Source organism: Apis laboriosa, unplaced genomic scaffold (assembly GCF_014066325.1).
Source record: "Apis laboriosa isolate Shangri-la unplaced genomic scaffold, ASM1406632v1 scaffold30_cov140, whole genome shotgun sequence".
In the NCBI taxonomy this organism is placed as follows: Eukaryota; Metazoa; Arthropoda; class Insecta; order Hymenoptera; family Apidae; genus Apis; species Apis laboriosa.
In genome coordinates, this window is record NW_025222776.1 from 1,301,029 (window position 1) to 1,373,117 (window position 72,089).

General features: G+C 20.9%; 7 protein-coding genes across 12 annotated transcripts; 4 read left to right on the top strand and 3 right to left on the bottom strand.

The window, feature by feature from the left end:
• Positions 1–8,777: 8,777 nt before the first annotated feature.
• LOC122714504 (glycerate kinase-like) lies at positions 8,778–12,319 on the bottom strand. The gene is made up of 4 exons (XM_043935875.1): positions 12,062–12,319; positions 11,047–11,608; positions 9,824–10,695; positions 8,778–9,122 (listed from the first exon to the last, which is right to left on the bottom strand). The coding sequence occupies exons 1-4, from the start codon at positions 12,317–12,319 to the stop codon at positions 8,778–8,780; spliced, it is 2,037 nt and encodes a 678-aa protein (XP_043791810.1).
• Positions 12,320–15,727: 3,408 nt separating this feature from the next.
• Positions 15,728–19,479, bottom strand: LOC122714446 (ribosome biogenesis protein NOP53). The gene is made up of 3 exons (XM_043935771.1): positions 18,614–19,479; positions 18,038–18,543; positions 15,728–17,841 (listed from the first exon to the last, which is right to left on the bottom strand). Exons 1-3 carry the CDS (start codon positions 19,352–19,354, stop codon positions 17,769–17,771), a joined length of 1,320 nt encoding a protein of 439 aa, XP_043791706.1. The 5' UTR covers positions 19,355–19,479; the 3' UTR covers positions 15,728–17,768.
• A 2,091-nt stretch (positions 19,480–21,570) lies between these two features.
• Positions 21,571–37,311, top strand: LOC122714484 (ectopic P granules protein 5 homolog). 3 transcript variants are annotated; one of them, XM_043935845.1, is made up of 30 exons: positions 21,573–21,977; positions 22,370–22,606; positions 22,895–24,055; positions 24,664–25,068; positions 25,149–25,380; positions 25,473–25,645; positions 25,719–25,859; positions 25,922–26,082; positions 26,921–27,050; positions 27,127–27,671; positions 27,761–27,938; positions 28,191–28,214; positions 28,391–28,618; positions 28,680–28,843; positions 28,937–29,122; positions 29,231–29,354; positions 29,920–30,438; positions 30,531–30,673; positions 30,790–30,967; positions 31,068–31,265; positions 31,340–31,471; positions 32,292–32,525; positions 32,612–32,795; positions 33,510–34,069; positions 35,032–35,201; positions 35,280–35,488; positions 35,572–35,817; positions 36,048–36,264; positions 36,334–36,543; positions 36,864–37,311. In XM_043935845.1, the coding sequence occupies exons 1-30, from the start codon at positions 21,954–21,956 to the stop codon at positions 37,213–37,215; spliced, it is 7,665 nt and encodes a 2,554-aa protein (XP_043791780.1). In that variant the 5' UTR covers positions 21,573–21,953; the 3' UTR covers positions 37,216–37,311. The 3 variants fall into 3 exon arrangements, with proteins under 3 accessions (XP_043791783.1, XP_043791780.1, XP_043791781.1); XM_043935846.1 differs by lacking the exon at positions 28,191–28,214; XM_043935848.1 differs by lacking the exons at positions 36,048–36,264; positions 36,334–36,543; positions 36,864–37,311 and having other exon boundaries at positions 21,571–21,977; positions 35,564–35,764.
• Positions 37,312–39,789: 2,478 nt separating this feature from the next.
• LOC122714416 (ATP-dependent RNA helicase DHX8) lies at positions 39,790–44,126 on the bottom strand. Of its 2 annotated transcripts, none has more exons than XM_043935731.1 (6): positions 43,906–44,126; positions 43,606–43,691; positions 42,783–43,514; positions 42,472–42,713; positions 42,086–42,390; positions 39,790–41,993 (listed from the first exon to the last, which is right to left on the bottom strand). In XM_043935731.1, the coding sequence occupies exons 1-6, from the start codon at positions 43,997–43,999 to the stop codon at positions 39,874–39,876; spliced, it is 3,579 nt and encodes a 1,192-aa protein (XP_043791666.1). In that variant the 5' UTR covers positions 44,000–44,126; the 3' UTR covers positions 39,790–39,873. The 2 variants fall into 2 exon arrangements, with proteins under 2 accessions (XP_043791666.1, XP_043791667.1); XM_043935732.1 differs by having other exon boundaries at positions 43,598–43,691; positions 43,906–43,916.
• Positions 44,127–44,822: 696 nt separating this feature from the next.
• Positions 44,823–49,230, top strand: LOC122714450 (protein fem-1 homolog B-like). Of its 2 annotated transcripts, XM_043935780.1 has the most exons (10): positions 44,823–45,009; positions 45,483–46,145; positions 46,242–46,582; positions 46,647–46,807; positions 46,924–47,084; positions 47,174–47,317; positions 47,389–47,618; positions 47,996–48,112; positions 48,430–48,536; positions 48,764–49,230. In XM_043935780.1, the coding sequence occupies exons 2-10, from the start codon at positions 45,600–45,602 to the stop codon at positions 48,919–48,921; spliced, it is 1,965 nt and encodes a 654-aa protein (XP_043791715.1). In that variant the 5' UTR covers positions 44,823–45,009; positions 45,483–45,599; the 3' UTR covers positions 48,922–49,230. The 2 variants fall into 2 exon arrangements, with proteins under 2 accessions (XP_043791715.1, XP_043791714.1); XM_043935779.1 differs by lacking the exon at positions 44,823–45,009 and having other exon boundaries at positions 45,208–46,145.
• Positions 49,231–51,217: 1,987 nt separating this feature from the next.
• LOC122714464 (Werner Syndrome-like exonuclease) lies at positions 51,218–53,001 on the top strand. 2 transcript variants are annotated; one of them, XM_043935809.1, is made up of 6 exons: positions 51,218–51,426; positions 51,748–51,878; positions 51,971–52,195; positions 52,269–52,413; positions 52,618–52,719; positions 52,801–53,001. In XM_043935809.1, exons 1-6 carry the CDS (start codon positions 51,376–51,378, stop codon positions 52,861–52,863), a joined length of 717 nt encoding a protein of 238 aa, XP_043791744.1. In that variant the 5' UTR covers positions 51,218–51,375; the 3' UTR covers positions 52,864–53,001. The 2 variants fall into 2 exon arrangements, with proteins under 2 accessions (XP_043791744.1, XP_043791745.1); XM_043935810.1 differs by lacking the exon at positions 51,218–51,426 and adding an exon at positions 51,577–51,595.
• LOC122714465 (putative lipoyltransferase 2, mitochondrial) lies at positions 52,951–53,764 on the top strand. The gene has a single exon (XM_043935811.1). It carries the CDS (start codon positions 52,951–52,953, stop codon positions 53,659–53,661), a length of 711 nt encoding a protein of 236 aa, XP_043791746.1. The 3' UTR covers positions 53,662–53,764.
• The last annotated feature ends 18,325 nt before the right edge of the window (positions 53,765–72,089 follow it).

The window sequence follows — 72,089 nt, forward strand, 5'->3', positions numbered from 1 at the left end:
TCTTTCTCATTCAATATACCTTATATATCACACATGTTTATTCGTGCACATTGGTAAATTGAATTTAATCAAGTATCTATTTTCATTAATTTTAATACAGAAGTGTATAAATTACTTTCGAATGAATTACATGCTACTTTAGCTCCATCTCTGAAGTTCCATCTTCTCTTTGTAAATTTATAAATGGAAATATAATATTATACAATTCAGTTTGTGACATTCTGCATCGATTGAATAAAGGATAGAATAAATCATTAAATCGAATGAATAATTGAAACTCGTTACAGTATGGGAATATTATGATGGTTATATTGAACAATTTATAATCTGAAAAGTACAAAATTTCATTAATCGCATAGTTCATCTATCTGTAAAATTTCAATTTCAAATATGTATTTCAAATTATAATTGAATATTATTTATGCATTTTATTATTTATCATAGAAAAAATATAATAAATAATCATTTTTTAAAATAATAATTTCTTATTTTAATATTCTTATAATTTGTAAATTAAATTTCTTTTACTTTATACTTTATTAATTAAAAATTCTAACTTTTATTGTTATTATTTTATTTAAATTGTTCTTAAATAAAATAAATATTATTTATTTTTTATATTAATTTTTAAATAATTATAATATTGTTTCAATATTAGAATATTTTTAAATATTATGTATTTATATATTTATTTCTTTTTCTATTATTTTCTTATTTCTTTTAGAATATATTATTCATTATAAAAAAAATTTCTTTTCAGAAATCAATATGATTTGAAAATTTTCACAGAAATATACAAAGATACCATTTTAATATTTTTTTAATTTTTCATTAAATATAAATTTGATTTGACAATTATGAATATATATATGAATATATATATGAATATATCATATTGATATGTAAAAATTTATGAAGTCGATATATATAAAATATATATATAAATACACATATAAATTTCAATTATAAAGATTCTCTGAATTCGAGTTATATATATATCGAGAGATATAGTTAGAACTAAAAAATACATCTCAATATATGGCAAATAATTTAATTTATAGTAAGTTTATATTTTGATTTATAATGGTTTTTATAGTAGAACAAAAAAAATGAACAAAATTATATTCTTATTGAATCATTTTCTAAGTATAAAGCAGTAAGTTGTGTAATGTCATGTAATAATTTTATAATCATATAAAGGAAGCTCTTTATCTCATCGTCTTTCTGTTGTAAAACACACGTGTTTGAGAACTCAAATGAATAGAAACATCGATTGAATTCACTCGCGAAGTCGGCAGACGCGTGAATCTCAATTTGCTTGTTCGTCCCTACGGACATGATGCCTTTATACATATATGTATACATACATGTATATTATGTCAGCATTTACATAAGGCACCGACTAAGCTAGCTATATACAGAATGTTAATATATTTGGAGAGGAAGAGTCGATTCTAGAGTTCAAAACAAATACAAAAATTGGTATACAAATATGTCAATTAATGTTTATTTATTAAGTTATAAATAATTAAAATTTGCGTTAGATGAAACGAGACAAAAATAGAAATCATTTTATTTTCGTTATATTATTGTCTCGTTTAATAATAATAGTAACATAATTTTATTTATAAAAAAAAAAATTTTTTTAATATGATTTCAAAAGACAAATAAAAAAAAATGTATTAGTATGTATGTATTAAATGTATTAGTTTAATTTATTATTATTTTGTTGATTTTTTTTTTAAAGTTAAGGTTTTTTTTAAAGAATTTGCTTTTTAATTATACAAAATTAATAAAAATTGTAAAATATAATGAAATATAAATAGAGCAATTTTTTGTTCATCAAAATTTCAATATTTTTTTATTGTTTGAATAAGATTTTGCTTGAAAATTTTTCATAAGGAGATTATTATAGTATTATATAAGTATAAAATATTATAGTATTGTAAATATTATAGTATTAAAATATTATAGTATTATATAAGTATTAAATATAAATTTATATTTTATATTTCATAAAAGTTAAACAATTTTACATAAAAAAATTTGTAATTACTTCATCTCGCAAAATTAAAATTATATTTAAAAAAAATGAAAAAATCTTTGAAAATTTAAATATTGATTTTATTTCTTTAAAATAATCTATTTCGTTAAAAAAAATCGGTTTATTATAATTATTAAAACAATTAAAATCAAAATTTTTAGATTAGGTAAATTTTTCTGAATAGTATTCGAATATTTTCATGTATCAGTGTAAGTTAGATTATATTATGTTTGCAATGATTAAACATTATTCTAATGTACAGTTTCAGCCCAAGATATAAATCTAGATTAATATAAGTACAAATAAAATTATTAAAAATCGAAATCTTCTTTTAGTGGTAAAATAAGACTTTAATAAGAATTATAATGATATCGAAATTGAAAGAAGTTAGTAGTTAAATTAGATATTTATTCAATTGTCTTGTAAATAATTATCCATATTTTTTTTTTAATAATGCCTTTTGCATTGCAAAATTACAAATAATATTCTAAGCTACTAATAATACTACTAATAATACTACTAATAATTCTAAGCTACTACTAATAATATTTTTTTCGAAAGCGTAATTTCCACAATCAAGAACATTCAAAGTTTTCTATAATTCAACTCAATTCTCTATCTTCATTTTTATTCGTTTGAGAAGAATTGTTAAAATAGTATGAGAGAGGGTGAATGAATGTCGGTATTCGTTCGCAAGCTGTGGATTGTTGAGTCATATCACGAAAGGTCTGTCGTCATGGCATGGCTAATTAATCAAGCTTTTAATAATTGTCGTCAAATTGAAGCAACATTTCTAATTCTTCTATCTTTCTTTGTAGGTTTATCACACACATTACTAAATTATTCATATTACGATTAATACGATTAAATGTTTAAACACTATCTATCTTTTTTGTATCTGAATTATTTTTAATGATAATCTTTTCGATAAATTTTTATAATTTGAAATATTAGTTAATATTATTATATGTTGTAATTTAATAGTCGTCATATTTAAAATCAATGTGTTTCTTTTCCGTTTAATTGATATTCAATATCTGTTAATTGATAGACAAAAAGAATTATACAGTATTATATAAAAAAAATAAAAAGCAATCTTGAAAATTTATTCAAACGAATAGTGTAAAAAAATTAAATCAAAATCAAAATTAAAATTATCATCATTTTAAAAATTCTGTGAAATTATTTTATCTATATTTTATCTATAATAATAATAAAAATTTTGATGGATAAAAATTTCTATCCATTAATAATAAAAATATTTAAGCTTGTACGTTAATAATAATCTTGTACAACAAGTAATCATTCGAAAGAATGAACTAAAATTTATACATTTACTTAATAACATAAATTGTAACATAAATTTTTATAATTTTCAATTTACGTGTAAATCTGCAATTACAAATTAAAAAATATTATAATTGTAAAAAACTCAAGAAAAGCGAAAAATATCTATTGTCAATTATCAATTAACACGCACATTTCCTTCCATTGCAATAGTAGTTTCTTAAAGAACAAGGCAGTAAATCATAAAATGGCGAAACTGATGAAACGCATTTCGAAATGCGACCCTAGGGAATAAGCGAGAGACAACATACCATGAGATCAATATTTCCAATATTTTACAACGCTGAATTGCAAAATATACTAGCTCACATACATATATAAACTTTTATCTATTTTTCAGTGTAATGAGTTTTAATTTGTTATATAATATATTACGAATAAATTAGTCGCCAAAATATTTGAATTTTCTAACCTAAATATGACACATCATGATGATATTTCGATTTCGATAAATAATACATTCTTAAGTTGTTTTTAAATTATTGATAATAATACAGTCAATCGTAAAACTATTCTACTTTATAAAGAAATTTACGTTTTTAAAAAATATGATTTTAATGAAAATTTTTGTAAATAGAATATATAAATCACAAAACAATTTATTTTTCGATCAAAAATTTAGTACGTGAAATCAACCCTCAAATTTTTATGTTTTGTATACAATTTTAATTAGAAATATTTTTTATAATAGAATTATAATATAATTAAAATTTGAATATTTTATAGTTTTATAGTTTTATAGTTTAATATTTTGCTATATCTTAAACCATTACAAAGTTATATTTAAAAAATGATATGAAAATAATACGAAATTTTAGAAATTGTCTTTTCGAAATAATATTATTGCTCATTATAGTCTATATATATATATAATGTTTCAATTTTATAAAATAGAATTATTCTTGATTTTAATAACACAAATTATTATTTGAATTCCCATAAAATATATATTTAAATATTATTTTACAATTAATTATTGAATCAATATATTTTAATCAAAATATTTATTGATTATTACATAATTTATATTTGATGATATGATAAAGAAGAATTTTAGATACTTTTAACATAATTATAAGATTGATAATTATTGGAAATATAATTATTCTTTTAATCATGATTAAATTAGAATTAATAAATATAATAAATAAGAATTAATAATAATGGTAAATGAATTTAACCAAATTATCCGTTTAATATTTGGAAAAGATACAATTATATACTATTCATTGTATCTTCAATGTATTTCTAAAGAAAACAGTGTGAATCTGTTTTATGTTCAATAGGAAATAAAGTAAACTATTGTTAAGCCGGATTCAGACCAGACATAGAGGAAACGCAATATATAGTGTTATATAAAAGTTTTAAGTCATTTACATTATAATAAAACTTTACATTTCGTTAATGAAAAAAATATATGCGATTTTAGCTTAAAAATATTGTTATACACATAACAAAATTTAATGTTTCATTATTTTTAAGAATTTTTAACAAAAGTAAATCGTAAAAAATGATTATAATTCATGATTATTACATATTTTTTTTCAAATATCATTAATTTTGTATCTCGATTTTTGAATATTATATTTTAATTTTTTAGTTTTTAAAGAAGAATTCAAAATCAACTTGTTTTCATAAAAACATCAATGATCAATATTACAAAAAATTTGTTCATCAAGTTTTAATTTTATTAATAATTTCATCAATAATTAATTTTATTACTATAGGAGACTGTTTTTATTCGCTATTAGAAGTTATGAATAATAAAAAAAATTAATAATTACTTTCTTTCTCAAATATATTTAAACGTGTCAGTTGTGAAGTATACATTCTTGTAAATATCTAAAAAATTAAAACAAAAAATTAAAAACAAAAGTAAAAGTCTCCAATCCTATGTATAAAAGAGTGCCATAACTTCATATCTTGATTTAACGTTTATATCGATTTCCTCGAAACGAAGGTATTAACTGCGAACCGCGAACGTCTAATCTCCAAGGAGAAATGTGGCTACCAAGCTCTGCGGAACCTTCGATTATCTTTCTCTCTCTATTTCGTAGGGCTAGTTGTCTATGTTCATTCCACTTAAGGATCTTTCTGTTCACTTCGATCTCTTGCACTTCATCGAGGTTATGCGGCTTCTAAATTTCCTACCCTTTAGTAATAATATATTTGTCCCTTGGGTGTCGCTGAAGAATCTCGCCCTCCTAAGACCTTGAACGTAACCATTATCTTATATATAACCAAGTTTCCTTCCTGATCATTTCCGGATCTCTCACTATCTTACACTTATTCTTTCATGATTTCGAAAACAAACTTGATATACAAAAGATTATAATTTCTTTGAGAATGAAACAAGTAAAAAAAAAAAAAAAGAAAAAAAAAAAGTTAAGGGATATTTTAGTCTTGTAAATAAATAATAAATAAAATAGGTTTATAGAGTTGATTTTCTCTAAAACAAATATTAGGCTAAAACAAATACAAAAGTTAGTATACAAAAATGTCGATTGAATTATAAACAATTTAAATTTGCATTGGATGGAAAGTGAAATAGAAATTTCTACTACACTGTCGTTTCACTCTATTTTTGTTTTATTTATTGTGAATTTAAATTGCTTATAATTTAATAAATAAATAAATATCAACTGGTAATACTTGTTTCGAGTTTTATATTTTTATATTTTTAATCAAAAATGTTTCATGAATATGTCAACATTTTGTATACATATATGTAACAAACTTGTGTGTGTGTGTGTGTGTGTGTGTGTGTAACAAAAGCCATAAATATAATATTTTTACTGAAATATATATAACTTTGTTATATAAAATTAGAAGATATTTGGAATAATAAATATTTATGCTTTTCTACCGTATATTAAAAAAACTATATATTCGATGTAGAAAATATAATTACGGAATAATATAATTGTTTCCGAACAAAAAACTATATGATCGTTATATAGTGGATATTGCAAAATTCTATAAATTGCTTTCTCAAATTATATAGGATTCGTACACAATCTAAAAACTATACTTATTATAAATATGCTTATAAATATATACTTATTTATTATATACTTATTATATAACTATTTAATATCTGCTTTTGATGTAAACGAATTTAAATTTTAATTTGTTTTTTTGAATTGTTAAAATTTAATAAAAATTGCATAAACGATAAATAAAGAAATAATAATTATTCGTATTATAATCAATGTCTTTATAATAAAACATAATAGCATAACAAAATTTTTATAAAAATTTATAATATATAATGAAATTGATTTTTTTCTTTTCTAATTTTTTTATCAATCCTTAGAAAATAAATAGTTTAATTAAATAATGGATAAATTTAAATAAAAATATTATAATTTACTTATTATTACTATTTTTTTTTTCATTATATTCGATTTCTTATCACTTGTAACATATACAAGTAATATTTTTTTGTTAATCTGATCCTATTATTATTTATATAATAATATTATATATATTATTAAATTGATTATACATATAGATCTGGAAATAAACTCTGTCAAATGAAGATTAATTTTAAATTTGTAAAAAAATATTTAATATAATTGTAAATTTGTAAAAATAACGAATTATCATTAGTAGGTATTATATAACTGGCGCAATCTATTAAAGTTCTTGATAAATATTTTGTTTCTAAATCTGTATTACCGACTTTTAATATATTTTAAAAAAAAAGAACTTATTTATACTATTATCAATGTACAAAAAATTATATAAAATTCGCTTTTTGTCACATTTAATTTCAGAATGGATTTTATTTATTTCTTTAGAAATAACGAATTGTTTATAATGATAGAAATATTTAAAAACAAATACCTTGAAATTACATTGTTGTTTTAAATAACAGAGATAAAGCTATAAAAGAACATGTTCAAAACTACCATATTATAAAGGTGTCATTGAGCTAGCCCAAGTTCATTCCAGAGGCTTTGTTAAACGGGATTGGTACTGAACCCATGGGACATTCTGGCCTATAAGGTCTGTATTATGTGAGAGAAAGACGAAATGAGCTTCTTGGAAGTTTCTCTCAAATCATTTCAGTTAAAAAAACTGATTGCTCAATAGAAATCATTTCGTCTTTAGTGAAAGTTTACACGATAGAATAAGAAATTTTTCTTCCATGGGTTACTTCGATTAAAGTTTTATATAACGAAAATTTATTTAATTTTATTTATATAATTATCTAATTTCTATATGACTAATTTAATCTAATTTAATAATATTAATTTTAATTAAATTTATGAAAGAGGAAATTAAAAATAATATTTTCTATTATTTCTACAACAACTTTCTTGATACCATTTTAAAAATAAATATTTAAGTATAATACTCATAAAAATTTCATAGAGTTAGATTTATTAATTTTGTTTTTTTTTAATTAATTGCTTATAGGCACATAAAATATTGTAATAAATTATTAATGACTCAGTTGAGTTTTATAAAGATATAAAATATATCATATATTGAATTTTACGAGGAAAGATTTAGTAGTTATAATGTTTGATTAAAATTTTTTATATCTTTCAACAGGAGAAATTAATAATATTAAAGCATACTTAATTTAAAAACAAAAGAATAAGATGGATCACAATAAATATCATTTAAAGAAGCGATTTTTCTTTTTTCAAAAAGCAAACATTATGTTATCTATACAATGGCAATTAAACTTATTTTAATATTTTTCAGATAATACTAAGAAATCATTCAAAATACTAAAAAATCATTAAAATAGTGAATAATAATATAAATAATATATTTCAATGATTTTTATTTGCAAACTTGAAAGGATTACTAAAAGATATCAAAAAAGATGATAAATAAAGAATATGTTTATGAATTCGTTATAACAAAACTATTTGTTCTATTGAAATACTGTTTTTGATAAAATGTAGAATATATTTTTAAAAGATTTATTTAAATTATTTTTAAAAAATAGAATGATTCTATGCATATATTTATATGCATATGTGAAAGTAATATAATATATTATATATATATATATATATATATATATATAACAATAAGAATATTGAATATTGCTCATTATAATTATCTTTAAATATATTATAAATATAAATATATTATTAATATATTAATATTTATAAGATATTTTTTAATGTAATTTAAAATTTTTAAAATTGTAAGAATTGTAAAAATAATAAAATTCTAAAGAGTTTATCAAAAATTTACTATTTTTATTGTATTTTATAAATCAATTTTATAAAAATTGCAAAGATAATTTTGTACAAAAGAAGAATATTGTATTTAACATAATGAAAAATTGGGAAATGATATTCGAGTTATTACTGATAATAAGTCAAAACGTTCTTTACAAAAATCAGTAAGTATATCATTAATCTTTTCGTGAACCAAGACGACAACAATATTGAAATTTTGCACGCGTCTCTGCTGATAATGTTTGAAAAACTAAACATTCCGAATCAGTGCATACTTTTTCTTCATGTCCGTGGCAAATATTATCACAATTACATTGGAAACGAACAATTCGTATGATGTGGAGATCTCCAACGTTTGTAAATGTATAATAGTTTCCTGTTTTCAATTCAAATAATTCATCTTCATCATTAATGCTCAGGAATAATAAATTAGTATTATTGTTAGCTAAAGCGCGACCAGGTAGAATATCGGCATATCTATTTTTTGTAATTTCAAGTTCTTTCATTTTTATTTGTGCTTCCTGTGAATAAATATTATTCAATTATTCAACGTTTATAATCAAACATTAACCAATAATCTGTAAATTTTTTCGAATAATATTTAAATACTTTTGAATCCAATTATAGAATAATTAAAAATAAATATTTATAAAAAAATATCTTTCTCCAATCTCGATAATTTTTTAATATGTTGTCAAGATTATCACATTAAATAATGTTATGAAATATTTTATTTAAGTCTTTGTTTATTTAAAAATTATTAAATTAACTTCTATCCAACTTCTATCCAAAACTTAACCTAAACTCAATATAAATCATGAAATTAAATAAATCTTTTTTTAACATCAATTTATATTAATTTCAAAATTAAGTAAAAATTCATATAACCGTTAATAGTTTGCATTGGTTTTCCTGGTTTGCCTGGTTTTGAACTAGTTTTCTTAATTCTTTTGGCTATTTTAACAACATATTAAACAATCATCAAAAGATCAGAAGATGACATTTTTTTATATATAAAAATGAAAATCGAATATAATTAAAATAAAACATTATCTGAGACATTATATTATAAAATTATTATTATATTATAAATTATTATTATTATATATATATTATTATTATATGAATCCAATTATAATCAGATATTGTTTAATGTATAATCAACCATATCTATCATATTTCTAGAATTAAAAAATAAAATTTTTGACATTCTAATATTTACCATCATCTTAGAATTAACGCGTCTCTCCTCATTCAGTTTCCACCATGTCGCATAAGCATTCTGAAATGATCTAAGTGCTTTGTCATATTCTGGATAAATATCGGTGCTTAGACTCTGATAACCGAACGCACCAACCGCGTCAGAATTGCCATCTTTTCCATACGAGCTACCACCCAAAAACCAAACAGTATATCCTCTCAAAATTGGATACTGTTGTGTACGCAAATACCAATATAACGAAAAGTATAGGGCTAATTCTTGATTAGGTCCACCTCGTCCAGGTGTAGGGCAAAGATTAACAGTAGGTCGACCACCCAATAAAAGACACAATCCCAAACCCCATTTATCTTTGGCGGGAAATATTTCATTCACCTTTTCATCGGTCAAAGGACAAATTGGGCTATCTCTCATTTCCTGCCACATCTCCAATTTATTGATTTTTCCTTCGACCGCTAATATCATCAACGACGTCATTTTAACATATTCTCGAGCAAATTCTTGGATGTCTCCGAAACAAGTTGAATTAAGTTTTATAGGAAACAGGCCTAATTTATAACTTTCCATGGCCATACATTCCATAGCGTCTGCGTTACAAGCTATCACAAATTCACGAACAAATTTATAATTTTTATCCGCGTCCAATTGCTTATCAGCTGCCATAATCCACGGAACTGTTTCTTCTACCAACTCTTTTATACTTAACGGTACTCTGTCGATCAATTTGTACTTCGTTAATATTTCTAAAGCTTTTTCAGATTTTGGATCGTATACACATGGTCCACCTGATAAATGAGCCATAGGTTTGTCAGAAACGTTTGATGTGATTAATATCACGATTCTTGCTGGATAAGCAAACCGTGCTAAATCACCTCCTATATAAAAATTATTTTTATTTTTTAATTATTTTATAATTTCTCAAAATATTTTTATTTTTTTTTTAATCATAAAAATAATCAAAAACTAACTATTTATATAAACAATTTAATCGATTATTTGAATTAATTAAATATCTAATCAATTAATGCTTAGAATTTATATTACAGATACATAATTATTTTATATATTAAATATATTATTTCTATTTGGATAAAAATCAATTTCAATTCTGTCATATCCGCGTATTTAATAATTAAGAATTTACAATTTAATTCAACTGATTTAATAATTCTAAGTGGAATTTAAATTATTTAAAAAATTTATCGTTAAAAATATTATCTTCTTACCTCTAATTGCAGAAAGCTTATTTCTTACAATATTTATTTCGTCAGGAGTTGCTTCTGCTTTGTTTAATCTAGTTAACACTCTAAGCTTATCTCTTAATGTAATACTATCTCGGGGACAACAAAGAAGATCGTCAATTCCTTGTGAGAGCATAACTATCAATAAATCTCTCTTCTTCAATTTTTTAACGTAATTTATAATTTGTCTCGTAGCTCTCACTGATTTTTCATCAGGATTTCCATCAGTTCCAGCTTCAATGTAAGTAATACGACTATTCAAAGGAGGAAACGCTTCTGGGAAACTCCACATCATGAAAATGGATTTTCTTGGCACCACCAACCAACCTTTCCTTAATTGTTTACCGACAATTCGTTCGAATGCTGAGCTCATTGTAACTGCTTCTTTTCCCCAACCCACAATATGCAAATTATTTTTCAATCTATATTTAACACCTTTAATTGATAGAATTGATCGGCCATCGTACTTAATCTTTTCTGGTATAATGACAGATGTGTATACACATTTTATACCAGTTTCGATAATTTTACTCAAATCTTCGCGAATCTGCAATGTAAATATTGCAAATTTAATTAAAAAATTTTACGTGATTGAAAATCTAAAGAAAAACATTATATAATGATATGTTTGTTGTAAAATTATCTATACAATAATAAATATCTTATATTATTAATAATAATATTAAATTTAATTTTACATATAAAAATTAATAATCTTGTATATTTCACATACGTGCATATACATATTCTTTTCTATTTCAGGATTACTGAACCAATTATTTTTTAATATAAAAAAAAGTAATTCAATTTATTAATTATTATATTATATATTAATATAATTGTATAAAGAACTGTATAAATATTTTTAATTAGAATAATTATATATATAATTAGTTAGAATATTAAAGTGGAAAATAAATATTCTTTGAAAGAAATATATTTATAGAATATATTTTTTAGAATAAAGAATTGCATATATATATATATATGTGTTTAGCACCTCTAACATAATCTTTTCACTTCCTTCTTTTTGAGAATCCCTAAGTGCTTTCTTTCGAAGTTTACTTTCTTTATCAAAAAATGCATTTTGAAGAATCAGTTTATCTCTTCTTCTTGATTCTAATGAAAGTTTAACTTCATCTATTATTTTTTGTCTTTTTTCTTTTAACGCTTTAATTCTAATTTCTCTTTGTTCTTCTGCATAAGGATCATCTATTTTTGGCTTTCGCTTCCTCGGTTTTTTTTTTGGTTTGGTCATATTTATTGAGCAATGTTATTACACATATTACAACTTAATTTTATCTTGCCAACATTTAAAAGATATATTTACATTTTAAGAATGTGAAAAGTTAAATTTTAAATATATATATGAAATATTTGTGTGTATAATTGATGTATAAATGATGTAAAAATTTTAAAAATATGAATATTAAGAGTGTGATTAGGTTATGACTATTGAAATATATATTATTACTTAATGAATTTAGCTATTTTTTAATATAATCAATAAATTTAATCTTGTTTATGATAGCATAGATGAATAATAGATCTATCATTCAATATTTTTTGTTCCTATCAACTTCTTTATTATTTTAGTAAGTGTGTTTATTTATAACTATAATGCATAATCATGATTGTATTCAAATCTTTTAGAAAATAAATAAAAATATATTATTTATTGTTATGTAATTAATTGGACAAGATAAAAATATGTAAGTAGAAATGTATAATTTTATATTACATATTTCTAGAATAATAATAAATAAATTAAAAATTTTATAATTAATAAATATAAAAAAAATATAAAAAATAATAATTAATAATAAAATTTATATAATATATAATATTTATAAAATAATTATATAAAAAATATAATTATATAAAAAATAATAATTAATAATAAAATTTTGGTAATTATTTAAAAAATGATCATTTTATGTTTTGATGTTTTTTTAATATCTTGTAGAAATCAATATTTTGTAGAACTTTGAGTAGCGAAAATATATAATGGGTGGATTAATATCAATGGATTATAATAACTATTTGCAGTTTAAGTAATTCTTTAAATCGGAGAATAATAAATAAAATAATCTTTGGATGATTGAAATTACTTAATGATAACAATAATAATAATTTAGTATTTATCGTTAAAATTATATATTCATTTTTTTCATTTTAAATCAAAATTCGGCATTTCTTTGCCAGATCTCGACCATCGTTGATTTACATGCTGCGTTTATTTTACTTCTTCATATTTATTTCTCTTCTTTGTTAAGTTATTCGAAAATTATATATATATATAAATAAATTCAATTAAAAACATACACTATCTTGCATACGAGAATTTAATTATTTTCAAATTTGATTAAATTTAATCATATATTTTATGATTAACTATATACTTTAAAATATTTTTTTAATGATAAAATCAACAAATAATACAAATTAAAAATATTGATTATAGCAATTTATGAGCAAAAAATAAAGAGAAAATAAAGAGAAGGATATCAGAATTATCGAAAAAGACGCATATAAAATTTAAAATCAAAAATATCTATATCTTTTATATTAAAAAGTCAATATATATTATAATTTTGAATGAATGATGTATTCAATTATATTCCTCGTCTATGCGCGACAAGTGTATAATCAAGAAAAACAAATCGTAGGATAGAGATAGGATAAAAATTGATTACCAGTGATCATATCTCTTGAATACTAAAGATATCTTAAATATCTTTCGTTTATTCCAAATAAGAGATAGCATTGATCCTCAATTCTTACTCTATCTTATTTAGTCATTAAAGAAATGTCATTAATATTCGAGAAAGTTATTTTTTATCCTATTTATAGTCACAGAATTGAATTTACAGAATTTGAAACATGAAAGTTGTGACCATCATAGAGTGCACATCAATATCGATTTGTTCCAATCAATAAATATATATATGAAATTTTCTTTTAAATTATTCTTTAGCATGAACATTTAATTCCATCGTAAATTTCTTACGTTCCTTGTTTAATTTATCTTAAATGTAAATCTTCTAATTCCAAGCTGTTTGCAACTACCTTTAGTTAAATAACTTTATCTCGATCTATTGATTTTATCTTAACATTATCCTTAGATCTCTGGATCACGAAGATTCATTCAAAGATAGAGATTGATGATCAAGAAAAATAAATGACTTCAAATCTAAACATAAAAATATATAATAAATAGAAAAAATGCGTTATTCTAAAAATCACATAACTTCAAAAAAAAATTGAGCGCTATTTTAAATTACACTAAATTACATTCCCAAGAATCAGTTTATCAGCTTTTGAATATCATAATCCAACAATAGTGATTGAAGATTTAATTTTGAAAAAAGATTACAATAAAAAAAATAAAATCGATAATATGATATCACTAAAATTATTAAAAAATTCCTTAAAAATCAGCACGAATTGTTATCAAAATTTAAAAAGAAATCTTCTTCAACAGATTAAATTTACTCTTCGATTCATCCATTCTTTATATAAATAATAATAATAATAAAAATAATAAAATAATAAAAACTGAATTTCTATTACTCTTATTAAGAATTATTTTGTTAAGAATTATATCTCCATTATCTCCATAATTGTTATTCAATTTTCATCTTAACAACATTTGATCTCTGCGATTTATCCAGAGATTTAATCCAATTTCAATCAAAAGTAATTATAAGTTTGCTTTCGTCTTATGTACAAATAATATTTGATATTTGATACCAATTAAATGGAAATTCATTTTTCCTCAAATCTTTAATGATATTCGAACATAATATTTAGTTATTTAAATTAGAGAAATCATAAAATTTTCTTTATTTCTAAACTCGTAGTAATGATTTCCATTCTATAATCCTCTCTCATAAAGTATTTGGTTGTAAATTGTTTATAGTTGGAATATAGATAAGATGCTTTTCAAAGAATAGAGCTTCCGAAAATCTCAATTCATTATGGATGAACATATAACATGTTTCATTTTCCGTGCGAACGCGAACAATTTGAAAAAACAGTCACAAAAGAATTTTGGAACACAAAGTTGAATTTTCAATCCCTTATTATTTCATTCAATTTTTCTTACAAATGTTAATCTCATGATAAACCTTATTGCAATTGTAACATTATAGTACGCTTCGAGCATATTCATTATCATTATTATTTTTTAGGATTGAAATGATAGAGATGTCATTATAATTTTGAGAAACATTTAAGTCATTATGAGAATTCTCTAATATATGTATACTGATTATAGAATTTATTGCGCCATCAATTTACTTTCAATGAATCAACTGCCTATTCATTAAATCATACTTAAAAAAACTAAAACTGATTATTAATTTCTACAAACAATATCTCTATCTATCAATTTTTACTTTAATATTATCCTATCGATATTATATTTTACAATAACTCTACTTTTGATTTTTTAATTAAATTATTTATATACTAAACTGATAAACTTTGTATATACATTGACTGTATTAATATCATTCCAATATAATCTATTTTGAAAACTATTCATAAAGTTTTATAATCATGAATTTAATCATTTCCATTCCAATTTAATATTAATATATTAATTATTTAATTATATAATAATTATTAATTATATTATATAAATAATATAATATATTTTTGATTCATTATACATCAATTATATTGGGTGTCCCATAAATTTCTTTATTTTTTTGATACGAAATGAATATACAATATTTATTGTTTAAGATTGATTTATTGCATTATATATGAACCGTTCTCCTCTATCATCTTCTTCCACCTCTCAGGAAGCCTTTATTGCCTCTTTCCAAAATTTTTGGGGCTTGCTTGCAAAATATTCAGCGAAATGTATTTTTATTTCACTTACAAATTGAAACTTATCATGGAGAATTTTTTAATGACAGGAACAAGTAATAATCGGATGGAGCAAGATCTGAGAAATACGGAAGATACGGTAGAACGTCTCAATCAAACTGTAACAGCTTTTGTCTTACAGTCAATGCAACATGCCGTTTTGCATTATTGTTGATGAAAAACGATAATTTTGGCCATTTTTCTATTATAACTTTCAATTTTCTGCTATGGCTTTTAATTTATCAAGCTCATTACAGTATTTGGCAGAATTGATGGTTTCACCTTGCGAAAGGAGTTCATAGTAGAATACACATTTCCAATCCCACCAAAGATTGATTTAATGGATAAAAAAACTTTCTTCGGGTGAAGTCCAGACTTTATGACAATTGAAGGTCTATTATCCTAAGGACAAAATGCGTTTTCAATGCACATTTTGATATAAAATCCAAATCTCGTCTGCAATGACAAGCCTCTTTAAGAAAGTATCTCTTTCATGTCGCTGGAGAAATAAACCACACGTAGAGACACGGTTTTTCTCCATCAAGAGCTGTGGAATTCAAACTTCACATGATATATCCTATCTTGATTAGGTGATTATGTACCATTGTTCTGAGAATGTTAGTGACATTCATTATATCTTATATACTATATTGCGGATTTTCAGCAAGCATGGCCTTGATAAGCCTTGATAATCCGTATCCGTTGTTGCTGCGGTCTCCATTTTTCAAATCAAAATTGTCAACTCTAAATCTCTTAAACCAATTGCGGACGGTCGTAATAATCATAGCACTACTCTCATAAACGGTACAAATCTTGTCTGCAGTATCATTTGCACTATTATCTTTTTTAAAGCAATGAAGCATAACATAGCACAAATGCTTCCTTTGACTATTTATATTGAACAATATAGAAAAAAGTTTTAAAAGAGACTATATCACCAACGAAATATACTTTAAAAAAGCTTTGAGACGACTAAAAAAGATACTATAGACGGCAAATAAATAAACCTGCATGTTTACATAAATATAGCCACTCAAAGTCATTCTTAGCGTGGTGCGAAAGAAACTTATGGAACACTCTAATATATTACATTATAGATTTTATATTTATATTTATAATTATATTTTAATATATTTTATTTTCTAATATAAGCAATATTATTTAATATTATAATGATGCCTATTTTTGTATCTAGCTTTTTGCCTACTTAAATATTAAGTATTTAAATATTCATCGCTATACTTATTAATTTTTAAAAACTTTATAATTGTTTTTGACGTTATCAAATTAAACATTTAATGCTTGAATTTATGTATTTTGTTGAATATATGATATCTCACTTATATATATATATATTTTTTTGCTCATTTATAAACTATTAACGCTGAAAAATGAAACTCGACCATTTTGCATGTGTCGACTATTAATACTTCACATTAATATCTCATATTTTATTCTTTTCTTTCATTCAATTGAATTTCGTAGAAATCATTTAATCGAATAAGAATTTTATTTTCGATTCTATTTTTGATTCTAATTGTGAACGCTAAAGTAAGTATTATTATATATTTGTATTCTATACTATATATTATATACTATATATATTCGTTCATAGATTTAAAATAATCCAAAACACTTAATAAATTCATTCGAGACATTTTGCTGATTATTCAATTTTTGACTTATATCTGTGTTTTTCCATCTATTTGCTCATTTTGTCTATACTTAAATTACAAAATTTATGGTCTCAAGAGATAAATCTGATATTTAATTAAATAAGTTTATTATTTTTTTTATTTAACCTATTTATTAAAAATATATATTATAAATTATTTTACTTTTGTTACATCAATTTTATGGTCTGATTTTATAAAACGTTTTACTTTAGCTTTGTCTCGTTTTCTGTAACAAAAGAATATATCATTATAATTTAAATATTTAATAAAAAGAAATTATAAAAAAATATATAATTAATATGAAATTTAAAAAAATATAAAATTAATGTGATTAAAATAAATATATGTATAATTGAAAAATATATAATTTTATATGATTTTCTATGATTTTATAAATTAATTATAAAATATCTTATACTTACAATCTGATATTAGTAGGAGCAATGATATTTCTCTGTTGAAGAGATTTGAATCTATCTTTCAATAAATTACCAGTTGGTTCAGAATTCCGCAAATTTCCAGTTAATTCTGAACCTAATTTAAAATCAAGTTCTAAAGGTTCAAATTTAACTTTACTGAGAGTTTTAGTACCCATTGTTTTAAGTATTTTCTTTTTTAATCTCTTTTCTTGTAATACTTTTTCTTTCTTTTCTTTAGCAGCTAACTGTCTATCTAATAATCTTAATTTATATATATCTGAAATCTTTTTTTTCTCTACTTTTTCTTGTTGCTTTTTATGTACCAAATTTTTCTGTTCTTTTTGTTTACGTCTTTGCACACGAGTTTTTTTTTGATTTTTAACAGGTGGATTTATAGATTTTACTATTGGATCATTATTTTCATCTTCATTAAAATCTTGATTATCTTCTAATTTGAGACCTTCTGACATTTCTTTTATCAAGTTACTTTCTTTTTCTTTAGGTGAAACCTAGAATATAATTTTAATATATAATAACTATTTATTTTTAATTTTATAAATTTAATTAATAAAATAATACCTTTTTGAACATTTTTGTGGTAACTCTGTTCAGATGTTCTTCTTCTTTTATAAGTTCCATTTCTTTTTGAGCCACTTCATGTAATAACTTTTGATGATCTTCAAACGAAGGATTATAAGATATACCTGGATGAGGAGCTTCAACTGCTGGAATATTAGAAGGTTTTTTGTGTAAAGAAGAAGGTATTCTCTTTTTTTTTATTCCAAAATATGTTAATGTATGTCTAATTGTGTCTGAAGACATCCAATCTGTATTAATGTCTTTCATAATTTTTTCTTTCCATATATTTGTATTAAATTCATCTCTTTTTGATTTATTTAATTTTTTTTTTGCTGCAATCATTTTGTTTTTTAATCTTAACTTTTCTTTTAATGTCAAAATATTTTGAGATTTTCTGATAGCTTCTTTTTTTAAAACTAATGCATTTTTTCTTTCATCTTTAGTTCTTACACGGTTTCTTTTTGTTATTGGATCTGGAACAGCTGTATGAGGTTTTAAAATATTAAAACATCGTGGTTCTTTCAATTTTAATATTTCTCGACGTTTTTGCTTTGAAAGTATTTCAGGTGCTGTAGAAATACTAAACAATTCTGAATCCTTGTGAATCGCGAAAGAACCTAATCTTTCTTCTAATTGTGAATTTTCCAAAAATTTTTCAACATCTTTTGTATCTGTATATTTACGCCATGCTTTTTTTGTTTTTTTAGAAACTTTACGCTTCTTCGTTTTAATTGCAGCCATTTTGTCGTGATCAATAAATCTATACCATTCACCACAGTATTTAGCTTTATAATGCGATTTTCAATTCGAGCTTGAAATTAGAGTTGCAAGAAAAATTCCCTATTGCAGAAAAAAATAATATCATATAAAACTATATTTTATTTTTTATTTTTAAACATATTATATGAGAATTAATAATACTAGATTTTTATACATTTATATATATATATATATATATATATATATTATATATTATAATATATATATATTATACATTACATCATTGTATATATTTATATTTATTAAAGAAAATATCTTGACAATATCATATTTCAAATTTCTTTATTTTTGATAATTCTGACTACCTCTTGTTAAAAATAAAACATATATCTTTTTTTTAGACTTTATTGGATTTAAAACTTTATTTCTAGGGATTAGAACTTTGAAGATTTTTTTTTTCGAAAGTTTAATTTATAAATTATATATAGAGTTCCCAAAACATAGAAACATTCATTAACTAAAGATTCCTGATGTAATTTTAAGTAATATTTTCCTTTGGAAAAATATATTTTCGATTTTGTTAACGAGTTAACAAAAAACACTAACCTAATCAAACGGCATAGCATTGTTTATACCGCCGATCGACCATAAATAAATTCTAGCAATATATAATGAAGTGTTTGAATATAACAAATATTTTTTTTCGATACAAAATTATATCAAATTATATTATGAACAATAAATAAATTATAATATTCAATATAATATATAATATATAATATTCAACTATACTATGCGTTCTGTGATTAGCTAGTATTTTTTTTGTTAATAACTTGTTAATAAAACCATTCAGAAATCTCCAATTAATGAATAATCTTATATTTTTAAAACATTGTACATGAAATTAGTTTAAACAACAGAATAATAATTTTCAATTATTAAATAATAATTGAAAAATCATATTTTATAAATAGTAATTTAAAAATTTATTTTATTTCAATTTTTGTTATTTCAATCTTTTTAAGAATACTAGAAAAAATGTATTAAAATATTTTTTTAATTAATGGATTATATCTTAGTTCGATATTACAAAACTTAAAAAAAAATAAAAGCTCTTGAACAATTCAATTGTCTAATATGCATATTCATTTCATTCATTTAAATGAATTCAAATTCATTTAATAAAATGAAATGTAAACTTGTTTTTGAAATTCTTAATGAAAGTTATTTGCTTTATTAAATATTGATTAAATATTGCTTCATTAAATATTACATTATATACATGTATATTATATATTGTATGTATATTATATACATACAATAATATATACATATTATTATACATATATACATCGAAATCTCTATATTAAAAAAATTCTTTATTAAATTAAATTTTTTATTAAATAAAAAAAATTTTCAACAAAATTTTGTTTTATATTTTTTTTTAATAAAACAATTACACACTCGAAAAAATATCACGATTTATTTTTTAATTTTTTTTTTATATACATAAATTTAATATATAAATTTTTTTTTAATATATAATTTTATTATTATATATTTATTATATATTATTATATTATTTATTATATATTATTTTTTAATATATAATTATATATATATATATATATATATATATAAATTGAAATAATTACGGCGATATGATGGATCAATTCCATCATTCATAAAATGTAAATGCTGTTTTTTGAAATATATATTAATGTGAAAAAGATTTAGTATTTAACTTTCGATATTAAATAATCATCAAATAACTTTCAATATTAATTTTCATATATGCATATATGAAACACATTCATACATATTCATTAATATACATAATAATAAATAAATAAATATATTACTTACAAAAATATAGAATTCTATATTTTTTTGCAATATAAAGTATTATATTGCAAATAGATAGATCTATATGTTATTTATTCTAAATTTATAAATTTTTTAAAAATTCTAAAATTTAATTTTAATTTCAATCACTTACTAATATTGTAACATATAATTTTATTTTATACTGATAATATCACATAAAAATAGTAAATGATAATATTCTTAGTGATTTATGATTTCTATGACACGAAAAAATATTGCATATCATGTTTATTTTATATATTATCTATAGATTATTCTCATAAAGAAAGAATTCTATAATGTCTATTCTATATGTCTGTACCACCTGTGATTCTAGAACAGCTGGCAGCATTTTATTTGCATGTAACTCTATCGATAAACAAAAAAATTATGTCTGCTATTGCATACTAATCATTACGCAGAATTTTTTTTATACAAGTTTTAGTAATATTAATTTATTAAATTAATTTTTTAAATGAAAAATTAGTATTAAATAATTGTAATATGAAAACTGCCAATTTGAAATTATAATTGTATATTTTGACAGATGATAGGTTACGCAAGAAATAGAGAATGCGTAATCAATCAGTAATATTAATATTCAGAAATATTTTAGAATAGTATTGTGAAAATTTGTTATTGTGTAATAAATATAATTCTCATATTTTTCATATTTTGTATGTTAAAGCTATGTGATAAATTCAACATTTATATATAAAAGAAATTTACACAAAATTTATTGTGTTTATATAAAATGGAAGTACCAAAACAACGAAAGGTGAATATTTATTTTTTAATATTTTTCTTTAATCTTTTTATTTAATATTTTTATGTAATCATATTGATTAATTATTATTTTATCTTTAATGACAATGATTTAAGATATTTTATTTTTCATAAAAGGAAAATATTTACTTTTATATCTTTATATAGTATATAATATCACATTAGTATCATATAATAAATAATAAATATTGTTTAATAGTAGAATTTAAATCATCAATGTATAGATTTTAAAATATTTATTTTTATTAATAATATAAGTTTAGGTTATAATTTATAAAAACTTAAATATGTTTAATATGTATATATATAACATATAAAAATTTTTTTTTGAAATTTGTTGTTTTATAACATTAAAAATTATATTTAAAAAATATATACTTTTAGAAAAAAAGAGAAGAAAAATCCAAGTTTTCTATGGAACAACAGATACCAGATGTTCCAACATTGGAAGAATTTGAATGTGTTCTTGAAGAATCTCCTACAAATTATCCAAAAGGAGAAGGTGTTGAAAATATGGAAAGTGAATTACATTCAGCTGCAATTGACACTGAACTCTATGAAAAACAATCAGTTCAAATAGTTTCAGAAGAAACAGAAGGATTACAAACTATAAATGACAAAGTATTTAATTTAATTTTTTTTATTTAAATTAAAGAAATTATCAATATTATAAATCAATCAATATATCAAAATTATAATATTAATTAAAATTATATTTAAAGAATTTTTTATAATAACTTATTATTTAAAAAAAATTAATGATAATAATACAATTTTTCATAAAGAAATAATTCATAAAATTTTAAAAACGATTTTGAGAAAATGTTTAATTTGAATATTATTTTTTATATTCAAATATATTTTAAACATATTATAAGTAATTATAATATATTTTTTAATAAATTTTAGACCAAAATTAATAATGAAGTTGGAAATAGTTTAACATCAGTATGGAATAATTTAAATGAGAAAATGGAAGAAGTTATAACATCGATTTCTACAATAGATTTAGTAGATAATACACTTGATGGCTTTAATAATGAAAGTATAACACCAAATTTATCTCAAGATTCAAATATATCAAATTCAAAGAACTTTATATACGATAGACAGACAAAAAATCAATCAGATTCTATCATAAATCAAGTAGATGATATACATACTTCTTTTAAAGAAATTATACCATTTACAGAGAGCCAATTAACATCATTATATTTCAATCAGGAATTAGCATGGATTGATATGTTTATTTCAGAATTTGCGGAAATACAACTTAGAAGTAATGCAATTAGACAGCAACATAGATTACATGAGCTTTTAATGAATTATCTTCGTGTAAGAAATAATTTAATTATCAATTCTCATGAATTAGAAATTTTAAAAAAATCCTGTAGAGAAATGCAAAAACAATTATGGTGTTTAGATAAAGCCTGTATTAAAGAAACAGGAGAATGTCAAGATGGAAATCCTGTTGTTGCTACACATGAATATTATATTGCACGTTTTAATCAGCAGACATTAGCTGCATTAACTCGAAATTTATTAACAATAAAAGATCTATTACACAATACTCAAGCATTATATTGTTATGAAGCAGAAATGTTAAAATTTCAAATTGAATATTATATTCAAAGAGTCTGCATATCTTGTAAAGAATTTATAAATCTTCCTCATAATGCACCCGTAAATTTATTACCAATACATGTACCTTCTCAAACAATTCCACAATTAGTGGAAATTAGAATGTGCATAACTATATTATTCAATTTTCAAAGAAAATTATTAAAAGATGGTAAATTTGTAACAGATACTAGAGAATGGCTTACACGATTAATAGCAATCTTATTGAGAGTAGCAACTTGGCAAGATCATTTATTTATATTGAACCATATCTTGAGATGTCCTGGTGGAGTAATGAATTGGGCTCGCAGTTATGTTCAAACTCCAATATCACAACAACATGGAAAATTAAGCATATCTTCATTAAATGATCCATTTTTAGATCATATAATAGCTACATTGGCTGTTATTTTATTACCCATTAAGGATAGAGAAAAATTTCTTGAACAGGTGTTTATAAATACTTACTGCTAACTAAAAATAAATAATTTAGAAATAAATAGTTTAATGACTTTTGCTAATTTTGACAATATTAATCTTTTTAAAAAAAATTTATTTTATTATTAAAACAAGATTTTAATTGGGAAAAAATATTATTTATTTTTACAAAATAAGAAAAAATTGAAATCTAATATAAATCTAATATGAATTGAATATTATCTAATGTTAATCTAAGGTATCCAATGTACATCTTGAGAGAAAAATATTCAAAATATTGGATAAATAATATTTTTTACAATAATAATTTTCAGATATTACAAATTCAAATCTAATTTAAAACCAATATTTAAAAAATAAATTCATTTAAAAAATATAATTATATAATATTTATATGAAATATTTGAAATTATAAAATATATATAATTCTTTATTTCGTAAAAATGAATAAAAATATGATTTTATCAAATCATAATCAAAATTTTATTTTAATGAAATAAAATAATTAATTAAAATAAAAGCATTTAAAAGCTTAAAATTAAAACAATATTATTAAAATTGAAAGTTATTAATTTAATGATAATCAATAAATTAATAAAATTTAATTTTTAATTTATTAGGTACAACAATCATTACAAGATACAATATGTAGTCCAGGTGATACTGTTTGGGTAATGTTGGATGAAGAAGGAGAAGAAGATGAAGATATTGCTAATGTTGGTGCAAACTTATTTGAAAGTGACCTTATTTCTTTATTAAATCAAATTCCTTTTAGTAAAATATTTGAACAAGTATTATGTATTCAATATCAAAATGATGATTATCATCAAAATAAAACTTATATTACGCATCATCATTTGTTCCGGATGTTTGCATTTTTTACAACTATTATTAGACTTTTAAAACAAGGCTTGAAAACATATGACTCTCCAAGATATAGACAATTAACCAAACGATTAAGTGCATTAATTAAAGATATTGTACAATATGCTAATGACCAATGGGAGGAATTTGATAAAAACCAGGTAGATCATTATATTATTAAGAATAATTTAATATAAATTTGAAATTATGTTTTATGTACTCTTACATTTTAATTTTATAGATTAATGATGTATCAATATTGAAAAAACTTCAACTTGAATTTGATTGTTTTTTTTTGAGAGCAGTTTTATGTATATTTTCTTCACGTCGTTTAGGAGCATGGCAATATTTAGCTTCTCTGCCATATGATTTAATATCATCTAATACTTTATGGCAAATATTTTATATTTTACATACTGATTGTACACAAATAGATATGCATGTTTCTAATAGATCTACTAGATCTACTCATGGTATGTATAATTTTTTAATTGAAATAAACGTTTTTGAAATTGAAAACTATAATAAAAATGTAAATTTTGATATTATATTAATAATATTAAAGATTGGATAAATGAATTAAATTCTTCACAACTTTGTACAAAATTTGAAGAAAAATTAAGTAGCATGCCAGGAGATGAATCATATTTTCTTTTAACAACTTTTGCTAATATGGCTTTAGCAAGAACTGAGCAGGATTATGATTTTGTGAAAACAACAACAATAGATCTATTTCAAGTATGTATTATTGTTTATATTATCTATCATTTTTTAATATTTAAAAATAATAATAATTATATATAATAAACAGATTGGATTTCTTAGTGAAAAAACACAAGATTCTTGTTCAAAAGATGCTCGATCTCTTCTGTCAAATTTAACATATAAATATCCTTCATTACTATCAGATATTTTACAAAAATTACGAGATAATTTTGTATCAGCTGGAAAGGTATAAGAAATATATTTCTTTATAAATAAATATTTTTAAAAATTTAACTTTATGAATTTTAGTTAAGTTTGTATCTATTTACTGATTTAAAATTATACAAATGGATATTACAAGAAAAAGATATAATTATTCTTTCTACATGGTTACATCAATATCCATTGACATCAACTGAGAATCATTTGGCCCGTTTAATCCTTACTCACTTAAATTGGGGATTTGATGAGTAAGAGTTTAGTAATATAGTATAGTAGTAATAATATAAGTAAAATAATTCCTAATTTATTTTATATATATTTTATATATATTTTATATATATATATACACATACATGAAAAATCATTTAAAATTAGAATCTAAATTTTTATTATGTTTAAAAAATTAAGAAAATGCAATATGCATTATATATAATTACTTGAAAAATAATAAATTATAATATAATTATTTACAAAAATATTTGAACATTAATATATAGCTTATATGCTTTATATATAGAATAAATATAATAAACATATAATAATAAACAAAAATATATATAATAACAAAAATTTTTTGCAATATAAAATATTTTTAAAATATAAAATATTTAAAATAATTTTTAAAATATAATATATGAATGTTAAAAAATAAAAAATTGCAGATTTTATATAAACGATTGTTTGAAAAAATATTGAAAAAAATGAATTTTCATGTTACGAAAATTTTCAAAAATTTTATGAATTTAAGATAAAAAACAATAACTATTTATAATAATATTTTAAAAACAATTTAATTTTATTAAAAATTATTTTTTAAATAATTAACGCAATATTTTTTTATTAGACGAATTTTTTTTTATAATATTTATAATATTTATTATTGTTTTTTATTAATTTTATAGTTCATTCCATATGGAAATCATACTTTTATGGAAAATTTGTTATTTTAATTTAATAACTTAAATTTGTAATGTACTTGAATATTTTCACAAAAAAAAACGGAGATTTAAATAAAAATATAAAATTATATAAAATATAAAATAATATAAAATTTATGTGTAAAAATATAATCATATATTTTTACAGAAATGGTAGTTTGTATCTTCCTATTGATTTACATAGACGTATAGCATTATTAATTGTTGAACTTACTATGAAATATGTACCTGATTCTTCTGTCCAAAATACTTCTTTATTAGTAGAAGGTGTTAAACAGGTATAAATTAAATGTTAATATATCTATAATCAACAAAATAGATTTTAATTTTTTATATATATATTTACATTTGTAGATGTCAACAATAATAAGGCCTCAAAATGCTGAACATATTTTTTCATTATGGGCATGGGATATGGTTTCTAAACTTAGATTACATCAACTCGACCAAACTGAAACACTTTGTCATTATGCACTTTTAAATCCTACTGCAGCTTTTGCTCATGTACCAGATATGGATTCTGATTTAAGTTTAGAAATTTTAGTTACTGGTACACGAGAAAAGCAACCTATTGCATGTTATGTAGCAACACTTATGACATTATGGGGCCATTCTATACCTTTGATATGTTTAAAAGGTTTTGGTCAATTAGAAATATTACAATATCATTGTAAATATGAACAAATGCTTATATGTTTACATTATATAATACCATTATTTTTGGAATGTGTTGACTCATTACTTAAGAATGATAAATTTATTAGTCTTGTTATTTCTCTAATTATGGCTGATAGATCTTATATGAAAGTGGCTAAAAGCCTTATAACCCCTGAATTTCCAGGAACAATACTGAAACAATTTTCAAATATGATACATTCACATTTATATAATTATAAAAAGTAAACAATATTTTATATATTTTGTAATTTGTTTAATATTATTAATATTGGACAATATTTTATTTTTAAAATGATATAATTTGTTATAGATATCGTTTACAGACACCAAAAGAATTTGTATATTTATGGTTGAATACATTTATACGTATACCAGATTGGAATAAAGATCAAAGTGTATTATATTTAATGGATATAATTATTAGTGCTGCATTTTTTCATACGGATGCAAAAGAAACAGTGGAGCATATGTTTCAAAATCTTTTCTCTGTAAGATCAATTTTTATTTACTATTAAAGTTTTATTATATCGATATATTATTAAATATTATAATTAAAAACATTAAAATATTTTTTATAAAAAGCTAGAACTAATCAAGCTTTTTTAACGAAGTTAATTTCATTAAATTTATTCTATAAAATATTGTTATAATATTTAAATTATTAAGATATTATTTTTTACTTGTAAAGAATTAATATTTCAATATTTTATATTAATTAAAAAATATTTTCATTTTATTAGCTTGCCACAGAGGAAATTAATGAGGTGTGATCTCTCTCGTTCTCTTTTTTTCTCTTTTTTCTCCCTTCTTTTTTCTTTATCCTTAGAACATAAATTTGTTATTACAAGATACTAATCTATTTTTATTTATATTTATACAGATACATGTAATAATTATATTAAAGTATTTTTAAAATCATATTTTAATAAATTATTTTCAGAATGCATCTAATCGTAATGTGATGACATCATTTGGATCATTTTTAAATTGGGCAACTGGTTCTTCAAATTCAATTAGTCTTTTAGGAAAATCTACTCAATCAGTATGGGTTGCTCATCAAATATTATTAACTGAACAATATAATAGAGAAATTAAAACTGGATTATGGCATGAAATTTTAAAGGAATTATCAACGCAACCTAATATATCATTAGATACTGCTATTAAGGTATATTTCATATTTTTTATAACATTTGATAATTTATTATATATATCTAATATATTTTTAGCGAGCTTGTATAACTGTAAAAATGCAACCATTTGGAGCCAATGGATTATCTATATATCGTTGGTCACAACAAGCTCTAGATACACCTATAGGACATCCTATTCTTCCTCTTTTATGGCAAAATTTTTTTGCTTTATTTCTTGCAAGAGTCCCAACATTATCAGGGTTTGTTTTACAAAAAATTTTATACTTTACATCTTAATTATATATTAGTAATATATTAATAATATATCTGTAATAATGTAATTTATTTTTTAGTGTCATTGATCATGGAGGGATCGGTGAAAAATTTTTTGAAGGCATGATTAATTTAAGTTATTTAAAAAAATTAAAAAAACGTTTACATGATACGACAACATATTTCCAATTAAAAGGAGAAAAAGATTTAGATAATGGAAAACCAATCACTGATGATAAACGTTCATTTTATTTTAATGTAGCAAAGTATGTTATATATATATATTATATATATTAACATAAATGTAAAAATTGTGAAAAAGAATATTATAAACTAATTTTACTATTAATTATTAATTTTATATATTTTTACAGATTTTATAAAACTTTAAGTTTGTGGCTTGAAGAACCAAGATTGCATGAACCAGGTCTTTATTTACCAGCTCTACCTCCACAATATATGTCACAAAAATTAGTTTTACTTGTTCAAGATAATTGGGTAAATTTTAATTTATTATACTTATAGAAATAGAAAATGTACAATATTAAAGTACACTATATAAAAATGATTCCATATCTAAATCGAAAATAAAAAATAATATTTTTTGACAGTTTTTAATTTAATTTTTATATGTATTAATTATTCTTTTCTTCATTTTCAATAATTCAATAATATAAATATAACTTAATAAAATAACTTAACTTAATAAGTTAATAAATATGCTATTAGCAATAATATGACATTAATATTACTTCATAGAATATAATATAAAGTCTAGAGAAGATTTTCAAATATAAAATAATTAAATAATTCAATTTATTAATTAAATAATTCAATTTTTTTTTAATTAAGCTTTTTACAAAAAAATGTATAAATTTTTTTAACTTTTTACAAAACTTTTTACAAAAAAATATATAAATTTTTTTAATTAAGCTTTTTACAAAATGTTGTTTGTTATTTTTAATTTAATTTTATATATATAATCATTTTATATTATTATTTAACTAATGAAATGTATTATAAATCTTATTTTATATCATTTTTTTCATGTTTGTTTAAATAGACACCATGGTTAGAATATATTGATTATTCAGCAGTTCAGCAAAATCAAATAATGGCTGTTCAAGAATGGGAATGTGCATGTAATAGAAATCAAGAAACTTATCAAAAAGGAAAAAATGTATCGACTTTACTTTCTGAAAAGATTCCACCATTACAAAGAATATTTAAACGATTGACTACATACGAATATTCTGTTCCACCTCCACCTTTAAATTGCAATCAAGCAATTTTTAATTGTATACCAAAAGAGAATATATATAATTCAAATTCAGTAATTGATCTCGTTAAACCATATCTTAAAATAATATTAGATTATGCTCAGACATATAATTTAATGATTTCTGAACATACTGCAGTAGATTCTAGCTTCTTGGAACTAGTGCCTACACTTTATAGAGAGAATGAGAATCAAGTAATATTGCATGCATTATGTGATCCAGCATCTCCAAGTCAGAAACACACTAGGTCAGGAACACCACCTACTGTGCATTGTGCTGGTCCAGCAGTAATTACAGTTAAAGTAAGAATAATCTATGATTTCTCTTTCAGAGTTAAATAAAATTATTTTATAAATTATATTATATTATTATTATTTAATTTATACATTTACAGGTACTTGAAGCACACATTAGTGATGGTATTGATCATATGATAACACAAAATAGAGCTGAATATGAAAATTTATTGATAAAAGCAAGTCAACCACCACCTAGTAAAGTTACTCAAGGATGTCTTTTTATTGATCATTTAATTGCGTATGTATAATATATATTGTATATTTTATAATATATTTTATAATATATTTATAAATTGAAATTTTGAATATAAATATACATTAATTAAAAATAAGTAAATAATTTTTTATTTTCAGGATGTTAGAACATGAAATATTAACAAATCGAACTAATGAAAACAGTACGGCATTATACAAAATCCAAGAAAGTGGAGTTAAATTATTTTATCATCTTATAAATTCTTATACAGAAGAAGTATCATTATGTCCACCAACAAAACAACTTATTACTACTTGTCTAGAAAAATTAGGGCAGGTAATTATAATTATAAAAATTAATAAATATAATTTTAATGTATTATATTATTAATGTACATTTTATTAATTATAATATTAATATATATTAATCTTAATAGTCATTCATTAATGGAGAAGAAAACCAAGGTCTACAATTATTAAATACTATTATGCAAAAATCAAATCTGGGTGGTTTACTTGGACCTTATTTTACACCTGTTGCTGGTAGTGCTTCAACATTTTTACAAATGTATCAAACTGTTGTTGAATTTTCAACGAGCACAAATGTCGATCTCTGTTTTGTGTTACTATCAAAAGTATGCTATTTGTGTTATTTTTATTCCTTATAACATTTTCATATTTTATTTTTATTTTCATTTTTTCATTTTAGTTTGATGTAGGAATCTGGTTAAATTATAAGCGTCCAAGATTAAGTGAACGATCAACATTCATAGATTTGATATCTAGAGCTCTTTGTAATATGGGTCTCAATCCAGAACAAACTAAATTGATATTACATGAGGTATTTATATTTAATAAATTTCATTTTATGATATATAAAATATATAAATTCTATGATATTTTATATAACATTCCATTCTAATTAATTATATAACAACAAAATAATGGCATTCAATATTGATCAGTACAACAATGCGGGTATTCTTATATGATTTGGCCTTGTTTTCCAAATGTCAACAATTTCCCAATTATATATGTATGTATATATATGTATCTTACAGATATGACAAAACATATGATATGATAAAAAACAAACCAGTTTCTATTTCAAATAATGCAATCAATAAATACAACGTTTCATATTATCAATTTGAACACGATTATTATTTATTATATTATGTCGGCCGAATGGACAATAACGATATCATATTTAATTAGAATTTGATATAAAATGTTACAAATTATTATTTCTGAAATCACTGCAAATTATCAGATTATTATCTTATATTATCTTATATATGTTATCTTATATTTGTTTTTAATTTCAATAATTTAAAGACACTAAATTTTTAAAAATTTTATTAAAAAAAATTCGGATTATTATTATAATATATAATTTGAATTTTTAATTATAATACATATCTATAATCTCTAATATTAAAAATGATTAATCAAAAAGATAAAATAAATAATATTTCCAAAATATTTATTTTGTTATTCAAATATATGTTATTCAAAATAATCCAATTTAACAACATGGAATACAATTTTTTGAAAAAATTCTATTAATATTCTATTTTATTATGATATTTTATTTATCATTATTTTAAAAATTAATATTTAATTATTGTTTTTTTTTTGTAATAAATTTTTTCTTACAGTTATTTAGAAACCATTTACGACTTATATTATTACATGAATTTCCTGAACACTATGGCGAAGTTCTGAGTGTTGTATTAAAAAGTAGTGAAAGTCAAAATTTATCACTAGATGTTTGGCGTGATTTGCTAGGAACCCTTAGTGGCAAATCAAAAAATGCTTTTTTGACTAATTCTAAAATTAGAGATAATATTCGTCATTATGCTACTGAACAAAAACTTCTTTCTCGTCAAGAGGTTCGTTTTTCAAATATATCTTTTTTCAGTATTTCAGTAATGTTTAAAATAAATACAAAGAAAAATAACTACATTTTTAATTACAGGTACATGATACAGCTATATTATTAAGTAAACATTTTATGCAAGAACGTTTACAATATGGTCTTTATGGATTATATCCAAAATATAGAATTTATAATGATCCATTAAGTACCTTCCTTGGCATGATAGGTCATGCTCTTGTTGCACTTACACTGCAATCTGATCGAGGTTCATTAGGAGATCAATGTAAGCATTTGAAATTTATATTATATACAAAATATTTATAATCTTTTTAAAATGAATATTATTTATATGTAAAAAAAAAAAATATTACATAAAGTTTTACAAATAGATTGCTTATTATAAAATTATAAGCATTAATTATATATTTATTATAATATTATAATTTAAAAAATATATGCAACAATAGATTTTATATTCTAGAATTTAAAAAGTCCATTATATATATTATTATATCTATATTTATATGATGTTTTTTGAAAAATTAATATCATTTATGATCACTTAAATTATTATATTATTATAAATTCTCTCTTTTAAAATGTTCTTCTATTGTTAATACATATAAGTTTGATATCAATATAAAATTTATTATAATAAATTACTTTAGAATTTTATTATATATGTATATCTCATTTACAAATTTATTGATAATGATGATTATTGATATATGATTATTTCTGTGCTGCACTATTATATAAATATAAATAAATACATATAAGTAGACAATATGTATTCTATAATCTATATATGGAATTTGTTATTACATATTACATATTTCAAACTAAATATTTGTTAAATAAATAAATAAATATTATAAATAAATATTATAATAAAATATAATAAAAACTCATGTAATATTTTTTTTATATTTATGCTTCTATAGTTTAATAAAAAAAAATTCTATATAATATATATATAATTATTATATTATTAAAGTGTGCGAGAAAATATGGCCTGTTTTAAGTGAAATGTATTCACCTTGGATTACACCATATTGGACGCGAAATTTGAAAGAACCAACTGCTGCATGGATTCAACAGCTTACAGATGATCGATCAGTTTTATTACCATGGATTATTGCAGATGGTCCATATGCTAATAAATTCGTAGCAATTTTTGTCGAATGTATTCGTTTTATTAACGATACTTTGCCAGCATCTAGCAAAATACTTTGCTTTGTCTGGCAATTTTATGTTACTAATTTTGCACATACTTCAGTTAAAGATCATATTCTGAATGTTATTCATGGCAATTTTCTATCATTACCATGGGATCGTTTCTATCCATGTATAAATGATGTTGAATTAATGGTAAAAGTAATTGATCAGTATTTGCCAGATAGTCATTTATTCCTTGGAAGTGTATTTACATGTGTACATTGGCCACTTTGGATAAATGACATATTAGCAACACAGCCACCAACTATTGTAGCAAGGATGCACGTTTGTTTATTAAATTTATTAGTAAAATTATCTAATGAACCAAATGTTAGACAGGTAATTTAAAAGAATAATATTAATTCTTTATTACATAAAAATTTTTAAATTCATAAATACAGAGATTTAATTTTAATTAATTTATATATATCATCAAAACTATTAATGATATTAAAAAGAATTTTACTTTAGAGATTTTGATTTTTATCTTTTTATGATTTTTTTTTATTTTTTAATGACATTACATTAATTAGAATTTTCTTATTAAGATATATAATAAAAAAAATAAATAAGTTTAAAACATAAGTTTAAAACATAATTGAATTATAATGTAAGCTTTATAGTATTGAATTTTCAGTATCATTTTTTATTTTATCTTTTATCAATTTTAGTACATGAATGATTTAAAATTTTAATTTTTTTTAATTTTAATATTTAAAAAAAATTTTTTTTAATTTAATATTTAAATTTTTTAAACAAATGAAATTTTTTGGAAATAGTTTTGTTAAAAATAAATTACTTAAAATTATTAAGACAATTAAGTGAACAAATAAATTTAGTTATATAATAGATTTTCAAAAATTATTCATTATTTTTAAAATGATTATAAAAATTAATTTTTATAATTTTTAAACTAAACTAATTTATAATTTAAATGCTATGATAAACGAAAAATACAAATATTAATACAAGTAATTCAAAATATTATATATATTCAACTATAATCAATAATAAATAGAATCCTTAAGATACTTGCTTTAAATTTTTTATATTTTAAATGTATTTCACAATAAAATCTTGAATCATTTAATTTAAAATAAAAAACAAAATAGTTTTTAAAAAACTAATAACATTTTATTTAAAACATCTAATAATATATAAATAATATATAATATAATATAAAAATAATATATAAATAATATATAATAATATATAAAACATCTAATAATATATAAATATACTATAATATAAGTATAATAGAAATATGAGTATAATTTTAAATATCAATAATATATTTTCAGACTGATAAAGTAATTCAATTAATTATGGAAGCTGAAAAATTTTCTTGGCATTTATTAGATGCTATTACATATGATCATATAATTAATTGGCATGTTATGAGTTGTGATTCAAGAGTTGTTCTCCATGTTTGTAATGATCAATGCCATCCAATAGATATTGCCATACATAAGTATATATAATTTTATTTTATCAATTTAATTATAATCATAAATTAAAAAGTTTCTAATAAATGTTACATTACATATAGTTTGCTAAAGATAGCAGCAGGCTATGATTCTTTGATAAGCCATTTTCATCCAACTACATTGAAAAAAAGACAACTTTATATAAGATCTTCAATAAAATTATTAATCACTTGTACAACTCGATATAAATCTTTAATATCTACAAATCCAAAAATATTTAACAATACATTATCAAAAATGTTAGATGATATGGAAGCTGTTATTATAAACAGTAAATATAATATATTTATAATCTAAATTATTATATATATCTATAATTAAAAGTACAATTAAAATATAAGAAAAGATCTTCAGCTGTTTCAGAATCACAACAAATTCCAGAAGCAAGTTTATTGATTACCGAATTGCTTCATGCTATAAATCAAAATGGATTTCTTATGGAACATCTTCGTACTAGTTGGACAATATGGCTTTCAAAAAGAACAGATAGTAATCCAATTCTCATGAGTATACTTAAAGTCATTGGAACAATTGTTACTTCACCATCTATATTCGGAGATTTAATGGAAGCTGCATTAGAAGCATATTTTAAATTTAATGGTATGTATATAATTTTGTTATTAAAATATGTTATTAAAATTAAGTATTATTATATAATTAAATATTATATATATCTTTTTTTCTTATTACATTATTTTATTAAAATTCTATAATTTTAAAGACTAATACAAAATTAAATAATTATGAATATTATGTTTAATTTTATACAATTTAATATTAATATAATTATATTTAATATTTAATATATAACATTTTAATTTATATGGCAGCATTTGAAGAATTTTCACCAACTTGGGCTTCAGTCTTAACAATTTTACAATCAATAATGCCTCGACAACCACCAGTGGAATCATTCTTAGTTTCTGAGGGAAAGCTTCTTGCTTTGTATTTTATTTTACTTAAACGACTTCCATTATGTCAAGATATTAGAGAAGAAGGAGTGCTTCTCATAAATTTAGTTGACTGGATCTCTGCTATTAGACCAACGTAAGTTAAAATTATTATTACAAAAATTGTATCAATACATGCATATTTACTTGAATATTATTGTTTTAGGAATATAAATGAAGAAAAGTTACCTCTCCTTTGGGCTAAAACATGTGAATTAGCATATAGACAATGTCAATATAATGAAAATACTAGAATAGCTATTAGAGCTCTTAAAAGTTTAGCAAGATCATTATTAACAATTGCTGATGATGGAGGACAAGGATGGGGTATATTAGGAGCTATTGGCCTTAAGAAAAATTCCAATCTTTCAATGAGGTAAATTATATAATAATTTTATATATATATATATATGATATAAAATATTACTTATTTTAAATTTCATATTTATAAAAATATTAAAATGTATAAATTTTAAATTTCTTAATTTAAATATATTTATTATTTAACTTAAAAATTATATGTTATAAAATAATAGATTTTATATATTATATAAAAAGAAATATTAAAATATTAAAAAGACTAAAGACAAAATATTAAAATATGTTTTTTTATTCTTTCTTATTTATTAAATATTTAAAATTTATTACTGCAACATATTACTTTATCTAATATAAAAATTTGATTTTTATATTTAGGTGCAAATTTTTAAGTCGAGCAATAGGAGTATATTGTTTGGCTCAATTACCTGAATCAAAATCAGAACAACAGATGATAAGATTTACTCCTCATTCACCTGGAGTAGCATTATCAAAAACAAGTGAACCAGATATAATAGAAATTCGTCCTAATTCAGAAGCAATTAAAGGTATGCAATCTTTAGAAGGACTTGTATTAAATAAACAATATGTAACGCTTAAAGGAGACATAGAACGATCTATTAAATTAATTAGAGATCCTGCTAATTCTTTACATAATGCAACAATAATTATAGGTATATTGACAACAGAGCTTTATAATCAAAGATATTTACATGTTTTAATAGATTAATATAATTATTTTCTTTATGGTATGATCAGAATGATATAATAATAATTTTATATCTATTAATTTACATTTATTAAATTTTATTGTACAAAAATAGTTTTCTACATAAATATTATAGCTCAATTTAATAAAATTTGTAAAATTTGTGTAAATCTAGTCATAAATATTTGATTTATTAATATATATTTATATATATTTATATAATTTTATATTGTATATAATATATAATATAATATAATATAATATATAATATAAAATATATATAATATATATAATATGAAAATAATTATTTTATTTAAAAATAAAAATTATGTATAAAAATTTGTATATTTTGTATATTCTAATTTATACATTAATTTATTATCTTCATAAGAGAATTATGTATTTAAGTATTTAATCAAGTAAACTTAATACAATGATTTTGTGATTAAAAATAAAATATTAAATTAAAACTAAAACTAAACTAAAACTCTTATTATTTAATGTAAAATATAAAATACGAGTATCATAAGTATTAAATTTTATTTGAAAATATTTTATATTTTTATATTTTAATCATTAATCCTTTGCTCTCCAACGATGACTCTCGGTCACCACTTGAGTTAATGCCATAACTCTAGCGGTGACTCTCCACTGGGATTGTTGCAATCCTTGAACGGCGACAATATTTATTTATATTTGATTTTTTTAGAATATCGCTTCATAAATAGGTTCCTAAGCTTTTTACGTATAATCTTATGAGGTGTAATCTTATCTTATGAGTAATTATTTTATGGTAATCTTATCAGACTGCACCAAACGCATCGAATGCGCGGGTCTGAATCTGGAATTGCTGGTTCGATCGAGCGAAACAAGCCTGGAGTGTAGAGTTAAATATAATTATAATATGAAAATACATAAAATAAAACTGACTGGCAAAATATCAATATTAATCCTTTTGCTAAATCCTCAAAACTAAATATATATATATATATATAAATATAAAAAATTAAGTAATTTTTATTAATACAAAAACTATAAATATAATTAAAGTTAAATAATTAATTAATTAATATAATATATATAGTAATTAAACTTTATTTTGATATAACATTTTTTTACTAAATTTTACATTTACTTTTACTAAAAAACTTTTTCTAATAGTGTTTAAGAAATAAAATATATAAATTTTAATGTCAGGAAATCAAAATAAATATTTAACATAATTCAATGTTAATTCAGATCCATTCCTTAAGTACTTTGCATTCAAAGAATAAGGTTAAAACTAAAATAAAGGTAGGCATTACAAAAATTCTAATACTAAACATATATCAAATTTAATCAATCTGTAATCAATTAACTTTCTTTTCATTGATTTTGTGGGCTTGAAATATAATATAAAGAGTTTCATTTTGAATAATTTTAAAGCATTCGTTTTTTTTTTTTTTGTAACTAACGACTTAGTTCTTGAATTATTTTAAAAGTTTTTATCATTATAACATTGCGAATATATCCGTACACATTATATGAATTAGTGTACAATTTAAGAGTAGCAGTAATATACATATTATACACATAAGTGAGGTGATCGAAAATCTATTTTATTAGATGGACGAATGGAAACTTTTTTAAGATTTCCTTTGTGATTTGCATATAACGAAAAAACTTTATTTATTATAATTCCGATTGCTCAAAAATTATTTTATTTTCGTATTCCGCAGATTCGAAAAAATGCCTATTGTGAATGGATACTTCTAGCGAAAACTTATTAATATAGATTAATATATTAATATAGATAGACAAAATTTAGTATTAATACAAAAAATTTTTATCAATATTTCAGAAACTAAAGCCGAATAATGCTTATGCATTATAAATTATATATAAAAAAAAATTATTTAAAATGTTTTTTATAGCATATTTCAAGATTACTAAAATATTGTGATCTTTTTAAATAATTATTTATCTTTTTAAATAAATTGAAATTACATCATTTTATTAAATTTATTTATTTATTAATTATTATTATTATTTATTTATTATTTAATTATTTAAGTAAATAAATTTAATAATTTAATAATTTTTGTTACAAGAAAAAAATTCAAAAAATATAATAATTATATATTTTTTGTATTTTATTATTTTCACTTTTTTATTTGTATTTTTTTATTTTCTAAGATATGCATTTCATCATTTTAGCTTTAAAAACAAAATGTAAAAAATAATCATTAATATAATCAATTCTATACTCATAAATGTCACATATATATTAATCAATATTAAATTCAAAAAACTGTATCGCTTATATTATACTTTTTAAAATCAATTCAAAAATATTTTGTCTTAATATTTTTCGAAATTTGAAAAATATGCATTTAATTACATATGATAGATACATAAAATGAAAGTTACAATGGAAGATAATTGCCTCAAATTATTTTGTATTTATATACGAAATTATAAAATATGTAATTTATATACGAAATTAAATATTCATTATAAATATCAAATATTATTAGAATTATCTACAGAAAGTAACATTCTATGTATAATAAAAATGTATTTTTATATCATACATAAAAAAAAAACAAAAAAAAATATTTGTATGAATATTTATTCATATGTTATTTCTTAATTAATGACTGTACAAAATATTATTTACAAATATATATATAATAAATATTAATTACGTCTTCTTCGAACTCTTGATATTCGCCAAGCATTCGGTTCTTCATATTTATTATAAAGCGGTTCTAATCTTTGATTTTTCTTGAATTTACTTAATTTAGTTGGATCACTAAACTTGAAAAATGCTGGAGCAAACTCTACTAACCATTTCGGATCTATAGTTGTCACTTCTCTCATATATTCTTTTGTTGTTTGTACCAATTCATGATAAATGACCCATTCTGGTTGTCTATTAAATAATGCGCTACTTGGATGAATATAGACAACTTGACTATCTACTAAAGTTCTGTATCCTTCTTGAGGATCTTTTTTCGCAGCATTTCGAAAGAAACCAGAACAAACAGCTTTCTGAATTCTTACAGTGTTCTTACCAGCAGATACTACATCCAATTTGTGTCTATCCATTATACCTAATAATTGTTTTCGAACATCCTGAGCGCGTTTTAATGTTCTAATTTGTACAAAATTTTCGTAACACCATGCATTACTAAACTTGTTATTTCTCCAGGAATTATAAACTGCTAACAAAGTTAAATGATCACCTTCTGGTTGATTGAATTTGGCCTTTTTTTGATCTGCTAAAGCTTGTTTATCTTTTGGCCTATAGAAGACATTTTGAACAGATAACATGCTGACAATAGTTAATATTTCATCAGAACATTGAAGATGCACACTCATGATGAGCATTTTGGATAAATTAGGTTCTAGAGGAAACTCTGCCATTCTTCTGCCTAATCTGGTTAATAAACCTTCATTATCTAATGCACTTAAGCTATGCAAAGATTCTAAAGCCATAATAAGAGACTCCACAGGTGGAGCATCCATAAAATCAAAGTGTAATAAATCATTGATACCCATAGTTTTTAATTGCAACACTGTGGTTGCCAAGTTAGTACGTTGAATTTCTGGAACTGGCGTCGGAAGCATTTCATCTCTATAAGCTCTTTCTGTGTAAAGTCTATAACATTTTCCTGGTCCAGTTCTTCCAGCTCTACCAGCTCTTTGTTTTGCAGCTGCTTGACTTATTGGTGTTACTATAAGACTATCCATTCCAGTCTTAGAATTATACACTTTCTGTTTAACAAATCCTGGATCAACTACATAATAAATTCCATCAATAGTTAAACTTGTTTCCGCTATATTAGTAGCTATCACTACTTTTCTGGAACCAGGTGGAGCTGGCTCGAATATTCTGGTCTGCATCTCCGAAGGAAGTGCCGAATATACAGGTAAAATAATTAATTCAGGCACATCGGGACCTAAAGATTTCATACGTTCATATAAAATTTCGCAAGCTGTATCAATTTCTTCTTGGCCAGTCAGGAATAGAAGTATGTCTCCTGGAGGTTCTCTTAAATGTATTTGCATTACTGTTATTAGTGCAGCATCTAAATAATCTGTTTCAGGTTCTTTAGTATACATGACTTCAACTTCGAATGTTCTGCCAGGAATAGTGAAAATGGGTGCTTCAAAAAAATACTGAGAAAACTTTACAGCATCCAAAGTAGCACTTGTAACAATCAATTTTAGATCTGGTCTACGGCGTACAGCTTGTTTTAATAATCCAAAAAGAACATCCGTATGAATAGTCCGTTCATGTGCTTCATCCAACATAATTACGGAATATGTTTTTAAATCGAGATCCATAAGACATTCTCGAAGCAACATACCATCAGTCATATACTTTATATTAGTTTCTGGTCCAGTACAATCTTCAAAACGAATTGTATAACCAACTTCTTGTCCTAAACGGCAACCAAATTCTTCCGCCACTCTTTTAGCAACTGACATAGCTGCTACTCTTCTAGGTTGAGTACAACCGATCTTTCCACGGGCAGTAAATCCTGCTTCACCTAAAAACTGTGTAATTTGGGTAGTTTTTCCTGATCCTGTTTCACCAATTACAATCAAAATTTGATTATCAGTAACAGCTTTAACTAAATCGTCCCTGAGTTTATATATTGGTAAACTCTGACGCTGTTCAAGAAGAGTTAAATTTGTTTTCTTGCCAAAGGAAGATTTTTTCCCTCCTATAACGTGTTTTTTCCACTCAGGAAGATCTTGAGTTTGAAGGCCAATCCCGCGCATGTTTGCAGCTAAAGTTCTGCTTTCAGCTATAGAATTTGAAAATTTAATGTATTCTTAATGTAAATATTATATTTTATATTAAAACATTTATAAAAATACAAAAAAATAAATTGATTACCTTCAGGTAAAGGATCGATCCAATTTTTATTAAGACCTGTTGGAACAGAATCCATTTCTTGTTCTCTTTGCAACATTTTTTGTTCCCTTCTTTCTTTTGCTAAAGCACTTTGCATCATTGCAGCTTGTGCTAAAGAGCCATCAGGATTTTTTACTATACGGACAGGACTTAAATCTCCAAGAGCTCTTCCATGTCCATGCAAAAATGGCGGTTCTTCTTCTACTAATTCTATTTCAACATCTTCTTCTTCATCATCCTCGCGTGGAAGAATTCCAGTTTCCATATCGAATTCTGGCAATTCACTCCTATAACACAAATAAAAATCAAATTATGAAATTACTATATATATTATGGAATTTAATTATTTAATTAGTTTTAAATAATACCTATCGATACAAGAAGCAGCAAGCATTTGTTTAATTTCCCATTTTTCTGGAGATGATAATCTTTGCACTCGTTTCCTAGAATAAGTTTCATCTTCATCCCAATTACCCTGAAGTTCTAACAAAGAAGTAGGTCTATCTGGATTTCTTAAATGTTTTTCATCTTCTTCGGTTTTGGTAACAGTCACAACAGGATTCAAATCTCTACCAGTTTCTTGATCAACATCTTTCATACTTAAAGAAACCTATTAAAATTCTTAAATTATTATAAAAAGAACTATGAAATATCTATTTTATTTTAGAAATTCTTATACCTTTTGTCCACCTATATTGAGAACTTTGACGAGCACTTTCTGTCCTCTAGATACTACATCACTCGCACTCGCAACTCTTCCCTCTCTTCTTAATTGTGAAATATGAACCAAACCTTCCCATCTTCGTTTCAAGCCTTCTAATTGAACGAAACAACCAAAAGGTACAATATTAGCTACTTTTCCTGAATAAATTTTACCAACTTCTGGATCCATGGAAAGTTCTTCTATAGATCGTGATCTAGATCGATCAGATTTATTAGAATATCTATCCCTATGAAATTTTCTATCTCTCGATCTAGACCTCTTACGATCTCGAGATCTATGACGTCTTCTGTCTCTAGATCTTGATCGATCTCGTGATTTTGAACGGGATCTAGATCTGGATTTGTGTTTTCTATCTTTACGATATGGTGAACGTGATTTATGTCTTCTTCTATCTTTTGATCTACTTCTTTTAGAATGTTTATTTTTTTTATCATTATTATCATTTGATTGATCATCCTTTTTGCTATCCTGTTTGCTAGATTTTTTTGATGGTGCTAATTCCTCTAAACTTGCCATAGCACTACTGACTATATCATCTACTGTTTTTGGCTCTTCATTTGGTAGAGCTAAAACAGGGAATTTTTGAGCTAACTCATCTTGTTTTGTTGTAGATTTTGATAACTTTTCCTGAGATTTAGTTGGCTTCATATGCTGTATTATTCTTAACAAATTAGCCATAAAAGATTCCTAAAAAATAATCAAATATTAAAATATATATAAATAATAAAAAAAATAAAGAAAGTGAAAAAAAAGAAAGTTGAGTTTTATACATTATTACCGAAAATTCTGCTCCATTTTCTATAAGAACCTTCTTAAATTTATCAAATGTATTATTTTTCTCTGCCAAATGAATTATGAATTCAGCTATAAGAAAATAAAATAATTTAATAATAATAATCGAATAATAGATTAATTAAATAAAAAATTAATGAAAATTTTTTAATAAAAAAAAAATTAATAAAGAAAAACAAAAAAAATGATATGATATATTATATGATATATTATAATGATATATTATATATGAAATAGGTTAGAGAAGAAATCGATGTTTTATGTCATATAAAATAATTTTTTTTACCTAAATCTTTGTCATTTAATCCTAAATGATTTTCTAATTCTGTACAAATTTTTGACACTAATGATAAATGTTCAAGCTTTGCAACTTCATCCATTTTTATTATTATTTAGAATAGTATATGCTTCGAAAAAATGATACTGCCAAGTTTTATACCATGGTTCGTACTTCCAGTTGACAATTTGTTTTTCAAATTGATATTCCGAAATTTGCAATAAAATAGGGTGGTAACTCTGCTAAAAATTAAACATTTTTAAATACTCATAATTTTTGATCTTGAATGATGATTTTCTAATATTAAAATTTATATTTCTTAAATTCATTGTATAATATCTAATAATAAAAAAAGAAAAATAAATAAAAATACAAATTTGTTCTAATTTATCATAATATATGCATATATTTTTATATACATATAAATGAAAATAAAAATAAATCTATGATATGAAAAACGTGTATGTAGTTTTAAAATCATTATTTGTTCTTTAAAAACATACTTGAATTTATATGTTATATTATATTATATTATATTTATATGTTTATATTCATGTTTTTCATAGCGAAAATGAAAATTAATTATAATTATAATTATCCAGAATTTGTTGTCCAAAATTGATATTATTGTTTTGTTACATAAATTGATTATTTTCGTGAAAATATAATTGAATTCAATATTTTTCTTTTTTTTAATAAAGATTTTTTTTTAAGATTTTATAAGATTATTGATCTTTTTATAATATATTTTTATACAGAAAATTATAACATTTTTAAAAATCAATTTTATGATTCCTTTAAATTTTAATCACGTGGTTTTATTTACATCTATTAAATCATTATGATATATAGTTAGACATATAACGAATGATAAAGAAATTATACTGTGATAAAAATATAATAAAATATTCTAAAAGATTAAAGATTAATTTTTTAAGTTTATATTACATTTCTAATGTTAATAAATTGTAAATAAATAAAAAAATTTTTGATTAATAAAAATAAAAATTTAATTATATCAATAAAAATAAAAAATAAAATATTTCATTCGATCTTTTCTTCCTTGTTACTTCTTCATTAATAGTTCTACAGTATAAAGAAAAGGGGAAAGAGGTTTGTATTTTATTATTATAATTTTTTATAAAATTGTGTTTTACAGCCTTAAATACATTCAGAAATTTGAAACTCTTAAAAATAACATATATATTTTTAAATTTTATGCTTTATATGAACGATATTTTTCATAGATTTTATATTGATATATTGTTTATTTTCTTTAATGTCATCATAGTTAAAGTACAAAGTAAATTAACGGTATCAAAAAAAAATTAAATATGTTTGTTTCAATTTTCTGTTTAACGTTTTCAAAAATGAAGTGAATGTGACTAAAATAGAACTTATGATAGTATTAATATGTATTGAAAGTCTGAAAATAATTATTAAGTTGTTATAAAAATAGCAGTGAGTGAAACAAAAGTGAATGAGATTGATTAATATTTTATTATATTATTACAAGATTATTGATATATTATATAATTTTGAAAGAAATTTAAGATTTTTCTAATATTCAATGTATATTATGAAAGTTTCAAGGTTAGAATGACCAACAAATTTCGTGAAGAAGGAGAACTATATACAATACTAAAAGTATTTTTGTAACATACTTAATATAAAAAAAATTTATAAAATAAATATTCGAGAAAATGGAAACTATTAAATTAAATGAAAATCCAGTACAAATATCACAATTTTTAACGCGTGTTTATTATGCTGCTAAAGATGGTATGGCTATTATTCTTTATAATCTTCTTAGTAGCCAAGATCCTAACATGGTTAATATTATCATTAATCAAAAAGTATTGGAAGATGATGGACAGCATTGTACACCTCTAATAGTAGCTGCACGATATGGTCGTATTAAAGTAGTTAAAATATTACTCGATAAATTTAAGCCTGACTTGGAGCAGGAAGGATCAGTTAAATTTGATGGATACATTATTGAAAGAGCAACTGCTTTATGGTGTGCTGCTGGTGCAGGACATTTGACAATTGTGAAGATATTAGTAAAAGCTGGTGCCAATGTTAATCATCCTACTAAAAGTTTATCTACTCCATTGAGAGCAGCTTGTTTTGATGGACGATTAGATATAGTCAAATATTTAATAGAGCATAATGCAGATATAAATATTTTAAATCAGTTTAATAATACATGTCTAATGATTGCTTCATATAAGGGTCATTTAGATATAGTAATTATTGCTTTAATAATTATCACTTTAATAAGTTAAAATTATGTATTTAATTTATAATATGAATTTTAGCATTTTTAATTATATTTCTAACAGGTGACATTTCTTTTGCAAAAAGGTGCAAACCCAAATGAAAAAGCAAATTGTGATACTACTGCATTACATTTAGCAGCTGAACGTGGATATACTAATATAGTATCTGTATTATTAAAATATGGAACAAATATGACAAAAGATACTAATGGAATGACACCATTGACAGTAGCAGCTGAACGGACTAGAGCTGAAGTTGTAGAATATATAATAAAAAATGTGAAACTTACTAAAGAAGAAACAATTGAAGCTTATGAACTTCTTGGCGCTTCTTATGCTAATGATGAACGCAATTATTGTTTAATATTAGCATATAAATATTTATGGAAAGCAATGAAATATAGGTAAAAAGTACTTATAATTTTATAAATTGTTTAAAATCAATTAACTAATTCTTGGATATTATAGATTTAAAGATCGACGAAATATTATTTATAAAAAATTAGGCGAAGGTATAAAAGCATATGATAATTGGAAAGAGTGCGAGACTCCAGAAAAATTGAGAAGTATTAGAAATAATCAATATTATATGCATATGGAATCATTGACTATACGAGAAAGAATATTAGGTTCGAATTTTATTCTAATAAATAATGATTAGGATAAATAAGTAGTATATATACATAAAAGAGTTTTTTATTTTTTTTTATTTTAATCATTTTATCTTAATCTATTTCAATATTAGGACAACATAATCCAAAACTACCACAACATATTGTATTTAGAGGAGCAGTTTTTGCAGATAGTGCTAGATTTGATAAATGTATAGATCTCTGGCTTCATGCATTATACTTGAAACAGTTAAATAATATGTCAGTTATAAAAGATCTTTTAAGGTTTGCACAGGTATTTTTAAATCTTTATTTATCAAATAATTAAAAAAAACTTGTTATTTTTTTATATTATTTCTTTTTCTACTTTATATCTTTTTGTAGGTATTTTCACAAATGATAGATATAGAAGTATATCTTGATCTCTCTCATGTATTGAATGTTCTAGAAGCCTGTGTAATAGAACTTACTCGTAATAAAGCTAAAGTTAATAATCCTGGCTCTGAGGAAGATATTGAACAACATATTGTAAATTAAAAAATTGATTTATGTGTTGAATTAACAATTATGAAATAGCTTTTACAAAATAAAAATTGCAGGAGGAGATTGAATCAAATATTACAACTACATTATATATAGTAACAATATTAACAAAACTTTTAACATTAAATGAAAACAAATATGAAGAACAAGATAAAAATAAGGCATATCAGTTAGTTCATAAACTTTGTGTTCTACGATTACGTTTAAAAGATGGTCAAACATTATTACATCTTGCTGTAAATGCGGCTACTGTTGTAGATGATTTTCATACTAATTATGTTTGCAAGTAAGTTTATAAATATAAATATTTATATTTAAATAATTATAATTAATTTATAAATATTTATAAATATATTTATAAGTTTATAAGATAAATTTTTTTTTGTTACATTTGATAATATATATCATTAATATCGATAAACATATTTATTATGTATTATCGTTTTGATATTCCAATAAACTTGAAATATATTATTAAAGATATCATCTTAAACAATTTTTCTTTTATACATAACAATTTAGTTTTCAAATTATATGTAAAAATATTTTTCATATATTTCATATATTCTGATACAACTGTTTCCAACTTATATCAATTTATTAAAAAATAATATTTTATATTTTTATTTTTTGCATAAATATCTGAAATGAACTTTTTTACAGATTCCCTTGTGCTGCAACAGCTAAATTATTTATATCTTGTGGTGCTGATGTAAATGCAATGGATAATGAAAGAAATACACCATTACATATTATTGTTAGCTATAGGGAACCTATTAGGTATAATTTTATTAAATAAATTAAATTTTTATAGATATTTTTTAGATATAGATATGCATTTATTTTATATCTGAGAGCCAAAGTGACTCGTTTTTTCATTATTTATGTAATAGAAAAACAAAATTATGATCATACATTAGCAACATTAAACTTAAAATTTTTCATACTAATAAATTTTTAATTTTTATAAAATAAAAAAAAACATTAAAATTAAAAAAAGTGAATTTAAATTCATTTAGTTTTCAAATACAATATTACAATATTATTTTTTATAATTTCATATTATTTTCTATTATATCATATTTGAAATTTTACAGCGATTTTATGACTCTTCATTCCATTATTATGGCACTTATAGAAGCTGGAGCTCATATGGACATAGTAAATAGCAATGGAAAAACTCCATATGATGCTGTCACTACAGGTCTTTTCAAATAAATTTAAAAATATAATATAAATTATTTAAATTTATATTAAAAAATAAAAATTTATATTAAAAAAAATAAAATTAAAATTTTTTTATTGTAACAATAAATTTGATTTTATAAATCTATGTAATATTAATGAATATAATATAATTTATTTATTTTGTTAAATATTTTAAATTATTAAGTTTAATATAATTATATAATCAATTTTATTTTTGTATAGGTGTAGCAGAAATAATATTAAGGACTCAAACAAAATTATCCTTAAAATGTATGGCTGCAAAAGCAATAAATGCTTATAATTTATCATATTGTGGAAATGTACCACGTTCTTTGGAAAGTTTTATTGAACTTCATGGACCCGGCCCTAATCGAGGTTAAAAGCAATTATTAAATGAAGCAGTAATAAATATATTACATAGATATTTATATTAAATATAACCAATTAAAATTATTTATTCTTGACGCGTGAGCTTTTTGAGAGTGTAATGCACGAAATTTTTAAAATTGTTTAATAATTTCTTATTTGATTAATAAGATCTTTTATTAACAAAACAATTATATAAAAACAATTCTTACATTAACTACATGCAGGTAACGAATTTAAAATAAGAAAAATATTACAAGTTTTTGATAGATAAAACCAAACAAAATTAATTATTGATTTTAATTATTTAACAATTCCTTAAATCAAAGAAAATCTACAGATATGAATGATCTTTTAATTATTAGACAGAAAAAAATTAACAATTATTAATTTTAGAATATTTAATACCAAATTTTTATTACATTATAAATATATTATATTTTTCAAGAATTTTTTTTTCACACAATAGTATTATTAATTAATAATTAAAAAAGAAATACACATTTATAATGTACATACGTGATTTATACATAAAATAAATATATAATAAATTATACATAAAATGCAGCATTGTTCCAAAAAAACTAACAGTCATCTAACTCAAAAGGACATTACTATCTTTATTTCTTTTTTTTAAAATCGCCCGAAAAATGAAAAAATGAGAGATCTATAAAAGCGAGAAGCTATAAATCTTTACATTATTTAGAATTATTTAATAACAGAACAAATTTTTATAATTTTTTTTTAAAAAATAATGTTCGGTAAACTACTTTACGATTTGTCGTTATCACTCATTCTTCGTGTTTTTTCTCATTTCTTTGAGTTAAAATAATAAATTAATCTTGCGATATGCGATATGCTTTTTTTGGAACAATATTGTAATATTAAATCTACATTACAAATTGTAATTAAATGTATATATGATATGAATGAATAATGTATAATCATGTATATATATATATATATATATATATATATATATATAGGTATGTATATATATTAATAAATGTATGTATGTGTGTATGTATGATATTAATAAATGATACGGTATTAATATAATAAATATATAGTACTCATAAGTTGTTCAAAATAATCGCAATTGATAATTGCCAACCAATAACAAAAATAGAAAAGATTTTTGTAATGTTTTTTGTAATTTTTCATGTATTTCATCAATAATATATTATTTTCTAGTAGATCTTTTGTATAATTCTTTTTTTTTTATAATATAAGAATTTCACAATAATTAGGTGTGATCTTGAATTATATTTTTCAACATTCAAAATATGTATATATTTATATAAGCTTTAATTATGGACAGATCTTGTTAAATATATTACATTAATTTAAATAAAATTAGATTATTATGATTTAAATTCAAATACATAAAAGAGAATTATAATTTAAATTCAAATACATAAAAGAGAAATTATAATATACAAGAAAAGGACTCTGATTTTATAATAAAATCACATTTATTGTGCATGCAAAGATTCTTCCATAGACATGTTGCTAAAATTTTCATACATTCTCGAAATCATTTTATTTATTCATTACTTGTTTATGTTTAAAAAATATTTAGTAAAATCTCATAAAATGTAATTCAATTAAGAGATCAAAATTTCTTCTTTTACTCCCATTATAATTCTATTAGAATTGAGATAAAATTAATACATGATAAAATAAAAATTAATACAAATAAAATATAAACAAAAACTCGTCCAATAAATAAAATTTAATCAAATCAAAGTTTTTTTATCATTGGATATAAATATTATTTTATTAATTTATAAATACTAAAATTATAAATACTAATAAAGATTAAAAAATTAAAATGATTATTGTTGAAAGAATGTAAAGTGAGTATTTTTAAAATTGATTGAAATTGTAAAATTTAGATTTTGAAAATTAAATTGTAAAATTTATTATTTATAATCTCAAGCTATTTATTTATAATAGCTATTTATTATATTATTTATAATATAATAATTATATAAATAATAATTTATTTATATAATTTAAAGCTATTTATTTATTTGTTAAATTATAATTATTTTTTTAATTTATTATTTAATTGAAACGTTAAAAAGAATAAATTTAAATTATTATATTATACATTTAGTGTAGTAGTACATAGAGTTATTACATTTTTATCAAATTACATCATTAAGAACGAAATAATTATTCATGAATAACAATTTAATCTTTAAGTAAAAATGATCATGAAATAATATAAAATCATATGATTGAAATCCAGAGAATTTATAATCGATTTAGAATACTAAAATTTAATGTAGTATTGATGAATACATTTTATTTTGTTAGCCAATAATAGCTAGCAAGAGCCAATAGAAGCAGTTTTTGAATGAGATATAAAATTAAAATAAAAAAGATATTTTTGTGAATAAGTAAAAAAGTTTTTTTCATTTAAATTTTAAATTTTATTAATAAAATTATTTTTTTTAATAATGATTGCATCTAATTCTCAACAAATAATTTCCATTAATAGATCCAAAGAGGTTAATATTATTTATTATTCCTTTAATTATATAATATATATTGATATACATGTAATATAATATTGATATCATATGTGAGAATTAAATTAATGTATAATAAAAAAATAAAAAATCTATTTTAAAAATTATTAATTATTTGCATTAATATTAATTTTTTAATTTGATTAGTGTAATTAGTTAATATTTAATAATATTTATTATAAAGTATAATTAATGTTATAATGCATACATTAACCTATTTTAAATTATAATAAATTCAATTATATTTATAAATATAAGTAGTTTAATATAGTTTAAGATAAATTGCAAATATTTCAATAGGAAGAATCGCAAAACAAAATTTTTACAAAGGAAGAAGTTGATGTATCCAAATTTCCAATAATTGAATTTAAAGGATATGTTAATTGTGTCAGTGATTTTAATGATTGTGCTATGATTTGTGATGATATTATGTAAGATTTATATCAAATTATTTTAAAATTAATATGAAATATAAAAAACAAAATTTTAATATGTTTTGAACATTTTACTATAATTTATTTAGAAAAGAAATAGAAAATTCTGATCATAAAAAAATAATAATAGGATTTGATTTGGAATGGCCTTTTAATTTTCATACAGGAAGTGGAAAAACAGCCTTAGCACAAATTTGTTTTAATGAAACTATTTGTTATTTATTACATATATATTCATTAAAGAAATTACCTGCAGCATTTGTAGTTCTTTTAAGTCATCCAAAAGTAAGATTAGTTGGAGTGAACATAAAAAAGTATGCTAATTAATAAAGCATCATTATAATGCAAATTATGTAACAAAATTTTTCATAATTTATCTTTTTACAGTGATATTTGGAAATTAGGCAGAGATTTTAAAGAATTTCCTGCTTCTAAAATTATTGAAAATAATTGTATTGATAGTGGTAAATTTGCAAATGAAATATTAAATAGGTCTTGTCGATGGAGTTTAGAAAAACTAACAGCATATTTGGTTAGTTTATTATATATATCTTAAATTTTTAATCCGATATTCTAATATTCTTTATTATTATAGAAAATAATAAATATGAAATGGAGTTAATATTTATTATCTTTTTGTTTATTTACAATTTATTTATATTATTATATTATATATTTATATTATTAAATTAGGATTTCTGATTTATTAACAATTTAATTTTTTTTTTGATTTTAGCTAAAAAGAAAACTCAATAAAAATCCAAAAGTAAGAAAAAGTAAATGGCATTTATATCCTTTAAGTAATGAACAAAAAGTATATGCTGCAACAGATGCCTATGTATATTTTTCACTATTATTATTAATATTATCATTTTCAATTTCTAATTTTAATATTAAATATATTTATATTTTTTTTTAGGTTTCCTGGCTCTTACATACAATTATACAAAAACAGGCAGATATTAAAAAAAATGTGATATAAAATGTTAAAATTAAATATTAAAATTATGTATAATAGTAAAAAAAATTAAATTTTGAAAAAATATATAATACAATATATTGTCTCATTATGTCTACAAAAATAATCAAAGTTTTGTGGACAGGTAGATTAAGTTATAATTCTGGCCTTAAATTACAAAAAATATTATCTGATCGACATCATCAGAAATTAAAAAATGAGAATTGTAATACATTAATATTGATTGAGCATAATCCAGTATTTACAGTAGGAATCAGAGATAAAATCTATACAATAGAAGATGAAGAGAGATTAAAAAATTTAGGTGCAGAGTTTTTTAGAACAAATCGAGGTGGTCTTATAACTTTTCATGGACCTGGACAATTAGTAGCATATCCCATATTAAATTTAAAGGAATTTAAGAATGGCATTAAATGGTATGTTTGTCAAATAGAAAATATGATTATTCGTTTATGTGCAAAATATGGTATTAAAGGTGAAAAATCTTCTGACACTGGTATATGGATAAATGATAAAAAAATCTGTGCTATTGGTATTCATGGATGTCGTTATATAACAACACATGGTTTAGCTTTAAATTGTAATACAGATTTAAATTGGTTTAATCATATTGTTCCTTGTGGTATTGAGGGAAAAGGTGTAACAAGTATTAGTCAAGAACTTAATACAAATGTTACTATTCAAGATGTATTACCTTTATTTCAAAATGTTTTTCAAGATCAGTTTGAATGTACATTAATTGAATATTCAGTTGAAGAATCTTCTCAATTACTTAAACGTGTCAATAATAGTATATATTAATATAATATTTATTTTCAAAAATAATAAATAATGATTTGAAATATATTAAAACATAAATACTTTTGATCACAAAAATATTTAACCATTTGAAAATTATACTTTCTTTTTCATAAAATGCATTATATTTTATACATTATATTTTATTATGCATTCTCTTTATTGATACACACACACACACATATATGTAAAATACAAAAGAGAATACTTTATGTATTTATATATTTTATAATACTTTATACTTTAATTAATACTATATTAATTATATAATATTTTTAATGTAAGTATCATTTATATTTACATACTGAAATATAGTATTTTTGAAAAATAATATATTAAATATAAATAATAAATGATTCAAATTTAATCATAATTGTTAGATATAGAAAAAATTAGAAAAGATTGTTTTCTTTGTTTTAAATTTGTTAGTTAAATTTAAATTATGATGTTTTGCAATTAACTTAACTATTTTTTTGATTGTGTGGCCAATATTTATGGCTGAAAAATATGTAGTCAATCCTCATAATTTGATTAATTTGTTTCGTATTTTATTGAAATGCATGTAAACTTTAAAAGTTAATAATTTAACACTGATGATTATTTATGAAAAATAGATAATATTTTGAATATATCTCAATATAGGTTATAAGAATATGTAATAAAAAACATAACATTTATAAATTTGACTTTTTTCAGCATTATCTCAAATAATTATTATCATATGTTTTCTATAAAACTATACAACTTTTACTTAAAATATTTTTGCTATTTAGAAATAATTGTATGATATATTTAAATTCATTCGATATTTTTCACACGCAATGTATAAAATATGCGATAAACAAAATAATTTCTTTAATTTTTTTGAGGAAAAAATGATTCTTTCTGTCAAAATTATTTCTTTTATTCTGACTGTGGAACTACGATGCTTTTTGATTTTGATACAATCTATATCATTTATATACGATTTATATACGAAACAAAATTGCATTTATTTCAATTATTAATAATTGTTGTCATTTATATCAATTGTTATATGTTGAAACGAATTTTTAGGGAAATATTTTTGGACTTGTAACAGTTAAAGATGATTTATGAAAAAATGATCTATAAGCTCTTTTTCCAGAAATATTTTTAATTATTTAATATGAATATTTTAAAGATATGCTATTAATATTCATAATTATATTAAATTAATTTATTTTTATAAAAGTTTTAATTATTTTTCAATAATTTTTATTTTCTTATTTGTAAGATATTTTATAATTAGAAAAAAATAAAATAAATAATTTTTTTAAATCGACTTTTTTGAATTCATAAATGTCTCTTTATTTAATAATTTAGTATTCAAAATTTTTTAATTTTCTTTGCAATTAAGTCTAATTATTAGATAAAATTTTTTGCTATATGTAGCAATAATTATTTTGCAATTAAAAAAAATTAAATTTTTTTTTTATATTAAGTATTTATGTTAAATAGCACAAGTATATCTTATGTGTGATTATAGAATATTCCGAACATTCCCAATTCAAGAAAGTTTATATCTTTTATATATTTTCATTAAGTTCTTTAAATATCTTAGAAGAATCCCATTTGCAAAATAAGGACATATTGATATATTATATTGATACTATACATATTGATATATACATATTGATACTATGCTTTTAATTATATACAATATCTATAGGCAATGAGAGATATTTTCTCTGCATACAGTACTTAAAGACCCGATGCAAGATGCTTATTTGATTAAAGAAGTTTTAAAACTTGCTCAATTTCATTTATAACTGATAAAAAAAAATTCTAGAAAAAAATATTCAGTAATAAATTTAAATCTATTTCTTATATATAATCTACTTCGTTTCATTATAAATATTTTGTTTATGCAAAGTATAAAAAACGAAATAAAATATTTTCAATGCATAAATTGCAATTGTTGGATTATTTTTGAATCATGCTGTCAATTATTATACAAAGAAAGATTATTAAATTTTCGTTAATATATTCAATTTTTTCATTCTATTTTATATTCTTCTTTTCATTCTTACATTTTTTATGTTTGTAATTTACTTTTTTAATGAATATAATCCATACGTACTATATAAGTAACACTATATAATATACTACATAAGTAATACTATACAATATAATATACAGTAACAATACATAATATACTAATATATATTATATACTATAATCATTTCCTTTAGATTAAATTAAAGAAAATTTTAAAATATAATATATTTATATAAATATAAATGTATTTAAAATATGAAAATTGTATGAAAATATGAAAAATGATGAGATCATTCATTGTTTTTTTCATGTAGTGATATCAATATATATTTGATTAGTTGTTCTGTCAAAAAATACATTTCCGGTCACAAAAAGACAAAATCAAAAAACAGTCGATAGGTTGCAATGAAAGTCACTAGATATAATTAGAAAATAATAGAAAAAGAATCTCTAAGATTAATGGTGAGAGATGCATCTTTTAGCAGTATAATGCAATGAAGAGATATCGATATATTACATTTCTGTTTCTAAATAATTTGTGAATATTTTTGAGTGAAATTTTTGCTGATTTTTTTTTAATGATTAATTTTTTTGTAATTTTATATTATGTTTTAGTGAATTTAAAAAATTGCAAATATAATCTAAATTCAGGTAAAGTAAATATTTAATATTTTTGCATGAATAATTTAAAAAATTATCATTTATTGAAAAATAGAAAATGGAATGAATGAAAGAAATTTTTTTTTTTATTATATATAATATATTTTTATTATATATGAATATGTTCATTAGATTTGGGAATAAACTTATGAACTAATAATAAATAGATAATAATAGCTACATGATTCTCTATTTTAAAGAAAATATTTAAAAAGCAGATGATAGATAGATAGTATAGCATTATCTTAAATTAAATATTATATTAAAATACTAATAATTTTGAATTATTGCAAAAGTATAAAGATATTAGATTCATAAAATTTATTACAAAATATATCATAATTTTTGTATCTAATAAAAATTCATTGGAAAAGTATATCTCTTTTTTTCTTTATCTCTCTATAAATTAAATGTTTGAAGAAGAAGAAGAAAAAAATGATAAAAAGAATTGCATTCTCTAGTCATACAATAAAAAAGAAATAAAATATTAATGTTATTGAATAAAGTTGAAATTTTCATTTATATAATCATTTTAATGGAATAAATAATATTATAGCATTGCCAGATTTTAAAATGTAAAAGATGGATTTGTGAAATGAATTTAAATTTTAACAATAATAAAAAATATAACCAATTATAACCATATCAATTATAATCATAATTTTAAAAATCAATAAATTATTATATAATAAATTTCTCTTCAATAGAAGAAAGTATAAATATTTCTGAAATAAAAAATATGGATAAATATTTAAATTTGAATTCAAATATATTTGTTTGATTTTATCAACACATAGCACATCAAATGTTAATTGTAAAAACAATGAAAATTTAAGTATTTTTTGCATTTTTTAAAGAAACAGTTTATAGTAAATTTGTATAATAAAAATTTATATTAATAATTCAAATTTAATATTAGAAAGGCAAAATTTATCAATGTCTTGCTTTTTAAGAGTTGATATGAAAATTATATTTTGTATCTAATACATAAGTATTTATCAAAAAACTCAAAGAAGTAGAATATTTTAAAAAATATATAAAAAATTATGAATATAGCATATAAAAAATAATTAATTTATAACTGACTAATATTGAAAAGAATTTTGAATTAATAAAATATATTATTCAGAACTATTAAAGAGAAATCTAAATGTTGCAATAATTAATATTCAAAAATTTTAATTTTTATACATAAAAGACTATTTCTAATTTTTAAATTTTATTCTTAATATGATTAAAATGCAATACTCAAAATATTTCAAAACAATGATTTAATTGATTAATCCAATAGATTAATTTATTATATCTTATCAGATATTTATAAATTTTTAAGATATTTAGATATTAATTTTTTATTGCATGAAAATAGAAAATACTTAAAAGAAATTAATATTATTAATGAAGACAACTTAATTGTCTTAAAAAAAAATTTCCATTGATAAAAAAGCTATAATAATTATTAAATTGCTAATGTTTATACAAAATTAAATTTTTATGAACATATGATATGACTATAGAAATTGAGTTTAAATGTAAATTTTTCAGATAATATAATATATATTATATTTTAAATATTTTGTATTTTTTGGAATGTAATGTGCACTTCATTTAAATATTTTGAATAAATGCATAAATATTTATTGTTATAATGAACTAATAATTATTAATAAAAATAGAAAAAATATATCAAAAAATAATATAAAAATTAGAAAACTTTGTAATAATATTGAATTATTGTAATAATATTGAATTATGAATAATATTGAAAAATTTATGAATTATTTATTAATTTACTTTTGAAATACAATAAAAATTTTTATTTATTTATAAATATATATATATTTATAAATATTATTCAAATAACAATATATATTGCATTATTGCATTCAAATACAAATTTATATTTTTTCTTTTATCAATAGAAAACGAAAAACAAAACTAGAGTGAAATCAGAAATGATAAATACATTTATAAGAATTTAATTAGATTTCAAAGATAAAAATCAATAAGAAACTATTTTTTTTAATATATTATCCTATTTATTATATAAAATTTTTTAAAGTTTTTACGATGTTTTCTACCAAATATCTTAAAAAAGAATGAAGAATAAAAAAACTAGTATTTGCTCCCTATATATCAAAATTTTATGTAGGATGATTGTAGGAGATATCTTGTATGATGTATATCTTTTTTAAAAAATCAATTTTAAAAGAAAATTTTTCAAACTTTCTCAAATTGATCAAAAATTGATAAAAAATATTAAAAGCATTTTTAAATTTTTTTAGTAAATTAATATCATTTATTATCATATATAATTTCCATTAATATCTATATTATCATTTATTTTACTACTGTCTGCTACTTTGAATTTATCTATATGTAATTTCATATAATTATTTTGCAAAATAATTTTTGCAATTTTTTTTTCTACAAAAAATTCTTTTTTATTTGACATTTTCTAAATTTTACTCTATAAACAATATAAAATTGTTTAAAGAATTACTTCACAAATATGATATTCATTAACATGACATAGTTTTTATTATATTTAATTAATGCTAAAAATAATTAAAATTTTTCTTTTTGCATAATAAATTAAAACTTGATAAATTATTAATTTCATGATATATATTTTTCTTTTCTCTAAGAATTTATATATTTTTTTATATAGAATAGAACTATTCTTATAGTAAAAAAAAAAAAAACAATTGAAGTTATAAATTATTTCATTTTTAATCATATTGGTGTAATTTAATAAATTATATTGCTAATTATGTTTGCTTATATTAACATAATTTTTTGAAATACAATTTTATGAAATACAATTGCAAATACAATAATTTGCAATGAAACTTGAGCCTTTGTTTCTATCATTATGATTCTAAATAATCTGTAATTTTTTTTTTACACTTACAAAGAATATCATATTTTGAATATATATGACAATTTGTTTGTTTGCTCTCTAATCTAATATTTATATATTGCATCTTATTCAAATTGATGAAAAAAAATCACAGTTTCAATCAATGTGAAATCCAAATAAATGGAATTGTTTTTTCTAGCTGTAAAACTTTTCTTATTAAAAGTGATTTTTTGCTTGTTCAGGATTCTATCATTTTCTTTAAACTAATAACTAAAATTTTTTGTTCTCTTTTATTGTGCACTTATTATTTATATAAGAATCATTAAATTTATGTGTCAGAAAGCATTGATTTTCTTTTTTGTTTAAAATTATATTGATATTTTATTATATGGCAAATGAATGTTACATTGAACATTCAATATTTATATCAGTATATTATACAATGAAATATTCAAATTTTTCAAATAATTATTCCAATTATTTTAGATTTAAATATTTTAAAATATAATAAGAATTTTTTTATTTTAATTCTTCAACGATCAAAATTTTTTTGAATCTTCTTTTCCAAAAGTGTATTTTTTTATTAAAATATATTTTTGCTAAAATAGAAATAGAAGAGGGAATGTAATATACATTGAGGAGCAAAATTGAATCAATACAAATATTTTTTGTAGAAAATTTATTTATATGTATCATGAAAGGGAATGGAAGAAATTTGTCACATATATTAATTTACATTTATTTTATTATTAATTATTAATAATAAACATATAACAATTTTATTATATACAAAATCGTTTATATATCCTGGGACAATTATGCTAGATATATAATGCTTAATTAATCTGTCGTGCTGTTAATTATCATCGATTAAAGCCTTGATTTTATCAAAATTTGTAGTGGCAAAACATCCAATACGAGATATTTGATCTTTTAGATCAAAATTTTCATTTCCAAACTTTTGATACCATTTCCTATAAGTTGAGTAGTCTACAATATTATCTTTATATTTTTTGATATATTTTTTTATACGTTTATTTTTATCTTTTTGATAATAAAAAAATATTATGTATCCAAAAATGTTTTTTTCTATTTAAAAATTTTTTATGTGAAGTTAATGAATCGAACAAATAAGATTTTTTTTTTCAATACAAAAAAAAAAGATCACAATAAAAATAAATTTATTGTTCGTAAATAAAAAAGTAATAGTTTGAAGAAAATTTAATGATTAGTAAAAACTAAAAAATTTTAAATATATATTTAAACATGGTGATGCTGCCATTATGATTTAATTTTACACATTATTAAAGAGATTATGGATAAATTAATGTATTTAAATATTCTTAAAAATATGAAAAAAATTGCGTTATTCAAAAATAAAAAAAAAAAAATAAATATTTAAATAGAAATCATCAAATTATAAAATATGTTTATATATAAAATGATTTTTTGTACCATATCTTTATTATTTTTACAACATTAAATGTTATAAAGAATTTTAAAGAAATTAGAAGTTTAATAAATCTTATAAAAGATCTTAATTATAAAATAATTATGATAGAAACTAATGATAGAAATAAATATTTGAATGAAGATTTTAACAATTGTAATTGATAAAATTTGCATTAACGAAATATTTTATAAATATTTCATTTAAAAAAAGTTTAAATAAATTTTGTTTTATCAACGGCTATATGATTTCTGAAATCGTTTAAATGATAATATGTTTTTCACTAATGAAACGACATTTACAAATATTATTCAAATTGATCATCGTAATATAATATAAAATTATAGAAAATCCACAATAGCTGTGAAAATCGAATAAGAATTATAATCTATAAATAGCGGACTTCTTGATAATAAAATAATTAATTTATTGATAACATATTAAATTAGAAATACGAACAATATGAACAAAATTTTTAATAGAAATTTTGTATAATAGTTATAAGATATATAATATAATAGTTACAAGATATTCCTTCACATACAACGATCTATATAATTCTGGTAAAATAGATATCCTGTTCATTAGATAAAAAATAGAGATTCTAAGATCTTTGAGAATTATTGGATCGAATAGGAAATAGCTTATATGTTCGCCAGATTTAACATTCTTGAATTTTTATTTAAAGAAAAGTAAAAGAAATGTAGAGTGAATTATTGACAATTATTGACAACCAAATGAAAAAAAATATGAAAAAAGGTTGCTCTGTAATTAATAAAAAAATCTAAACGAAATTTGATTTTATGTCATGATATCTCTTCAGAAATCATGCATTATTATGCTCAAGATCATTATTTTAAATATTTAATTTAGTAATTTTCTTTTATTTCATAACATGTTATTTTCAATTCATTGCTTGATTTTTGAAGTAAAGAGATTAAAATATAATTTCTCTCTCGTTAGTTTGTAAGAAAATAAAAATAATTTCGTTGTTGTTATATAATAACAATATAATAACAATAATATATAATAATAAATATATAATAACAGTAATAATGTTTTATTCAATTTTTGAGTTTATTCGTAATTATCTTCAATATGATCATTTGAGAATCGATTGAAAATACATAAAATGATGAATTGTCCCATTATTTCAGAATATTATTATAGTAGTTCAAAGTGAAAATTATCCATCATATTTGCTTTATGAATTTTAAAAAATGTCTTTGAACAAGATATTTTTGAATCTAATAATATTTCATCTATATTATTATTTGAATTTAAAAAAAAAACTTTGAATATAAGAAGTTTTCTTGAATCGTTTTCTTGACAATTACAATTTGGATATGGTATGGGAATGGTCTAACTTTATTTTCCAAATGACCTGTGGATTATTTGTAAAGAAAAAACTGTTCAATATATTGAAATCATCAGATAATAATTTATATAGTGATACAACAATTTGTTTACCAAAAATCATTGATGAAATTACAAAAAAAAAAACCAGAGGAAAAATTATCTTACAAAATCTCATTCTAATCATAATCTCTCACATGGCAACGCAAACAGTCGATATTTTAAGTATTAAAATTGAATTAACATTTAATTTTGATTTGTCATTTATCATTCTGAGTTCTTCCTATTCTCTCAAGTGAAAAATAAAATACGTGATGAGTGTATTTTATAACACCTAAGGAAATTATTGAGGCATATAATGATTATATATTTTGGTTATATTTTTCCTGAATGAAAAAAATGTTCCAAAAATGGTTCGAATGAAAATATAATTGTATAAAAATGTGAAGAAAAATATTTTGAAAAAATATTTATAAAAAATATTAAAATAAATTATAATTTTCGTTCCTTCGTAAATTTATCTATAAGATAATAAAAAAGTTAAAACTATGTAATAACTATCAAATTATTTTACAGTAAAGTTCATCATAGACTTAAAAAATTAACAGAACGAGAAGAAAATATAATTATGCGAGAAATAAAAAAAAAAAATCCAATATTCAATCTAATTATCTAATTATTATCCCAAAATTTGTTGTAATAATCGCTAATATATTTGAAAAGGATGTTTATATTTTATTATCGTGAAATCATTCATAAGAAAACAAATTATTTTCTCAGATGAGAATAAATTTAATACATTTAAATTTTATGATTATTATAAAATTTGGAGAAAAATGAATAGAGAGATAAATCCTAAAAATTTATATTCCATATTAAAGCATGAAAAAGAAAGTTTAATTGTAATATTATGTAAGGATATATGAGAAACATTGGCATTAAGAATCTCATTATTATTATATTATATTGATAGAATTATAGATAAATGTAAATATTTCTATTAATTAAGAAAAATTTAAAATAAAATATTTAAAAAAAATAGACAATTTTTATTTTCAACAAAATCCCAAGCATATTATATTGTAAAAGAATTATATTTAATATATTTCGTATTGAAAACATTTAAATCCAGATTTCAATCCTATTGCATATTTATGGATAAAAATTATATGGAAAACAATTATTCAAATATATTATAAACTCAAAAAAAGATAAAATTATAAAAGTTTGAAATAATATTAAGACACATACATTTAAGATAATAATATAATAACTAAGTGTCACAATAATAATCAATATCTTTCTAACTTTACATATATAATTACATTTACATTTTAATACTAGAATAAAAAATTTTATAAAAATTCATGATGTGAATATATTTTTTAAATATTTTATGACTTACTATATTAAAAACAACTTTACATTTTAATACTAGAATAAAAAATTTTATAAAAATTCATGATGTGAATATATTTTTTAAATATTGTATGACTTACTATATTAAAAACAGCTTTACATCTAAAGAAGATAATGGTTACCACACATAGTTAGTGATCTATGATTGATGTAATTCACTATTATTTCCTAAGATCAGGTAAAACAATTACAACAGAAAAATATTATATCAAAATTGAAAGAAAATATAAAAATTTGCGAGTAAAATATTGATCATTCGAAATTCAATTCTGCTTTATGATAATGTTCAACCGATGTTTTACAAATAATATTAAATAAAAGTTGAATAACTTAAAATATAAAACATTCATCATGTTTACCATATTTCGACTTTTCATCTACTGATTATCATGTTTTTAACATCTAAATCATTACCTCAATAAGAAAACTTTTAAAACAGAATTTATTAATCTAAAAAAATTTAATATTAAAAAAAGTTACTTCAAATAAATTGATTAATAACAAATAAATAAATTTTGCTTCAAATACAGAAAAAGTATTTACTATATTGCAAAAAGTTTATCGTGATTATTCATTTAAAAACATTGTTTATGAATAGTTTATATAAATGATTTAATAATAGCGAAGAAAATTCAAGAAGTCGATATCGTAGACAATTTATTATTTTAAATAGTAACAACAAAAATATGCAATTAATTCGTGATTTTTTGATTACAAATCATCGTTTAATGATAGAAAATATATTATAAGAAAAAACTAAAAAATAAACAAACAATAATTCGCATTTTGCACGATAATTTGAAAGAAAGTTCATTTCTTTATTTTGTCACAGAAGAACAAAAAAAGGAATTGTGTTTTTGCATGCCAAAATTTTATCAATTTAATTTTATGGTGAAATTTTATAAATTCAATAATAATCAGAGATGAATTATGATGATTTGATTTTTTATTGTGGATCAAATAATCCGTATACAAAACGTTTGGAGAAGCTTAGAAAGATCAATAAAAATAATAGTAAAATTGAAGAAAATGAAAATAATGTTTATTGCATTTTTTGATTGGCATAGAATTATTCACCATGAATTTGTACCTTAGAAGATAAACAGAAACGGAACGTATATTTGATTCAAAACAGAGAATAGATTCTATTGCACGACAATTAATTTGTGCTTGAACAATAATGAGCAAATTTTTTTCGAGAAAAATACTAATACATTTAATTTATTAGCTGAACTTACCATCTATAAACTCTATTTTCAAAATTAAATTTCATGTAAAGGAAAAATTTGTAAGGAATCTTGTAATCAATCAATTTTCAAGAATTAAAAAATTGTAAGATAATATTTAAAAGCAATTTATATTTCATAGAAAAAATGAAAAAAACTATCATTACATTTTATCATTTAAATAATTACAATTTATTAATATACAAAATTTATGAAATTATAAAATTATTCAGAGAATTCTTTTTGATAAATTTTGTATTATTACGCAACATAAAAAGTTTTTAGAATTTTTCATTTTTTTAGAATAAAATGAATTTGGATTTCAATAAGTAATTCGCAAGTTTAATGTATGAAATTGATATTAACAAAAAATAACATTCATAATGTGTAGTTTTCAATTGTTTCAATATTTTTTGTTTATATGAAAATATAATAAATGTAGCAAAAATTCATTTTTTACTTTATAAATTTCAACTTGGAAATATTGCAATAAATGCTGCAAGTAATGTATGTAGAGAAGATTATGTTTGCAAAAGAATTGTGTAAAAATAATTCAAACGATTCAAAAAAAAAAATTACTAGAGAACAAATTATTCAGGATATCTATCTGTATTGAAAATAATGAGTTGCGAGGAAATTTATAATCCATGAAAAAAATATACAAATATTGTACAAATGAATATCACATTATATTTATAAAATTTAAAAATAAAAAAAATTTGTGCAGAATATTGAATATTAATTAGAAAACTAATGAATGATAAAGAAAAATTCTTCCAGTATTTCAAGATGTTTATGTATCTATGATTTCAATGTTCTTTCTAAAAAAAAAAGGAGATTATAAGAAAAGAAAGTTTTTCTAAAAGAAAAATTAGAAATATGATTGAGATAAATTTTGTTATTCTATTAATTTTGAGTTGAGAACAACTATTTGTTGAAACAAAATAAAAATAAATTCTAGGGAAAAATAAAATCTAATAAAAATAAATTCTAGGGAAATTAAATTCTAGGAATAGGAAAAAAATCTATGATTAATTTTTAAATTTTAATTTTAAAAGTAAAAAAAAATGCTATATATAATAATGCTAATAATAAAAATGCTATATATAATAATGCTAATAATAAAAATGCTATATATAATAATTTATTAATGAAAAGAATTAAATTACTGAATTTTTTTATAGATGTGAAAGATGATGTAATGATGAATTTAATGAAAGTTGTCGATGATTTGTAATAGAAAATTCTTGTAATTAAAGACATATAAAGAAAATACATACTTAGCTATGTAGGGCGATAATTTTTTAACTAATATTGATACTTTTAAAAAAAAATTTGTTGTTGTCCTTAAAAATTTGTCCTTATTCTTCTTTCTTCAGACATAATTCATTATTATTAGTGATGCATTTTCTGTTTCTTTTTTAATATTTCTTTGGAATGTTTCTAAAGTTATTCATTTTAAGAAAGAACAATTTTTACATTAAATTATTATTGTCTTCTGTTATATTGATATCCAATATATTATTATTCTTTATTGTTCTTTATTTGCATAAAAAAAAAATAAAAAAATTGCATTTTATTTTTATATTTCTATTTCTTAATTTTATGTGCTGCTTGGCCATTTTTCATATTTCTTTTTTTTTTTACCTGTGAAAATAATCTTACAAAGCGATTCTTTCTGAAGTCTTTAGCTGAAAAGATTGAATGACATAAATATTTATTATGAATATTTTAGTTAAAAACTAACATATATACTATAACATATATAATATTTTTCAGATTCTTAATTGGTTAAACTCAATTGGTGATTTCTACAGGATTATAGCATTCAATTATTCAGAAACATCTTCTCAATATATGCTATATGATGCACTACGCTAAAATATATCACTGATATTTTTTTTTATTAAGTCACATATTAAAAAAAAAAAAAAAAAAATTTAACAAAGAATGAAATTCATTTTTAAAATTATTATAAGATATATTGATATTTGTGTATTAAATTTTAATTTAAATCGATGCAATGAAAAAAAAATTTCAAACATTTATAATAAATAGAAGCAAATAAGTAATATAACAATGCAACAAAGTGAAGAAAAAACAAAATAAGAATTCTACGAAATATCGATAAATATTTATATTACAATAAATAGTAATATTTTTATTTTATTAGATTTTATTTTATTATTTTATTATAATTTAATTAGGCCTTATACTAAGTTTTATTAAATAAATTATATTGGGCAAACATTGAAAGACTAAGCTTTTTATCTTTCTATTATATATCCAATATATATAAAGATTGTCTTAATGCCAAACTTTGTCAATATATTCTATGAATCTAAATAGATAAAAAATATTATGTAAATATAGATTATTTAATGTTTTATTAAAAAATTATAAAAAAAAATACAAAGTTCGAAAAAAATATAGCAGACATTTCTACTGAGATATAATAATGAAATATAAATCATATATAAATATTAAAATTAATATTAAATTTGATATCGATGATAATAATTAGTATTAAAGAAAAAATAATATTTAATGACAAAAAATAATAAACTTAATTTGCATAAAATTATATGTAAATATTTGCTTTGAATTTCCTATTTTTTGTTTATAACTTTTTAATAAAATATTAATCTTATTTATACTATCTATGTAATATTTAAATTCATAGAATATATGCAAGAATTATTATTTGGTAAGATAATTAATAATTATTATTTGATCAAATCAATATTTACATTATTTGATAATAAAGATAAAGATAAAAAGAAAATTATTTCATAAATATCACAATTGAAGAAGAATTTGGAAAATTTCATAATACTGATAATGAAAATTATTTGAAAAATATTGTTAATAATAAGTATTATAATATATATATATATATATATATATATATATATATATAAGTATATATAATAAATATTATATTCAATATAAAGAAAACATAGTTCATTTTGGAATAGTGAAAAAAGAAAACGATCATTTTACAATAATACAAAAAAAAGTGGAGAGTCTAAAATAACTAATTATATAGGCAAGAGAAGAAAAAGAATGAATATGATTTTTATATTAATAAAAAAATAGATCACAAAGGAACATTAGAAAAATTCATAAAAGCAAAAATAAATATTAATACATAATATTAATATTCAAAGATAATCAAAAGTTAAATTTAGAATTAAATTTCAAGCATTTCTTAATCTATTGAATATAGAATTTCGTCTATTTCCATGTTACAATTATATAATACGTGATTTTTCATGTATTTTTGATTTCTTTAGAATTATTTTCTTCGCGCCTCAAAAGCAATAATTCTATTATAATTCTATCATAAATAAGGATTTCCAATATGTGTACACAAATTCCTCTAAAAAATATTAAAACGTTCCAAGAATTTCCATTGGAAAAAGCTTGTTTCTTTTCTAAAGACATAATGTAATGGAAGACACAAAGTCTTAAAAACATTCAAACTACTCATGCTTTTAGGATTTATATTTATAAAAGAATCGCACTCAGAATTTTATCAAAAATTATATCACAAGTACTGAAAGTTCATTAAATAAATCATAACATTTCGGTCCTCGTTTTTTCTTCTTTATGATTATTTATTATTATATATTTATTATATATTTATTATTTATATATTATATATTTATTATTTATTTATAGTTTGATTGGCTTCGTAAGCGTTAATGTAAAAATCGAATTTTTATTCTAAGTAAGTTGTAATTACAATGGTAATGATAAAAAAGTCAGTAGATAATTTTGTTTTATATGCTGGAACATTTTTTTAATATTAGAATATTATTGGAAAATATTTTCAATATTTCAAACTATACATTTTGAAAGAAGTTATAGAAAGATAAAAAATAGAAAATGTGATTCAATTAATCATTTGCAATTATACGCAACTATACTTACTTAATCAACAGCATCGAAAGACAGTTTTCTATTTTATTTATAATATATATTTTCGACTCTCGAAAAAAATAAATCTATAAAGCACGAATATATTCTTAAATTCAATGTCAGAAACTAAGTAAGTAGGACCAATTTTCTTTTATATAATTCTAATAATAAAACATTTTTATCAAATTTTGATATTGTTGATGATTTGTCTGTATTTCATAAATATTAAAATTTATAGTTATAATACTATTATATAAGTATTATACAAGTAAATTTAGCTTTAATAGTATCATATTTAAATTCTGCGGATACCGTGCAATTTTTAAAAAAATTTTACAAATATTGGATGACAATCATATATTTAAATCCATTTTTATAAAAAAAAATCTCACAAATATTGGATGAAATATTAATAATTTCTGATTAATACGGAATAATAATAAGATTATCAGCATGATAATCGATTCATAATGCCAAAAATGTACGAAATATTTTAAATGTTTCTCAATTAATGGATAAGTATTATCTAATAGATCTTGTGACTTATCATTAATTTTTTGTTTGAAATCAATATTTATAATGAAATTTTTACGAAATCTAATAATATGAAAGAACGAATATGGAATGTATATTGCACTATGAATCGCATTATATGACATAACAATAATTCTTGCAACATGTAATACAGAAAATATTAAGTATCAAATATATAATGTTTTATTGAATTTTGGGACATGAACCAAACAGATCATATTTTTTTATCCCAAAAATATTGTATTCTAATGATAAAAACTCAAAAAAATTGTAATATTCTTTTTATAAATTTAGATCATAATAGAGGTTAGTGCTGAAAATAATCAAAATAATTCCACTAAAATCATTGGAATCAATTTCGAAATTGTATAAATTATCATCAGACTTAATAATTTCCTCAATTCATTAGAAAAATTAAGAATGGATATAGTCAAATTTCATCATTTTTGAATCAATTAACATTGAAATTATCTGAAATTATATTCTATGTAATCATTAAGATTATAAAGATCATCATGCCATTTTAAGAACATGCTGCATATGGCTAATTCAATTTTGCTATTTAACAAAGCATTTTTGTACATTTCTAAAAGAAAAGTATTAGAATAGATCACCCTAGGAATATATAATCTAAGAAAATAATATAATTAAGTATACAAATAACTCTCAAGAATATCTTAGTTCTACATCATAAAAATGTTTAAAAAATTTTAAATCTTATATTAAAGCAACACAAGATTAATTTTTTTCAAAAAAATTATTTTCTTAAGAGGATGATATCTTGAAATAATTAGTTAATAATATTGAAATTAATTGATACTGTACATAATATTATATTACTTTATATTACTCATTTTATACTTTAGCATATATTTTTTATATTTTATACTATATCTTACTATTATTGTATCATTGCATAGTTTAAATATCATATTATTTTATCTATATTAAGTTACCACTTGCATAACAATATACTTATTGCGTTCAATTTATGTAAAAATAATATAAATTGTAATATTAAAGACAATAATTGAAAGATAGATACTACTTTGCATATGTTAATGATTTTTAGTGGAACTGAATACTTTTCAAGTGCTTTCTTGTATTTTTTCGAAAGTGTGATGATTGATAAAAATAAATTAATACAAATATAGAGATATAAATATTTATATAAATATTTATATAGCTTGCATAAATGAGTTAAAATATAATTGAAAAAAAATGAATGATTCAAAAAAAAAAAATTATATTGCATAGAATTGAATTTTTTTTCATTTTTTAATCTTACGAACGAATTAAATTAATTTTTAAATTTTAATTTATGTAATATTTAATTTTTAATACAATTTTCACAAAATAACATATATTTTTCCTTATTTTTAATGTTTTAATTTATAATTTTGTTTCAAATATCAGAAAAAAATATTTGTCCGCAAAGGATTAAAATAGAAACATTATTTTTCTTTTCATAAGAAAATATTAAAAATTAATTTGCGAGATAAATATTTTTATTAAAAAGGATATTCAAAAGTTTCATAATGATATTATAAACATTTCTTATATCATTTTTTTCATTGTCATCCGTTTTTATAACATTAAGTTCTTAATTTGATATTAATTTGTGATAATAAAATATATAATAATTATAAAATGTTACATTTTATATAGAATTAATACATATATTTAAAATTTAGTATAAATTTATTTGAAGCAATTTTTATTGAAGCAATTCGAATATATCGTAAAAACAATATTTCGAATACTGATAAAAGTTATGAACATGTTTCCTATTTTTAACATAACTGGAAAGTACTTTAAGAACACGATATTTATAAAACTTTAAAAAAAAAACAATAGTAATGATGAGAATAATACTTTTGTGTATTTAAATTAATAAAAAATTTCTCAATAAGGAAAATATTAAAGTAATGCAACATAAATTATAATAGAATTTAATTCTATCTAGCACACTTGATAATTTAACTATGAAGTTAATGAAATTTTCAATTCTTCCAACAAATATATTTGTTATCTTGTTATCTTGTATTGAATATGTACTCTTTGTTTATTGTAATGTATTAGATTGTGGATTTTGTTTGATCTTTTACATTACTTTATACTTATATTTTTGATTATTTTTTATATATTTGAATGTTCTATTATTTGCATGCTGCATTCTTTGCTTTGTAATTATTTTATTAGCAAATATGATTTTTAGAACAACCTATTCGAATACAAATAATTACTACTTGATCCTTCTTCAATATTATATAATTTCTAAAATTGCTTAACAATATTAATTATATAATATCTCTTCGAAATCACTTTTTGTGTTACTTTAGATTATATTTATTTGTTTTCTTTTATAAAAACTTCTTTTATGTCTTATCTTCTCTTTTTTTTTCTCTCTTTCTTTTATTTTCTCTTCTCTTTAATAAACAATTGAGAGACATTTGAATACTCGTCATTTTTTTTTAAAGATGATTTCTTAACAATTCATATTCAATATTTTTTTACATTTTCTTTGTTTCTATTGGTTGTTCCTGTCAATTTCTCTTTTTGAATATCATTACATTTATAATATTAGATATAATATTAGGTGTATAAAGGTGTAATGCTTTAATGCTTGAAGGCCATTGAATTTAAAAAAACGTGTTATCGTTGGAATCGTTTAGGAATTATAGTATGCATATTCTATTTTCCTTGCTTTCTTTTTTATTATATCATAAGCAGAAAATATCCGAATTCACATATGTCACATAATTCTCTATAATGATTTTATCTATTCATTGATTTCCAATTAATTTTAATTTATCATGCTGTTTTTGATTTTTGGTTGAAACTATCTTTCTTGACACACTTCTCTTTCCATTTTATTATTTTCTTTTTTTATTTCTATTTACATTTATAATAGATCTTCTTTCTGTCTTCCATGAAGAAATTGTGTACGATGGAGATTGTGCGCGATTTCAAATTGGAA

What these genes read in the sequence shown, in the direction of transcription:
- LOC122714504 (XM_043935875.1), bottom strand. Translation starts at nt 12,319, where the DNA reads ATGACCAAACCAAAAAAAAAACCGAGGAAGCGAAAGCCAAAAATAGAT. An exon ending in GTGAAAAGATTATGTTAGAG is followed by an intron (nt 11,609 to 12,061) that starts GTGCTAAACACA and finishes TTTACATTGCAG; the next exon opens with ATTCGCGAAGATTTGAGTAA. An exon ending in TAAGCTTTCTGCAATTAGAG is followed by an intron (nt 10,696 to 11,046) that starts GTAAGAAGATAA and finishes ATTTTTATATAG; the next exon opens with GAGGTGATTTAGCACGGTTT.
- LOC122714446 (XM_043935771.1), bottom strand. Translation starts at nt 19,354, where the DNA reads ATGGCTGCAATTAAAACGAAGAAGCGTAAAGTTTCTAAAAAAACAAAA. An exon ending in CCACAAAAATGTTCAAAAAG is followed by an intron (nt 18,544 to 18,613) that starts GTATTATTTTAT and finishes ATTATATTCTAG; the next exon opens with GTTTCACCTAAAGAAAAAGA. An exon ending in GCTCCTACTAATATCAGATT is followed by an intron (nt 17,842 to 18,037) that starts GTAAGTATAAGA and finishes CTTTTGTTACAG; the next exon opens with AAAACGAGACAAAGCTAAAG.
- LOC122714484 (XM_043935845.1), top strand. Translation starts at nt 21,954, where the DNA reads ATGGAAGTACCAAAACAACGAAAG. An exon ending in GAGAAAAATTTCTTGAACAG is followed by an intron (nt 24,056 to 24,663) that starts GTGTTTATAAAT and finishes TTAATTTATTAG; the next exon opens with GTACAACAATCATTACAAGA. An exon ending in TGTTTCAAAATCTTTTCTCT is followed by an intron (nt 27,939 to 28,190) that starts GTAAGATCAATT and finishes TCATTTTATTAG; the next exon opens with CTTGCCACAGAGGAAATTAA.
- LOC122714416 (XM_043935731.1), bottom strand. Translation starts at nt 43,999, where the DNA reads ATGGATGAAGTTGCAAAGCTTGAACATTTATCATTAGTGTCAAAAATT. An exon ending in TCAATATAGGTGGACAAAAG is followed by an intron (nt 42,714 to 42,782) that starts GTATAAGAATTT and finishes GAATTTTAATAG; the next exon opens with GTTTCTTTAAGTATGAAAGA. An exon ending in GATCGATCCTTTACCTGAAG is followed by an intron (nt 41,994 to 42,085) that starts GTAATCAATTTA and finishes CAAATTCTATAG; the next exon opens with CTGAAAGCAGAACTTTAGCT.
- LOC122714450 (XM_043935780.1), top strand. Translation starts at nt 45,600, where the DNA reads ATGGAAACTATTAAATTAAATGAAAATCCAGTACAAATATCACAATTT. An exon ending in TGGAAAGCAATGAAATATAG is followed by an intron (nt 46,583 to 46,646) that starts GTAAAAAGTACT and finishes TGGATATTATAG; the next exon opens with ATTTAAAGATCGACGAAATA. An exon ending in ATATGATGCTGTCACTACAG is followed by an intron (nt 48,537 to 48,763) that starts GTCTTTTCAAAT and finishes ATTTTTGTATAG; the next exon opens with GTGTAGCAGAAATAATATTA.
- LOC122714464 (XM_043935809.1), top strand. Translation starts at nt 51,376, where the DNA reads ATGATTGCATCTAATTCTCAACAAATAATTTCCATTAATAGATCCAAA. An exon ending in GTTGGAGTGAACATAAAAAA is followed by an intron (nt 52,196 to 52,268) that starts GTATGCTAATTA and finishes ATCTTTTTACAG; the next exon opens with TGATATTTGGAAATTAGGCA. An exon ending in ATGCTGCAACAGATGCCTAT is followed by an intron (nt 52,720 to 52,800) that starts GTATATTTTTCA and finishes ATTTTTTTTTAG; the next exon opens with GTTTCCTGGCTCTTACATAC.
- LOC122714465 (XM_043935811.1), top strand. Translation starts at nt 52,951, where the DNA reads ATGTCTACAAAAATAATCAAAGTTTTGTGGACAGGTAGATTAAGTTAT.